This window comes from Macrosteles quadrilineatus, unplaced genomic scaffold, assembly GCF_028750875.1.
Source record: "Macrosteles quadrilineatus isolate MER2022 unplaced genomic scaffold, UCM_ALF_1.0 Scaffold_5__1_contigs__length_97177068, whole genome shotgun sequence".
NCBI lineage: Eukaryota > Metazoa > Arthropoda > Insecta > Hemiptera > Cicadellidae > Macrosteles > Macrosteles quadrilineatus.
In genome coordinates this window covers 85153815-85225903 of record NW_026542598.1, presented here as the reverse complement: position 1 = coordinate 85225903, position 72089 = coordinate 85153815, and the positions used below count along the sequence as shown (strand labels likewise).

General features: G+C 32.2%; 1 long non-coding RNA gene across 1 annotated transcript; it reads right to left on the bottom strand.

Annotated features, from left to right (window-relative positions):
* Window positions 1-26829: 26829 nt before the first annotated feature.
* LOC128994215 (uncharacterized) lies at window positions 26830-32628 on the bottom strand. The gene is made up of 5 exons (XR_008490882.1): window positions 32585-32628; window positions 30156-30205; window positions 29275-29455; window positions 28498-28550; window positions 26830-27120 (listed from the first exon to the last, which is right to left on the bottom strand). It is a non-coding gene; the product is annotated as an uncharacterized LOC128994215 (long non-coding RNA).
* Between the last annotated feature and the right edge of the window lie 39461 nt (window positions 32629-72089).

Sequence of the window (72089 nt, the reverse complement as noted above, 5' to 3'; positions counted from 1 at the left end):
ATATCTGACTATCTGACTCAGGCCAATTGGTGCAATTAATTACCGCCCTAAAGGACAACTTACATTTAGCTCTAGAAACTTTTATGCCACAAAGAGTAACAAAAACAAAGGCATAGAGTAGAAGCACAGGAGCACTCTCAATGAATAACTTTTTAACTACATTTTATTTCTATACAAAAATTGTCTAAAGCTGGTCCATATAGATGGGATGTCCTCTTTAAGTCAATGCTAATTTGCTAAATATTACAAAAAAAATTATTGAAGTTGAATCAAGTGTGAGAAATAAAAGTTGCATTATCTTAAATTTAGTTTCACATATCACATAAATAGCTTCAGTTATTAAACTACTTCTATGAAGCGTTCTCGAGGGTCGTTTGATTCATATCACGCCGCTTTTGCCCCTGGCTGTCGTCCAGTTTTCTTTCTTCTCCTAATATCACTGAATATAACGAAATAGCTGCCTCTGCTTTCAAGGGTTTAAAGAACAAAAATGTTACTGGGACCGTTAAAATTATAAACTGAGTCTTTTAAATTTCTTCCAAGTGTCAGAGTTAAACTTATTTTCCCTTAAAAAAAATTGAGGTTAGTTTATCTGAACCTAACAAAGGCTTTGATTGGATTTTTTCAAAGCTAGTATTTAAAGTATTTATCAATCAGGAACGGGTTACGAATAGGCATTGTTTGATTACTTAATGTTCCTTGGATTGCATACTACAATTAACTGACGTTTAATTATTTTAATTGTGTTATTGCAGTATTTACTAATGAGTTCTTTATAAATTTTATTTGAATGTCTCTATTTAAAAAAGTATTCAACTTCGGGACGGTTGGACTTATTATTTATTATACTCGAACTAATTTTATTTTTTTACACTGCACATTTTCCATTTGTCGAACGACATTATATTTTCTGCATTACAGTAACTAAAGATTGCTCCTTTGAGGTCAACCCATACATTTTCACGTAGTGTTCAGTTATAATCATTCAAAACAGTCTATACCACCGTAAGTTATGAAAAAACTAGAACACATTGTCTAGTCCTAACAAGTGAAATACTGTAATGGAATAATGACTTTATTCCCCAAATACAGTTTTTTTGCATCACAAATCAAATTCTCCTTGGAACTATACAATATACATGGAAATATTCATATTGATTAGCGATCAGGTTTACAAATATACCGCAATTCCCTCCAAAGGTAAGCTTTATTCTTTCCTCGGAACAAAAATACTTTCTGTTAAATCACTATCTTCTGACCATATACAACTACTTGGGCAACAAAGCAGAAACTTTGAGAATTAAGCTGTTCAAAGACTTTAGATACAATTTAGTTATTCAAAGGCAAATGAATATAAAAGGCACGTTTTCTCTAATACTTTAGGACTTAACTTTCTATCCCCAAGTGTAGTGATTTTCCCTCATATTACAATGGAGTACCAAACCAAGTGCCAAGACTGCTTCAGGCTTACCACAACTTTGCGAGGCTTGGCCAACTTTTCGTTATAAATCAACATGATATAAGACTCACTTTACCACCACTGCTGAAGTGGGGAAGTAATTCTTGTTCATTAGTTTCATTACTCAAGTTTAAATCTGAAAAACAAAATTAATAGGTCTTAAATTTATTAGAGAAAAATCACAATTTTTCATATTTAGTATTTAATTTTTATAATACGTTTGTAAGCCTATAGTGACTTTTACAAATTTTGTTTTCTAAATTATTATTTTCTTACTCTGAACATGAAATCGTTTTGAATTTTACTCAAAGAAATTTGTATGCGATTAAATAGGTATTATCATCAGTAATTACCGTTTGTCGGAATTATTCCTAGGGCCCACTTTGGTATGAGTTTGTTATTCAATTGAATAAACTTGGTAATTTGTACTGCAAGATGCATTTGTGATTCACTAACATGTCATTCATTTGCAAATGAATGCAGACAGTTATATCACTACGGTTTAATATTTAGAATTTTTTACTTTTGAATTTGGACATTTCATATAAAACTGTGCATCAACAAAAGCTGTAATCCCTTAATTACATCGACTGTATGGCTTGATGTGGGATAAGCTTACAACAAAGCCGCTGCCAATACCTGTATTTAAATATTGAAATATTCCAATATCACGTTTTATTTTTAGGGTCTATATTAGGAAAACCCAATTTTTACCCAAACCCCCATAAACCTCTTAATATGCCCATTGCCTCATTGTTTACCCACCCCCTCCATACATCCCTTAATATGCCCACTGTCCCATTGTCTAATAATCCTGGTTTGCAAACATAACTTATTTCACGTGAAAAATTTGCTAACAAGGAATATTTGTTTAATGAAGCACCTGTGACGTTTTAGAGTCACATTACATAACATATATAAAGTTTTCAATACTCAATCTTCCCCTTGTCAAAGATGTTATTTTTTCTGTGGATCGACAACTTTGAGGGGATTTATACCATCGGGTACAGCGAGTCCTGAAAGGATACATCACACGCAATTTGTCACGTGTTGTCGGGATTTGAACCAAAGACTCAAAGCCCATTTTTGCTCTAACCACCAGCCTTGTCTTTAATGCATGATAATCAGAATAAGTCAACCGTGAGCTATGTATTTTAGCTACCGGATCAATATTTAACGTTACACCATGAAATATGCGGGTTGTCAGTATGTCACTGGCATACAACAGATGTAGATTTTAGATACTTCCAATGCGGGCTGAACCTGAGCCAATCCAATGCTTTAATTAACTCTCGTTTGATTTTTACCAGCAGCATATTTGTTTCGTTGATACAAATATTTTATTTTAATATCTTAAAGTGAAAAATAAATTTTGTTGAGTATTATTTTTCATTACATGTTTTTTTTTATTTACTTCAGTAGAAAAACTGCTAAAAATTTCAGTAAGAACACCAGTTTTATTCATGAACATTAAAGGGAGTTCAAAATATTCCGCAAATTAAAATGTGCTCCTAGTCGTTGTCGTATTTAGTAATTAAAGGGCAACAATAATTAAATTGTCTTTACGTAGCTGTTGCAAACTACCGTTGATATTTTCCGAAACTATTTCACGAAAACTATGTAATTCAGTAGCTTTGTAGTCATTAATCAAAATGTTAAATAACACATCAGATACTTTTGTAATTATCTTTTGATATTTATCGGGAATTCATCTAGTACTTGACTTCCAGAATTGATTGTTAGAAACTTGCTCAATGATATGAAGCCAGTTTAGTAATATTACATGTTTCGTTCAAAATATACAACGTTTTCAATAGCAACGATGTAATACTCAACATCACTGAATTCTTATATTATCATATTTAATATCTTCTTTCACCATTTATGTGTTACGTATGGCTCGTGTTTTTTTATTCAAAATATGATTCAAGTGACTTTTTGATTTAAGATATTTTCAATTACCTACATTATCCTAATAATAGCTTACTGTATAGTAAAATTCCAAATGTGTTGGTAATTCTGTTAAGTTTTCTAATTACAATTGTATTATTTGGTTGGATCCTCATATAAATTGAAATGCACTTCAAAACTTAAAAAAAATACTTAGACCCTAAATCATTTTAACTGTTTTGCATAGGTAGGTTTGTCTAACTATAACTTTATACTCGGCACCTCTTAACGAAGAGGACTAAAGTTTGAGTTTACTAATTGGTATTAATCGTTCCCTCAACTTCCCTTGAGGCAGCTGTCGCTTATAACTTATATATCATCCCTTAAAATATCACCTTCCACGGAACCCCCCTTTCGTTTGATGACAATAACAAAGAAGAAAACGAACGAATTGCAATGTATCCACAGTATGTTGTGCCCTTTAAAAACTATATAAGTAATTTATGGTGCTTTATGTCATGATCTCGGGATGATAGTGGTAATCTCTCTTCAAGGTCGTTAGTTCAAAGTATTTTTAATTTGGTAGTTACAAAATCATTTAAGAAATAGGACTTATTAAGGTATGTGAAGTAATAAATTACAGCCTCAACGGACTTTCAAAGGAAATGCCCATATAAATAATATTGTAACCGTTTCACTTTGAATGCCATTTGATGATCATATTGAATATTCTGACAATTAGTCAAAATCCATTGAGTACAGAAATTTTGATATTGATAAATAGGACAAAAAGATAATAATTTTCCCTATTACTCAATTCGGAAAATATCCGGAAATGCTCATTATTATCATAAATAGTTCAATAAACTGCAAAAAATAAAAATATAGCAAAGATGCTAACATTTTACCATGGATTTTATTCATCCACACCTTTTAGTTTAGAATATTCCACTATGTTTATTGTCAGTGTAGATAATGGATTATTTTTAAAATGTTCAGTATTTTTATAGACCCTACAACGTACAAAAAAGACACATCAGTAGTTAATCAGTAGTAATCAGGATATTTGCTTCAATTTATTAGGGCTGCGATTATTACATACTAATTGTTAATGTTTGTTAATACAAAGTCAAAGTGTTCAACTGTTTAAGATATAATATTTACTTTCCTATTTAATCCTTTCAGAATGTGGAATCTAAATTTGCATCCAAACGATACACTAATATCACATTTTGAAAATCTACGTTCATTTTTAATTTCACAATTCAGCTTTATCTATAAATTTCAACACTTCTGATCAATACATCAAAGATGAGGTGGCAAAGTTATTATTGAAGCCAGCTCACCGTAAAATTACAACGAGGTTTGTCGCTCGGTTTGGCAGATTTATCCACCGATAATAAAAAGAATTGTGTCGCTTTTGAATGTATTTTGCTATCTTTTGAAAATGAATTAGTTCTTAGGAAGAGAACATGCATTAAATAAACCATTATAAGTCCGTCTAATTTAATAATTTTGAGATTACAAAACATTTTGTAATTTCTAGGTTTCCCTTTCAAAATTACAATTTTGTTTTCTGAAAAAAGCAAACTAATTGGAAAACATAGCTCTAATTAATCACTTTCTATATGACCAGTTGCACCTCCCAACCTAACATAAAACATCCGCAGCTAATGATTTCGACCAAAAGTTCGTCATTACAATGATCAATAATAATGTATTCTAATTTAATATTAAAGAACTCTATCAGATTTGTTCTTTCATTATTGTTTAAGTGAAAACCATTAGATTTATGACTCTGGAAAGATGAAGACATAGCGTGAACCACTCTCAACTCTCCGGAGATAAGTTGAAGTGTTACGTTTAATTGGTGTGCAGCCACTGTAACAGCTATTTCTCAACTTGCGCTGATGAGATTTCTTCAACGGCTTCCGTAAGAGAAAAAAGTTAATTGAGAACAGAACATATCCGGTTATATTGTGGCCTTGGTATCAACTAAGCACCCTCTTTTGCTATTATCTTAGCACTATCAGCTATAATGCGCACACCTTATTTTATACCTTGCTAAGGCAATATAGTTAATCATATCTTTTACTATACACATTATACAATTTTATGTAACATTTTTTTATATGTACCAACCTATTTTGTGAGCGGAATGAGCTGGTCTTGAGATGAAAAACGGAACTACGGTTTACGAGGTCCTGGGTTCGAATTCTGCCAATTACCAAGTGATGTTATACATGTGATAAAGCCAATGTGCTCTACGACTAGGCTGAAATAATGTGCACAATGGTTCTAGCCTGGAGTCTAGTTTCCTAGGATGTGAAGATAGGAATACAAATCTATATTGAGGTAGTATCCGACCAAAATAAAATCTTGGTAAATTTAAACGGAATCAACATAAAGGTTTTACATTAAAGTTGTACTTGCCTAGCAATAATGGTGATGATAATAATAATTATTAGTTTTGTAAATAATTGTATGTTATCATTTAATAGGTTCTCTTTTTGTAAGGTCTATATAGTTTTATTAATTGAACAGACAATATGGGATAACATAGTTTGACTGTTTCGGTTAGAAAAACTTAATTAAATTATAAAGTTCTTAAATCTTAATATTAAGTTAACACGTATGAGATAACATTGGTAGCAAATCTCACTGTCATACATCAGTGTGTAAATTAAGTATGGAAACAAATCTGTATTTTTAAAACCGAAATAGATAGAAATATTCTATTTGTGGCAATAATAGTTAACAAAGATTCCGCAATTTTTCACATGAAAAATATTTTTTTACCCCCCTAACAGGGTAGGTGGTAGGGGGTGACTTATTTTTTTCAAATAGCAACCCCTATTGAGTGACCCCTCATTTTGAAGGGTTTGTCAAAAGAAACACAATGACGCAAATCCGAGGTGAATATCTCACTCCTAGCCCAAATGGCGGATATTCCAAAATTTGATTTATTGTACGTGAAAAGCACCAATTTCACAAATAATGGAAAGAAATCTGTATTTTTAAAACCGAAATAGATAGAAATATTCTGTTTGTGGAATTGATTGTTGACATAGGTTCCGCAATTTTTTTAATTAACAATATTTTTTCAACCCCTTTAACAGGGTAGGGGGTGGGAGTGACTTATTTTTTTCAACTACAACCCCTATTGAGTGACCCCTCATTTTGAAGGGTTTGTTAAAAGAAAAAGAATGACGCAAACCCGAGGTAGATATTTCACCCCTAGCCTAAATGGTGGGTAATGAAAAATTTAATTTTTGTAAAAAAAAGCCCATTTTGGAATATCCGCCATGTTAGCTAGGAGTGAGATATTCACCTCGGATTTGCGTCATTGTGTTTCTTTTGACAAACCCTTCAAAATGAGGGGTCACTCAATAGGGGTTGCTATTTGAAAAAAATAAGTCACCCCCTACCACCTACCCTGTTAGGGGGGTAAAAAAATATTTTTCATGTGAAAAATTGCGGAATCTTTGTTAACTATTATTGCCACAAATAGAATATTTCTATCTATTTCGGTTTTAAAAATACAGATTTGTTTCCATACTTAATTTACACACTGTATATTTGTACAGTGGTTACAGATCTTTACTTTTAATTTGAATTTTTATTAAAATAATAAAGTATAATAGGCCTACTTTATTACTTTATGAGCTGATTCATGTCTTTTTTATAGTTACAGCATTTCATTTGATAATAATGTCAAAGACATATACTGACATATTATTAACACTTAAATAATTAATTAGGGCTGTATGGTGGATCTTACATAATTAGTATTAGCTTTTCACCTTCTCTCCCCAAGAACATGTCTTAAATTTAACGGACAAGTAAAGAAAGGAACAGCATTTACCGTGTACCGTGCATATCTTTCATCATATATACTTCACAGTTTTCCTCGAACATTAAAAACTAAATGTAACATCGGTAGATGAGTCGTGGAATGTTGACAAATGAAACATTTTATGACCTCAAAATGTCTTTCGTCTTACCGCTTCTTACCTCAGACGAGGTGAGCTTTAGTCATCTTGAAGTAACATAAAATGAAATAGATTTCTAAGGAGTTACATAGTTAAGATACAGGGTCACGAGAAAAATCAGTAGCTTCTAAATACTTATTTCGCACCAGCTGTCCATGATCATTGTGCTTAAAGTAAACGATCCTATTTTAGTTAAGTTATCATTAAATTCCTTCAACACTTGCCATTTACTCTTATTCATCTTACAATACATATTCTGGTGTATTGGTGTCGTATAAATGGTTTGTAAAATAATCTACATGTAAGGGGGAAGTCTAGTGGTAGAGCGTGGGACCTAGGTCCCCGGGTTCAATTCCTACCAATCACCAGTGAATTCTATAGAAGTTATAATGACGCCTCTAGGCCTCTAGGCCTAACATGAAGTAATGTGAAAAGACTAGGCTAGAGTCTAACTTACAGTATTTGTAGGTAGAACATAAAAATCTACAAGTTAGTATAAATATTGACTATTGAATACTGAAGTAGACATCCCGTCTACAGTATATGGACATGGACAAAAAGAATGAAATATAGACTGTCAGCCGTGCTGCGGTTGCCATGGTTAACATAGGTTCCGGCGCACACCGCTGTAGTTTACGTAGCGCGTACGCCGTAACTACCGTGGTGCTCCAAGCGGTGTGCGCCAGAACCTATGGTAACCGCAGCACAGCTGACGGTCTATATTTCATTCTTTTTGTCTATGATATGGACCAGCTGTCGCCAATTTTTTTCAAAGAACATAGTTGTGTCAGCCAGTCACAGAGTGCCCTTTTGTCGAAAATTATATTTTCTACCTTATTTATTGTTGCTGACCAAGTTGTTGAGTCATAACAGCAGCTAAGCTCACAATAATTCATCGATTAGTTTAAGAAGAAATAGTGCGACAGAAATTAGTAGTTTAGATCAGCACAATGTTCGTAAACACATCAACTACAACAATTTTGGTTTAAAAACTGGTGCCAACGTGGAGATGGAATGTATAGTTGTAACAATTTTCAAAGGTATTGGTACAAATGTATTGATATCAAAGGTAAATGATAAAATAATTGTAAAACTAGCTACCTTCCTATGCTTTAATTACATCACAGTTAAAATAAAATGAAAAATTGTTACACGTTGAAGTGAGGTTTGTACACTAAACTCTTTGTGTCGTATTCCAGAACTATTCTGACACCACCATTTCTATTGTCCATTGAGTCAAACTAAAACTGGGGATTTACACTTCAATTCTTATCCCACTTCTCTCGTCTAATACTAAAATGAGAAATAAAACCAGACCCAACATAAAACCAATAAAATAAGAGAAACTACAGCCCATACCAATAAACACTGTGTTTCACTTAAACTAAGATCATGGTGGGAAGTTCTACGACTTCTCAAGGATGATCCAGCTCATCCTACCTCTAATGTGGCAACTTTGGCGAACTTAGATATAAGTTTTCTGGTTCCAAGGAGGCAGTAAACATTAAAATAACCATACCAAGTACTCTCTTAGGATAATACATTACATTCTTTTACAACACAATAATAGTTCACATTTGGTAATTACTATTAAAAATGTTAAATATACAGATTTGTTAATAGAGGCTTACTAAAATGTTTCTATTTCTAGGTAGGACTTTTACCATTTACAACTTTTATTGTTAAATGTTGTAATGAAAAGGGTGAACATCTTCCGAAGCGGGTTATGTCAGAATTCGGGTTTGTTTGACATAATTAATTAACCAACAATAACAATATTAACAGATTGTCCATCTTTAATTTGATTATGTGCGTTTTGGTAACGGTTAATTTAGGCCAACATCCATCTTGGTAATTACTTTAAGGACGGCTTCAAACGCTAATTATTACAAAAACCAAGTTTAAAAATAATGTGATAACAATATTTGTGGATGAAAAAAGTTTATGCCTCATCAATGATTTCCAGTATTAAAATAACAGTGAAATTATGGTTGGTGTTGAATCAATTATTTCTTGCTTGAAATTTTGTGACACGAAATAAGCTTTTGATGTAATTGTTGGGTTTCTCTGCAACTGCGTCCCTCCATTATTTGATGGAGTGAAACGACACTTCTGAATTATCTAAGATTCATATTTTGTCTTTGAATTTCCTTTAATTTTTGTAAGAATTGTTTTAAAATATTTTTATTTTATTTTACTAATTTACATTTTAATTTGTGGAATACAATACAAATAATACAGATCAGTCTAAAAGTGTACTAAATTTGATTTATATTCATGTTGAAAAATAGAATAGGAAAATGTTAAGTAAGTGTAATAGATTCATCTACCGGATGACTTGATAGACCAGTTGTTTGTATAGGATTAGGATATTTTTGTATGTAAATAATATAGTACAAAATCATCTATATGTATTTAGTTTCTCTATCTACTCATTTCTGACACGATTAAATAGTTGAATTGGATACTTTTTTTAATTGGTTGCACTAAGCTTTATTTAACAAAGGTTTTCACTATAACCAAGCTTTTAAATGAAAGAATGAGTGAAAATGCCATTATCTGTTAAATTTTCTTTGATTCATACAATTTTCAATATAACTATTGTTAAATAATTGCATTAAATATTTGTATTTAGCTAAATATTCTCAACCTATTTATTGTTAAATAATTGCAATACGTATTCACAACATATTATATATTGTAAAATAATTATAATATTAACAACCTATTACCGTTGTAAAAAACAATGATTTTGGAGGCAACACGACAATTTTTCTGATCAGATGATCTTGACCACTACAATGTTGTGTCTTTATCTTAAAGAGCTTAGGATTGTTTAATTTTTTAATTTCAAAAATATTGTCCATAGAAATAGTTGCTCGCCTTATTTTACACCAAAAGTGTTTGAAACCTCAAAAAATTGAAGATAAGTCAGTCTGAATAAACCTGTCATGTTGTCCGAAGAAGGATGAACAGGCGTCAGTCATTGCTTCTGCTTCACCTTCAATAAAATTGGTCTCGTATCAGCCTTTGTGCAGACTACAATACTTGTTTAGTGCCATAAAACAGTTGATTTGAAACTTTAGTTATGATTTTTAAATAGTAAAATCATTCTGTTGGAACTTGGTCTCAATTTAAACAATCACAGTATTCGTTTCTTGTACGTACACTTTTCTTTTTGAGATTTGTATTTTTTCCTCAAGGAAAGTCTCAATGTACGGTTAGTAAAGGCTTTTGATTATTCAGTTAAAATCTTAAACGATAGTTTTTAAACTGAGTGACACTAATTAAACGTAAAATCTTTAGTTTTATGTATACGTATGGCTAAATAATTCACTCTACTGGTTAATCAATGACTTTAATTATCCTGTAAAAAAACCAAAGCAGATAGCACGGTTTTGTAGCATTTATACACGTATTGTTTGTTTGTATCTATCATTATTATTATTACCATTATTGCCATTTGAGATGGGGACAACACGTATATTTTTATTTTAACCCAAATATGAGTGTAGATTGGAGTGTGATGCCTTGTGTAGCTTTGTTACTGACTAAGATCAGCTGTTTCATTAGTCAGGACCATTTATTGAAAACCCAATAATCAAGGACAGCTGGGTCCAGTTTCGAACCATTAAAAAGCTACACACATTTCTCAGCATTGAACTGATAACCTTTTGATTACCAGGCGAGCACAGGTGACTACTGTATAAAAATAAAGAAATTTAAAGGTAAATTAAAACAGTTAAATAAATAATGAAGACATTCATCTATTACACAAACTGAGATTTGCATGCAGACAACGTATTAGAATGACGTATTTAAGTTTAGATGACTGAAGTGTTGAATGTAATGAGATGATAGATTTAATTTTGATAAAGATCAGCTGTTTTTTATAGACAGATCCATGCATTTAGGTCCCAATGATTAACAAAAGCTGTGTACAGTATAAAAATCACATTGCCTCAATAAGTAATTATGTGTAATCTTTCAATAACACAAAATCTCACAAGAACTAAAAAATGTAGTTTGATTTTAAAATAAAATTTTCTTTATGAAAACTTTAAGATTTGTGTGAAGATGCAGTTATACAAATGACTCTACGGCTTACTACTAATTGACAGAATTAATGTATAATAACAAACCGTGATAGACTATGTCTGACTGTCCAACAAACAACCAACTATTGGACCAATTAAGATGCAATTTAACTTAAAGTTACCTCTGTACTAAGGGTGTCATGGACACAAAGCCGTTTTGACACTTTGGAGCTTTGTCAAGGCCTTCAAAGTCTTAGGTTGGTCTTTTGGAAGCAAATAATAATTGGTTTCCATTACAAAAACAATGAGGGGATGAAGTAAAGCATCTGTTGGTTATATTCTATGAAAAACTTAGTGATAATTTAATGTTCAATTCACTCTATCCATTCGTTATAACTTCTTCACTGGCTTTCATCACATTTAAATTACATTTTAATGCTTTTATTAAAGTCGAGGGAACGTTTTATACATGGAAAAGAGTAGAATAACTGAGAGTTTATTCTTTCAGTACGTTTTAAGAATTATATATTATCTTTCATATACCTTTCCTGTTTTTTAAACAAGACTAAATATACTGTTTCTATCTAGGCAAATATAGAAAATGACTTTTTTGTAAATAAAACTTAGCATAGTGTTATTGCAAGCTTAACAAGTATTTAATGAGATAAAAGTTTTAGTTTTATACAAATACGGTTCTAACAATTCTTTAGATTTGCGTTATTCTATTCTGTAACCACATCTGGAAACTTAATTTTTAAGCCTTTCTTGCCATAGAACCAATCATTTACTTTTAACGTATAATTTTACAATACTCTCTGAGCTTGATTACACCCTGTTAAGTTTTATTCACAATAAATTCCCAAAAAGACCAAACCTTTTAAAAAGAATTTAACAATGCATATCAGCTGTTCTGTAATGAAGTAAGAAAAAACCTTATACGAAATTACAAGTAAGTCTTATATTTAATTATTATCCCTCAGTAATTGTAATTCGAGTTGCGTTTTAAAACAAACACCCTGTACAGTTTCAAATGGTACTAAATTTAATCAGCACCCCGAATATATTACAAACAATAAAAACTAGCCACTGACATACGAACAAAACAAATCCTCTGCAAGTATAAAATGTGACCGAAGAACAGAAGACGTTTCATATGAACTTAAAGATAATGTCAGTATAAAACCGAGACACGACGTTCTAGACAGAAATCAACAAAACTGTCCTCTATTGTTGAGGCTAAACCGCGTCTGTCGTCTGCTCGTAGAGGTCTTAGACGTTGTATGTTGTCAGCGTATTGCTTAGTTGATGTGACATCTAAGAAAAATTAGTCTTTATCTTTTTGTCAAGTGGGTCAACTGGAAAATTATTCAGCTACTTATGTTACTCGAACATCAGAACATCTTTATCGAAGCCAAATGGTATTAAGAATAATTTTTTATCATATTTAATGAATCATTTCAGATGAATTTAATTATTAATTTGTAAAACACCACGACATTTATCATACTAAACCTGATCCTTTTATCAAGTCAAAAGAAGTCTAAACTAGGATTCTAGTACATAAATCAGATTTACCTGGTAAAAAATCAGTTAAAAAAACTTTAAATCGTACAAATAAAACATGGCAATAAAGAGAACTAGCTAAAACTAAGGAAGATGAAACAACAAACGCAAATGATCAAAACTCCGGGTAATAATTGTTTTCTGATTACGAAGCAGATTAGACATCCCAAAACCGTAAAATTATAGATAATCTACAGATCAGTAAAGAAAAGATCCTGAGTATAGTTTCCTCATATGATAGGAATTTTAAGTTAACTTTGATTAATAACAATAAAACAACAACGTAAATTATTAATCTGTTAAATAATGGTATTCTTCAAACATAAATCATCAAGAAATGTAGCAACAAATATGTAATAAATATTATTTTGACTTCTCCCGCTGAATAAATAGCCTTAAATTTAAGGTGTTCGTTTAAGTCAACATTTTCTCAGCAAAATTGTAACTCTTTTACCAATAGTTTTTGTTCATGGACCCAATATTATTCACGATAATGAGTTAAATTACTAAGGGTTAAAATGTATATAGTTTTTCATACCATATATACGAGCTTTTCCTTGGGTAAATTTGTAATGTTTTGAAAAATATGTAACGCATTTTATTTAATTCGATAGGATTTCTGCTTCATGACACACCTCCGAGTTGTTGGAAAATGTTATAAATTCCACTCGAAACATATTTACATGTGAATACATCGGAATCTAAATATAAAAAATGTGTTTTCTAGCATAGCAGTTTATTCAGCAACGTTATATTATTTTGCTTTACAGTTTTGATTGTTTTTACAGTACGATATGTGTTATTGCTGCTAAGTATTGTGAATGTTTATTGTTTTCTAGATTAAAAATAATTTTATTTGCATTTAATATAGTTTCTCATAAAAATAATCACTGTTTTCGATTTAATTATCGAACAACACAGTTCACATGCAAATCATAATCGTAATTTTTTCTACGTGTCTCGATTACTTGTTCGTTTAAAGGTCAGTTGAGAAGCCAATAAAAAGTAGATAGTTATTTGTGTAACTAGTGGTGAAAGTGGCACTTTGCTGCACACGAGAGCAATGTTTACGGAATGATCTCGAGTGCAGCAAAGGCCTTTTTCACTCGTGTTACACATTATATTTTTCCTACAGTCACTATAAAGCATATAAATAATTAGTCTTTCAAACACTATACAACACGTTTTTAGGTTCAGCTGGCAACACAAATTGCCAACACAAATAGAGAAAGTAGTACCCGCGGTCCGTATCACTCCGCTATTCTTCCTCGGCAAGAAATGTGCTCCGCGTTTTGAGAATATAGTTCCGTATGTTTTTGTAATTTGAAGTGGTTTCAGCGCCTAAACAAATTCTTTGAAGGTATTATCTTGTTTATTAAGATCGTAGGAATGTTTTAAAAACGTTTGAAAGAAAAGTCCAGAAAGTTCAGAAATACCGAAACTATAAACACGAAATGACAGGTTAAATCGTAGTTATAACAGTCAATCAGCTGTTCATAGTATTATTATCTTTAGGTATTGCCAACCTATTTCCAAGCGTACACGGATTACGTGCATAATAGAACCACGCTGTTTTGTGTTGTTTCGTTGGAATCCTGATGTGCGGCAAAGTATAAACCGTACGACAAAGTATAAACCGTACGGCAAAGTATAAATATGCAGCAATTAGCAGCTTTCTGTACTATAAACAGTACAAGGAAGCCAACTTTTTCGGGTGACTGTAGGAAAAAACTATTGTTTAACTAAAATAACAGATTTAAGTATAGAAGACTCTAAAACAGTCGCCATTAACTAAAATAACAGATTTAAGTATAGAAGACTCTAAAACAGTCGCCAACATCAAGCATATCTTACAGTCATTCTTAGTTTCTCAACAAAGACATACAGCTTAGAAAAAAACGTTAACTTCAAATTGTATAAAGTACAGTACAACATACAGTATAACATATAAAAATAAGTAACATTAGTTGAAACTTATTTAAAACACAAACTTTCTTCCATCGAAAACAAATTTTTGTTTACAACTAGTTAAAACGAAGTTTTTACCATTCTAATCATCAAATGTTATTCTAAAATATAAAATGAAGAGAAAATTAAACGGACCAACGCCCACCGGAGTTGCTGAAGTATAAAGCAAAGTTTGTTTTAACTGAAATCACACCCATAAATTCAATTATGATTCATCCAATCACAGCTTTCTGAAGTTGTTTAAACCACTTTTACTGATAGGGATTTTACGAACTTTGGTTTTGAAGAGTTTATATTCCATTAGACTTAATTGATGTGGGAGAAATGAACTGGCAATATTTGTACTAGATGACAATATTACGTCCAGTATAGAAAAATCTTTTTTAACCTGATAACTCTACAGCTGAATAAACTTACAATAACGTATTTTCAGATTATGAGAGTAGAGTAGTGAAGTAAGTATTTTCTAGTAGCATCGGTTCTCATTATTTAAATTAGGGAGCGAACTGGTGTAGTGGTAGACCACAGGACTTCGGTCTCCGAGGTCTTAGGTTAAAATCCCACAAAATCACCAATAGATTTTAAGTGATAATACCACTACTCCTAGGGGACCTAGGTCTAGCCTGAAGTAATATAATTAATCATTGGGTAGAGCCTAGATTCCTAGTACAACTAAATTTATCAATATCTTTGACTATACATTTACTTTAAGGAGGGTAGACTCCATTGGGGATTAAAATTAAGAGTGTCAGACATTTATTAATGTAGCTTTAGTGCTGAGACTCACATATAGTCAATGGAATTACCTTTGGTCATTCTTCCTGCCGGATTTTTTAAAGTGAACAGTGGTTGATTAGTAGTATGGCTTTGGGTGTTTTTGTCTTTTCCGTTTCATAGCAGTTGCACTAAGTGGTTTTCGTAGTTGCTAGTACATCAGGTGAAGTCCTCAAACTTTTGTATCACACACTTAATAGTTTGTAGGAGTATAAATTACAATTTTCTAATAGTGAATTTTATTTCACGAGTTCTCATTATGAAGGGGCCATCCCTTTTGTGTTTAATTGATAAATTATGCTATATTAAGCCAACACAAATACATATTATCAAGGGGTTTTGACACGTAAAAGGGTTTTACATCCGTAAAATTATTTAAATACTATTTAAAGGCAGCTGTTGGTGTAAATGTACGCACAGTAATTTGCCCAACACAAGGTCCTTGTTCTACCGAGGTCTCACCCTAAGTGGTCATTATACGACCACACATCCATGCTGCTTTCATCTTGGCTGTTTTTCAGGACATTTCAGTACGTGGTGGTCGAGCTTTGCAATATAATTATTATTACAATCATCCAGTGTTGGTAAGTGGTCTTTGGCTTTGACCTGTAATTTTTTATATTGAAAGTATAGCTGTTTTGAAATTTGTACTTGTGTTATATGCTCTTTTTATTGCACTGGGTTTACTAAATTTATTCATTGATAACTTCCAAAGTGTCCTCTGTACAAGTTATAAATTACGTTCGATGATTACAAAGTAATCGATTTATTCTCTCATAACAGTTTTACTGGTGGTAACATTAAAAAAATTAAAACATCAAAACACTCCTGTACCTTACCTGTACCGGACTAAAACTTATGAGTACTTAAAATAGTCCTTGTGAGCTTTTCAAGAAGGCATTTTTCACACTTTACTGCAGTGGTTAGGTTAGTTTAAGTAAGTTCAGTTCAATTTAGCTTGGTTTCGTTTATGATAATAACACACAAGGTAACATGTAAAGAACAAGAGTTGACATTCTGTGTAATTTATTAAAGGGATGAATTTACAAAGGCATCAACTTGTACTCGTATCCTCTTTTTTCGTGAGTTTCATTCACTAAATTGATCCAAACAACAACACCGCGGCGCACTGTAAAAGAGTGGCGATAAGTACTTTGAAAAGCTCCCAAAAAAATTCATACTTTTAAACTATTCGATATTTTCAATTCAATATTGTAGATTCGACATTTTAATCGATATTTATATCCAATCTATATTTTATTCGCTAGTATATCGTAGATTCCATGCGGATGTAACTTTCTGAAATTTTAGTATTTATTGTTTTTACTGTAAAGTAAGTAATAATATGACTTTGAACTATAGTACGTTTAAGATGTTATACAACTTTTGTTATTTGTCTACATAAACTTGGCTGAGGATGAAAATACTTTATGAAAAGGTTCCACCACCTAGGGCTTAAACCCAAATTCACCCCGAGAGCTTTAGCTGTATGAATCCCCGCTGAAAGGTGCACAGCTATCACAGTAAGTTTGAAAATTTATACATGAGTAGTTTTATCATAGGAGGTTGAATATTGATAATTGTTTGAACGTTTAAGATTATAAATGACTCGAGTAGGGTCATATAAGTTTTGCATGTGTTATATAGTTAGATCTAAAAAAGAAATTACTTAAAATTAATCAAACAAAATTATATTTACTGCTGGATTTGATCAAATTACATTAGGCTACTAACTATGGTTAATTTGCTTGGTAGTTCAATAAACATTTTCTCTAACTATTTGTAAAAATATGAAAACACGTGGATGTTGCAAACTATATAATATTTGTTAATAACAATATGAATAAGCATAATTCATTCACATAAAATCAACTATACATAATTAATTAAAAATACTTTTTTACTATTATTTGGAATGATTTATGTATGAGAATACCAAATTAGTGGTAAGGATGTGTTTTAATTACAATAACAATCAAGAATTAAACTGTGAAACACACAAGGTAACCAAGGTTTAGAAAACACAGAGAAAGTTTAACGTTTACTTAGGAGCTTACCTCCTAGGTCTTACCTTGCACTTAACTTCCCCTCGGACTTGTACGGTTAAGTTGTACAAGTTTCAACATACCTAAGCTAGATTACTGATGTAAACTTTCCACTATGATCTGGGTTTAAGTGGGACCCACTGTTAGTGAAAGTTAAGTTTGAGGTTCCAAGAGGTTGCGTTCCAAAGTTTATTGATTGATTAATTTATAATAGTATATGTATTATATTCATATTTAATATTTTTTTTGAAATTTAATCCTAAGGTTGTTTATAGCACTTTATGTTCGCATCATTCATGATGTTTTTAGAGATTGTTAATAATTCGTGCGGAGTGAGTTATCGTTACAATGTGGATTCTCTTTTTAAATGTCTTAGAGTTTTGTTTACTATCATAAATAAAGCTCGAACCCCAAGTTAAAAAATTATTTTATCTAGACTCTGAGTTTAAGCCTAGAAAAGCCAGATATTTTGAAGATGGCAAGTTTAGTTTTGTTAAAAAAACGATACATTAAATTAAAAATTCATGTTTTGAGATAGGCATTTACTTTTGTTCACAGCTCAATAGGTTGTAACGTGCAACAGACTGGCTGAAGACAAAGGTAAATGATTTTTTTAAATATTTTGTTTCTGAATATTTAGAGGTTTGATAATCTCTTAAGATTCTGGCTGTACTGAATATAGCCAGATTCACAAAACTAAGTACGTTGAAAAATATACTACAGTATCGGTTTTTCATTTAACACAGTAATATGTTATACAATGTGTGTAATTCTTTTGTAATAAACAGATTTAATTCCCACAGCTATTGAAAGTTCTCAGAATCTCACCCATTACAGATTTGTCTTTAACCTACTTACCTGCTGAAACTCACTGAGGTGAGGAATTTCCCCGCCAAAAGTGACAGCTCGCGTCGTCTGCTCCTGGGAATATCACTCCCCACCTCGTAGCTTCTGCTGGATTTAAGATTGTGCAAAACCTTTTTACTTCATTTGCTCTGCAAAATACACGTTAAAATACGTGTGGGGGCCAATGGTACACCACTTAAAACAAAATTTACGTTGTCCATCAGCATTATAATTTTTGTAGAACTCCTATAGTATCAAATCTTTTTAAGTAGCTTAATATTTTTAGTACTTGATATTTGATCGAGTACCACATCTAATCCATTGAATTACTTAGCACTGGTTGAAAAACTCACCGTGCAGATTTTATTAATCTAGCCACTGAGGATGACACTTCATAGTATTCAATGATAAGAGAAAACTCAACCAAGTTTAAATATTGTTATCAGTTAATTTCTCACTCATCAATAGTCTGTCATGGAATATCAATTCATCAAACTCAAAGTTTCAGAAGCCCTATCGCTAAAAGTGGCTTAAACAACTTTTGAAAGCAGCGATTGTGGGCTTTTAATTGAATTTATGGATGTTATTTTTGTCTAAAACTTTGCTTTATACTTCAACAACTTCGGTGGGCGTTAGTCAGATTAATTTCCAATCACATTTTAAATGTAAATGTGTTGCAATTTTTTCTATTAAATTAGTAATTTTTCAAAATGTCTTGACTACTCTAAGAGGTTTAATACAGATGATTAGTGATGTCAACACGTACAAAGCATATTTTTAGGATAACAATTTAGCTTAATATTTTATACATATTTCTGTGAAACCTTTTAAATTTTACAAAGAACCGAAAACAATTGTACTACAATTCTTTCTTTTGGTATAATCATTATATAAAATTCTACAACATGTATTGTTGATGATCGAATTACAAAACAAAAGTGTTTCGTAAATTATATTGAATTGAAACAGTGATAACTATTTAAATAGCAGCTTAAAAAATATTTTAATTTTTAATTCACATAACATTTACAACAAAACGTGTTTCTCATAATCGGTGGGCTACACTTTATTATATGTCCTACACTCATGCGAATGAAAAATATCGAAATATAGATTATTCGATGTATCGATTATTTCATTTGGTTAGTTAGTCTATCTAACTAACCAAACTTCATATATCCAATGAAATAATCGATGTATCGATCGATATATTCATTCTTATGGGTACTAAAATGCAGCCAATCGGTAAGGTCATCAAGTGTTTGATCAACATTTTATTAAGTTGCAAATAAGCTTGAATTAATTAATGACCTTTATCTTAGCTGGCATTTTGCATTTTCTGGTGAGTGATACGTCACTTACTCAAAACTGTTATGGACTTGTGTAGTAACTAAATTGTCCTCCATAAATTTTATACTATTTTATATATGAGTTTATTTTGTTTACTTTGCATCTCCTGTGCTTATTTACATTATTTTTTGATATGGTTAGCGCATATGCACCACGGAATAGTGATAAATGGGAGATTTGCATGTAAAGTAGCAAATCATAGACTGTTTGGCATGGTTCAAGCAATTTTAATTATTGCTTTGTTATCATCTGGGGGAATATTTGGCCCAATCATTGCGATGTTTCCATTTCATTCAGTCTACACCAGTTTCATTATGAGAGGAAAAGGTTTATACACAGATTATAGTGTCATTACTAAACCTTTGTTAGATATGTTGGTTTTTAGATAGAACAAACTTTCTTAACTTTACCTTTAGATCAGTAAGAAATTTTAGTGTAGATTTTCTATTTAGTACATTACGTCGCAATGCTATTTATCTAATTAATTTTATCAACTTGAAAAAAATAAGACCAATTACAGTAGAAAGATGTATAATATGCATAGTTTCTGGTCCTCTGCAATTGATTTCAAGAAATATTGAGTCAACTGACACATTAAGGATAAAATAAATAAAAAACTAGACAAACTTAACGGTAACCAGAGCAGACAGATATTAAAGTATGCTTAGGATTTTCCATTAGGATAAAAAGTCTACTCGCACTTTTCAATGGTTTAAGATGTATTGTAATATGTGACCCTTTTTACAGAAATGTGTTAAATTTTAAATGTATTTTAATTTATTTATTAAATACTGTTTCAGACACTAATTTTTGACTCGCTGACTCAATGTATTTTATTTTATGATAAAAATATTAAACTGTGTCATATCATTCAATGGTTACTATGGTAGTGAACTAGAAAAAAATACACAAATTGATCTATTATTCACAGGGAAGGCTTTACTCTAGATAATCTCGCAATAAAAACATAATATTCACCAAAGAAGCCAAGACCAGCCCCAGGCACATATTTCTTCAAGATTGCCAAACGTTGCGGTTCTTTGCCAACCCTAGATAATAAATCAGGAACGCGACATTATACTTTCACTATTCTGGCGTCTCATACTGTAGTAGAATACAAACATTTTTAAGACAAAAGAATAAACAAAACTGCTCAAGCTATATGAATTAAAATTTCAAATTCAAAAAATAATCAAGTTTCCAGTAAAATCAAAGGTGTCATGCACTAAAAGCAGCAGTTGAACTTTGGAAAGTGGCTTATTACTTTATAATATAATACGGAGATTTTATTCTATCTGATGAAATAAAATTCTTTTTTGTTTTCGGTCTTTGGTCATATTTACATCGAAACATCCCTTAATCAAGTTGCCATCTATCTTACTTCATTTGGTTGCAATCCAAGTTTCTAACGGAATTTGTTGGTGAAAATCGATAATTAAAAGCCACCACAAGACCTAGTTTAGATACGAACCTTGTCATTTGTTGTGTCGATAAGAAAATTTAAATTATTTATTAAATACATTCGCATGTAAGACCACTTTATCTTTAGAAATTTTTAAAAGTAAAACTAGAATAGTTCCACTGTATTTCCATAGTTATCGAACCTCTTTCAACAAACTTTACTTTCTATTGGTGGAGTGAATTCGTCCACTTTACATTCAAACTGATCGGTTTAACCACAGACAATCTATTGTTTTTGCTTTAACCGTCTGCATTAACATTTATATCGCTTTTGAAGACTATTATCAACTTCTAAGTAAAGTATCCACATTAAAATACTTGTTACTATACTTACTATGCAAAGTGTACGTTTACTAGTATCTAAGACCTAGTCATATAATGATTAATGAACTGTTTACAATATGGCTTCATCTTGTTGTCAGATTACTTAAAAAAATATGCTGAAACCGTTGTTTTTTCAGGTACCTCTCCGAACATTGTGGATTTTTGTATAAAACAGTAAGTTTAATATTTTACGATTTTCATTACCTGTAAGAAGTACTAGTACTATGTAGAAATCAGATCATGTTAAATATAAGGAAACGAATAAAAACCTTTTTCTGTGAACATAAATTTAAACAACCGTAATAGTGTGTTGATAAGATTATGAGCCTATTTCTCAAAGCAAAATAAGTAGAACGAGTTTTTCCATTTAAATGAACTGAACATAATGAAACATCCAGTAACAAAACAAAAGCTAATGTTTTACATTTGAATGTTTTAAATTCAAAATCAATGGATGTTAGTGAAGAGCAGCGTTGCTTTCGCTTGGTGGATTTATGCATTTCAGACTCTTCATACTTTATATATTTTCATCTCGTGCTACATATTTTACTACATTTTCGTCGTGAGTTAGAGAAAAACAAGTCCTTCGATTGTGATTTTAACTAGGTTATTTTTAATATAAAAATATATTAAACGAATAAGTCCTTTTTGGAAATATTCAAAATTAACTAGCATAAATTGTTGGCAATTAGTCATTTTATTTATCTCAGACATAAACTAATTTAGGAATGTATTCTTTTGCTAAAGATGTTGAGAAATTACTTGTTAAAATATTTTAATTTAGTTTTACGTTTAATTCACTACACATACAGTTAATTAACAATGATGTATTGACAAAAATAAAAAATTTTACTAGACTCAAGTTAATTAGATAACATTTTATTAATTGGAAAATAATAATTAAGACATTAACTCATAACCCTACAAATTGGGTTTAATAACAGAATAATGTTGACAATACTTGCTAATACCACATCTACACATTATCTACACCATTTTTTTCGAGACGTTTATATTTAGTATTTCAATTATTCAGAGTAATATTTCAATCAAAAAAAGTCTCATGCAACTTATTAATTCAACACTTTTATTAAGCATTAACGTCAGATGTTAATCAATCTGTGTATCATATTTCCAAGAACAAATCAAATGCTTTTTCTATTTGCTATTTATATTGATAGGTACTATTTTTTATATTTAACTTCAGATGAAACGTACCCTTTTCAAATAACCAGGACACCTGCTCAAAATAGAGCGCAGAGCATTAGCTAATTGATACAGGAGCAAACAACAAAATAAACATAAACATTCTCGATTCCATTGTATCGTAGAGAATATTAATACAATGTTCGTTCTGTCACCTAATCCAATGTAGTAATAAACATTATTTTCGAACATGACTCGAGGTGACAAAATCTTGAGGTCTAAATTTCGTTCTAACTTTAAAACACACAAAAAGGACTAAAGGCACTTATTTTTTACGAAATAAATTTGTAGTTTTGAAAAATAAAATGAAAAATCCTACAAAAACCTTAAAAAATTATATGGCTTGGACCTATATTAGGTACACTATGGATTCAGTAATTTAAAAACATTTTAAATAGAAAACAGCAAATTAAAAATATTTATCGTTATTTTTTAAGGCGAAAACAAAACTTTATATGAAGATCAACTGTACTACTCTCGCCTTTAAGATCTGTATATAGCTTTAAGCCTAAGTTACCCCGTTAGGTTTAGTCTTACAACCCTCCTCTCTGATCTTGGTTTAGCTTTAGTGGAACATACACACTGTTTAAAGGATTTAGAGTTGTTGCACATATCTTATTAGTCTAAGCCAGCCGTAGTATTAAGATTATCAGTAAGTAAACCCCATTACGTACAAGCCAAATAATATTTTGTAAATTAAATAGCTAAATAATTGTTGAAGTCGAGTGGTTCTAATGCTTCAAAATTATCTTCCTTCTGTGGAGATAATTTTTATAGTTAATTATATCCATTTGTATATATTTTTTAAATTCTGAGTTCAATAAAGCTTATTGTTCTCTCATAGTTTCATTTTGAATATCAATGAACATTAGTTATTTATCAGTAGCATTTGCACAAGCCACCTAAATATGAAAATAAAATACCTTCTTTCGAATTTTTAGCGTCGCAGTTTTTGCTTCATCTTCTAATGGATGGTGGCAGCTGCTAAAAGAAGTTGTTAATTGAATCTGAAAGAAATTGTCTTTCTTCACTTTGAGTTGGAAACAGTAAATTTTGAAAATCAAGAATCACTTTCGAAAGAAGTGGCACATGGCACTTCTTAAGTGGCTTAACAATGATGTAAATGATTACATTTCTTTCAATTTTTTTATTAATTAAGCGCAATATTTACTTTAATTTTTTTATAAATATTAATTACTTTGACTAAAATGGTGGCTTTTCTTACGTATTTCAAGCGTTATATCTATTCTGCTGTATATGAAATGAATGGGATTATTTGTACGGTTATGTTACTGACGAAGACTAGCTAAATCTTAGGCAGAGCCATTTCAAAAACAGAATGATTAAAGTCAGATAGGTCCAGTTTTAAACCGTTGAAACTTCTCTATGACTTTTCTCAGGATCAAAACGGTGACTATTTGTAAGGTGAGTACAAAAACTACTTAACTGCTAGGCCATGCATTTAAAGAAGTATTAGGTACCTTAAAGCAGAATTATTTAAATAAATCTTTGTTGTACGGTTGGGGTTGGTTTTGTTAACTATTTTAAAATCCAACCAGCTGTAAAATTGCTTCATCAATAAAATAACTTTCTATGCTAAATAAATTGTAACTATTGTATGCATTTTAATAAACTAATGAGTAAACAGCAAACATATGTCTATTTTAACTGTAGGTATGTTTAGGAATTAGAGTACAATAGAAAATCACATTTTAACAGTTAAATAAAACAACAAAGAAGACTCAGAGATATTTTATCCAAAGCGTAAACAATCTGACAAAGACATAACGCCTGGTTTGTTACAGGTTTCAACAAAATAAAATATCTTTACGGACGCCTCTTTTGTGTTTCGTTTGACTGCTAAAATACCTTTTTGTTTTATTATTTTCTCCTGTCATATAAATGTGGAAACAGAATAACTGTTGTGTATCCGTTTTCATTTTTATATATTTATAAGTTTATTAAATGTCCAATGAGGTTATATATAATAACAACTAACAAAACAAATTTAAAATTACCATTACATCTCAACTAATGTCAACCTAATTGAATGTGGTGTGACCTACGTAGCACTAAAATAGTGAAAGTTTTTTTTTTTTTACTTTTGTAGCCTCTCTTTTTGTGGATTCTTGAAATTCAAGCGGTTTATGTTTTTTTATATTTTTTTAATTTAAAGCCAACTTAACTATAGAAATGCATTATTTTAGAGTGGATAAATTAGTCTACTTAGGAATTAAGTAGACTACTCAATTTACCCGCAAAATCAACAACTGAGCTGTTATTGGAACTGAAAAATGTGTATAAAATGTTAACCTGTTTTTTACAAACTCTAAAACTATAGTTACATTTTTCCCTAGTTGGTAATTATATTTTAAAGCCATCAATTGTTTATAAGGAAATATATAGCTGGGAAAATCAGTCAAGAATAAAAAAAAATTACCAATAGCATATTTTTTTGTAATCTCAATTTTATTGAATTTGCATACTTTGCCACTTTGCTATACTCTGACAAACATAAAAAAAAATCCAAACTAAAATTAAAAACTTAAAATTGTTAGAAATATTTTCGTCTCAACCAATTGTGATAGCGAACACACTGCTCAAACTATGACAAACATCTATTATTTAACTCTCATCAAAAATTTTATTTTTGTGATGGAAACCCCGGTATAACGGTTCTATTTATCTGCCTGATTTGGTCCGAACAAACTTTACTCTTTGCACAGTGGCTTCACAGGTTAGAGTCCATTTACTTTGTGCTTCGATTGGAACGGGAATTCTAATGTCAATCTCTGTGGAATTTGACCTTTTATTTACCTAAGCAAGTAAAAAAAACTGTTTGGAAATTTAATTATGAATATTTATATGATGTTTATGATTAATAATTCGATATTTCAGATACATATAATATATAGGCCTTAACACGAAAACGCTGTTGCTGAAAATTGAAACAAAAAATTACACAATTATCTGTACTAAGGAAAATAGTCTAAAAAAAATATTTTTTGGTATAACTGTGTGATTTTTTGGAAAATTTTAATCATCGATAAACTTAAAAAAAATACTTGACTTTTTTATTTTATGTTTTTAATTTTTACAGGGTAATAGCTAAATTAACCACATTTAAGATGGGTGAAACCACTTGAATACATATTTGGAATATTGAAAATGTATTTTAATATTACAAGCTAGTTACAAATTATTACTACACATCAATTGCATTACAACAAAACTAAATCCTTTACAATTTTTCCCAAAATACAAGTAACCTTTATCATCTAACTAGTTTGCTTTTTTGGGTCGGAAACAAATAGTTTGGTTTTGTTTCAACATTTTTTGGGACGTTTTGGTTGAAACTACATCGTTGATCAATGAAATTAATACACTACTTCAATCTTGTATTTGCAATACCTCTGTTGCTATTGATGAATAGCATTGTGTTCGTGTTGCAAACATCTATGACTGATTTTTAAATTCATTTCCCATGGGTAAAGTTTCAACGTTAAAATTAAAAGATATAAATTGGACATGCATTTGTAATCTTTTAGACTAATCATGAACAGAGTTTATCTTACCTATCTACCTTAACCCTAAAAAAGTCAAAAGTGCTGAAATAACCCAATTACATTCTCCTTCTGGACTGGTATGTTACATTAGGCTATTAATTTGAGTCAGAATATGCTAAATAAGGTTACGTTTCTATTAGTACAGTAGTTACTGAATACCAAAAGTGAAACAGTAAAATCTAAAAATTTATTAATATCAAAATTTAAATTTTTAGAGTAAAATCTCAATTAGGACGGTAAGATTTAGTTAGGACTAACCCATTGGGGTGTGATAGGTTAGGTTGATCACGTTATACGTAAAATTAGATAAGGTTAATTTCGTAAAGTTATTTTCTTTAGCTATACGTAGATATTCATCAAAATAAAGCTTCCAAAACCTACAAATATAACACTATTTACAACTTCAAATCAAGCGTTTAGCTGTGAAGACTCTTTCATGCGACGGTCAAACTATTCACACAATTAGTAGATAATGTCCTTGTCCAAGCCAGGATATCGTTTGTGCCATTTCCTCTTCTCTTCTTCATCCTCAAGTTTCTTCTCGTAGTAGTAGGAAGTGAGAGACCACGCGATCAGCCCGTAGATCAGACAGTTCCAGAAACCAACCTCTAAATATCCTCCTCTAGCTACTGTTACCAACTGTAGAAACAGAAAATACCCTGAGTTTGAATTTATATGTAAAAACATTAGTTTCGTCATCATTCAACTCCTACTATGTTTTTTTATATTCAATTATTAAAATGTTTTTTGTTACCTTCTCAAAATCAATTGTTTCATATTGCAATGGCACTCAATAATGGCAATACAGTTTCTGCACTAATTTCGTTGTACTCGTGTCCTAATAAATAATAGTATATATACTATATTATTTATTTGGATACTAAGAGATTATCATCAGCAAATGCCTAAAATGACTTTTCAACACGAGGTCAAGCATAAAACTAGCGAGGGTCCAAAATACATTTTCTGTCAGAGTAATGAACTATAGGCTATCTATGGTTGAAATGGAGTATTCTGCTCTTAAATATACTAAACGTAAATTTTTCACATTATTTACCCTATGAAATTAGTATCCAAATCTATGTCCTTCTTATTATCATCTTACATTCAAGTAGATGTTACTGTTATTTTAAAGCACTTTATGTATTACTCCATCAACATAGCTACATATTTGAGTACAGGGATTCTTTTTTTTTCATTTGTATAAAAAATTCGATAAATTAGTATATTTTAGTGGAATATACAATGTCAAATTATGGTAAATAGAAAAAGGATTATGTTATTTTCCCATTAAACCCCATAAAATAACGGGAAAATCGGATTTTCACAAAAATTGCCCGAACGATTTTGATAACAATTTTGTATGTTATAATCCTTTAAATTATAATCAAAATTGTACTAATCCCATTTCCGTATATTTACTCTCACCGCTTACACATGATAAAGGTTGTTGACAAACTTATGGGTGAAAGTATGTGTCAGAATGCTGATACCGTTTATTTTTGTTATTTGGGACTATTTTATATTTTATGAGCAGAACTATTTTTTCGATCAGTAAACCTTAATTTGATCTTTTCATTGTCATCAAGATTTTTGGTTAGGTTATGACAGTTTAATTTTATAATTATAAAATAAACTAATTGAATTAGAGGCATTAATAGTTTTATTTTATGAACAGAACTATTTTTTTATTGGTAAACCAATAAAAATTTCCATTATAGCCAAAGTGCGCTGGTGAACTACTGCATGTATATGTGATGTACTACTGCAGCGCTGGTGTTCACGGAGGAATTTTGAACTAAACTATGATGTCATCGATGCCTCATTAATACCTCCCGTGAGTGAGACCCCATAAAAATGATGTCCTCGAATCCAGCTGATTGCTCGTATTTTTGCCCCAAGGAGAAATGGGGCATCTTTAGCTAAGCAACGTATTAAACGCATTAATTTTAAACCGATATTTTTGCTGCAAGTATGATAAAGATGATTTTTGGCAATTTCTAAATTAATACTTACAAATGGAACGTTTTGTCCAGGCCTGTACTTCAATTGATGTGCGATCCTCATTTCTAGAACAAAGTGCAAATTTGATCCCAGAGTGATTGCTTTGGTTGGAATATCAGGAGTTTAATTAAAGTCAAATTAGTTCTGCAGATTGATTAGACAGACGGTGACCAGTGGGAAGCCTTAGTGGCAAAACAGGCAAACATCTAACTAATCCTTGTATGTTTTTGTCTCTTTAGAAATAACATTTACATTAAAATTTTAATTTGTAAATTTGCCAAGCATGCATGAAACTGAGTAAATAAAAACCCCCCTCCCCCACTGCCACATAAAACTAATGTAGATTGTGTTTATTATAGAAAGACTGTGCTTATTTTAACTCTTAGCTGTCAGTGCAAATAAATCAAGTTGTTTAAACAGTGCATTTAGTTTATATGTTTATATATTTTACTGTGTAACTATTTTGAAATCCAGACTCAAATTTATTATGTACAATTCAAAACCTTTGCTTATTACGTCTGTTAACCTTCAAAACCAAGGGTTCTGTCTGTAATGTCTTCTTCAGGGCAAATCTTAGTGATTTCTTTTCAAATTAATTTTGTTTGGGGAGCACAATGTTAAGTATAAATATAATAAACAATATGCTCTTTTTAGATTACATTTTTTAAGTGCATTAATATGTTTCCATTCAGAAATGTAATCTTTAATTCAGTTAAGAGCGCTCTAAACACGCTTCTAAACACGAATTCTCCTATCTAAGGATAATTAGTACATTTCCCTTGTACGTACCAGCCTATGTTTTAGGAGTGACCTGTAAGGTAGGATATCTCCTTTGAAGTTTTCTCACTTCCTGATGTCTTCCAAGCTTGCGGCGATAATAAAGGGCCGTTATCATCCAAGTTATCACACAAACTAGTAGAGATACGTTCTGTCCCACTGAAAGGTAGCTGCACTCGCTTATTGCAGCCAACTGAATGAAGAAAACACAGTAAATTATACTATATATATTTGTAATTATATGAACAAATGACACCAAGATTGTAATCAATGAAAAGCTGCACTAGCTTATTGCAGCCAACTAAATAAAGAACACACGGTATAATCTCAAAGCCTAGGTTGTACGTTTATAAAGAAAAACACTTAAGTTCTAACACTTGAAAGCACCTGCTTTTTCTTATACCAGCCAACTGTAGCAATCTGCTTAGAAAACAACCGGTAAGGTTATATAAACAATAAATATAAACATAAACATTACGGCAAACCTATGAGTTATGTTTGCAAGCTATCATGATTGATTGAAAGCTCATTTAACAGCTTTGTTCATAACATTGTGTATCGTAAAAAACAAACTCTGAAATCTTGTTATGGAACACACATTAGGATCATAGAATCGGCCAGACGATGAGGGATCAAGCAATATACACTGAGATTTGTTTCCAATGGTGGTCAACTGTATTGAGAACACTCAGTAGGATTGTGAGTGATCAAAGGGTTAAAGTCATGTTTGCAATCTATTTGGGCTAACTATATTGGGAACAGGCAGTAAAGCTGACCACGATCAAACGATGACCACCGGCAACTAGAATGGTGAACAGAGCAAAGTTTAACAAACTGCTTTACGAACTTTATACATAAAGTGTTCATGTAAAAACCTCTTGTATTTTACTTACGAAAGGGTAACGTATGAAACCTTTGATTGCATACGATCCATCAAACATATCTGAAAAAACATTTTCAATTAGTAAAAAAATATATTTTACTAAATAAAAAAAATAATGTTATTGGATTTTTTAGAAATCTATATTTTAAGACAGCAGATAAATAAATAAAGAGAAGATATATGGAGTTAAATTGTGTCATCAGAATTGTCAAACGACAATTCAATTCACCTGGAATGGATGCAATGGTGCAATAAAACCCAGAGATATAATTAACTGTTTAGTTATAAAAATCTTTCCCGTTATAGAAACTGGCAAGATGAGATACGGTTTGTGTGAGCAAAGAGTTCATTTTAGTTAATTTAATAAAATTGTGCTTTTATTTCGTTTGAAATGACTACATAACTACATATAATAATATAACTATAATATAACTACATTTAATTACTAATGAAAACGAAGTGTATGCATATTTTCTCATTTAATGTTGGTATTAGTACACATGTATCTTAAAGATATACACAAGGGATTTCATATCTTAAGAAATACCTCTAAAAACATTGGTCCTCTCTTATTTTTCAGTACCTAGCTGACTAACAGGTATAGCTTAACATTCCTAGACCATTTTTCTTATTACTATTATCATCATTGCATTTAATTTATTTCATGCTATACCCTAGGTACAGTTACCCAAACAGGATAGCATTACGTAAATTTCATTCAGTAATTAGGAACCACTATCCATCTTGAAGAACTAAATGTACATTACAAAAGTACAGCTCAAACATAAATTAAAATTTAACATTGACATAGAGTGCAAATACTACTTAGATAACTATTATTACTCCTAATTGTTTTACCTATCATCTTTGTTTCATCAATTGTACATTTAGAAACATGAAATTGAGTCACATAATAGTTAGTTTCGTACCATAAAGGATTTAAATCGATGTAGTCTGGGTTAATTCTTTCAAAAAAATAACATGGTTACAAATAATGCTCTCGATGCAAAGCAAAACATGGCTCTCTACACCAAGTAAACACCGTTTCAAATTGCTTGTGGAGATAACCCATAAATGCTCATTCAACGCAATCGTCCACAACAGTTGGTTTCAGACCCACAAATACACATGTACATTTAGATGACTCCTGTGTCAATACCCATTTAAACTTTTAAAAGGGGTGCCTATCCAGGTGTGAACACAGATTTCAAGTCCTCTTCCTACAGCATAGCTGCATGTTACCGTATACAAAATAATTATTTAATTTGTTTGTCTATGTTGTTACCAACAGTTGTTGTTGAAAATTAAGGCTTTAAACAACGCAATCGTATGGCGTTTCTCAAGACATTAACCATATGGTTCAGGCAAGAATGGGGTTTTTACCCCCTGGCAGTTAGAAATATTATTTCGCTTCATTTAAATATTTATATATTAATAGGCAAGCATGTTTCTTTGACACCTTTTTTTCAGCTCGTGTGCATCGGAAGGAAAATCCACTCATACTGTTAGAAAGGTATTTTCATTTCAATGCGCAGAACCCCTTTATAAAGTTAAATTTTGCTCAAAAATAAGCACAAAAATGAATTTGAAATTAAACAAATTAACATGGGTTGCCATGCTGGTGACGAAATAACAAAAAAATATAAACAGAAAATCAAAACAAAACAAATAGAAGAAAAAGGAATCAAATGTTTTATTTTCAGCGTGGGGTGAAAATTCAGAAGCCTGTGCCTTACATATTTTTTGTGGAGTTTTCGACCACTAGTGTTTATTAAACATTTGCAAATACTGTAGTGCATTGGATTGTTTAGTGTTTTTAACATAGTATATACAGTTGTTACAGGCTTATAGTACGTTGAGAAATAAAATTATATACACAAGGAACAAAATATGACTGTGATTGCATAACATGTGTTCCGGGATAATTTCCTTTTAACAGTGAGAACAGTTTCAAAAATGTATTTGGCAAAGATCGTAATGTTTTTACTTTTTAAAATTAAATTTTACACTTACATTATTATTTATTCCCATCATGGTTCTAAACTCAATTGTAAGGTTAAAATTCGAGGTATATATTTTTCTTTGTAGATACCCATATAAATCGATATACCGTATTAAAAGGGGCTATGCACAAGAGAATGGTGTATTATTTTCTATTTACTGATATTAGATAAGAGATCTTTTTCAATACAAATACCCCTGAATTAATTTTTGCACAAACATGATCAACTGCCAGGTGAGGTGATTATCAATAATACTTAAACCCAAAAATCTATTTCTTCAACTTAATTTCATCAGATTTTAAAATAATCAACAATTATATTTCTCCAGACTTAAGAGACTCCTAATATGATTCATAATAACTAATTTGACAAATAATAGATTACACTGTGGTTCAGAAGTGTGTATATTTTATGTAAGAAACAGATGTGTTCTTACCTTATTGTTACACGTCTCATGAACAGCTTTAAAATACAGCGATAATGTTCTGAGTTAGCGTTATCATCATAACTGCTGACCTTTGATAAAGAAACTGCTTTATGTTAACTGATACGGTTAGTTCAGTACAATACACCATCTTTAATGCTGACCATGTTATCTTTCAATAAACAGTCTGCCTCTTTAGTTATTCTTCACCTGTAAATTGATGTTTAACAGATAATTATAAAATTATTTTAAAAATGTATAAGCAACAGTCAAACTAAAAATAAGGAGAATTAAAACTTTGGGTTGGTTAGAATTTGATTAACAGTTAATTGGCAGAGGTTTGAAACTTTTTGAATATTTACCATTAAAATACATAGGCCAAAGAAAAAATGCATCCACAAATCAAGACAATGATTGTCAATAATCAATATTCATAATTTATTGCAATTCGTCATTTACAGGCATGCAATAGACATAGTAAGGTTTTACAGTCAAGATTTGTATGATACAACAAATTATTCAAATATAACAATATTGGCATGTAAAAGGAATTACCAGATGGGAAATAAATGTAAAAACTAAGGAATCTAATTTTCCAAATGGTACACAGAATGGATAAAAAACAATTAGTCCACTCACAGAAAAACAAAATGTTTTAGAAAAGTAAAATACTGTAAATTCAAATTTAGGTTTCTTATGGAAACAGATTTTACCCTTCCTCTTATATGTTTGTTTTCTGTTATAAAATTGCCTTTTTAAATATTCAAACAAAGCTTAAATTGTCTAAACAGTAAAGTAATTCTGTTTTCAGTAATATATTGTAACTTGTCACTAATGCTCATAAAAATTCAAAACTCAGAGACAAATATTTGTAGGGAAATGCGAACCGTGTAGAAAGATATGATTTATGACTCAAGAGGAAAGCAAGGGAGCTGGTTTGTGCCAATGTAACGAATATTGCATTTCAACGTTCCTAGAGTATTATTAATCAAATACTGTAACGTTTAAAAGTGGTGTTTTGTCATCATCTTCTATCACCATTTATAATATTAAACATGAAGTGATGAATTATATTTTAGTTCAATCTCAAATTAACGTATTAAATTATTGTATGTTTTCTGTACTTTATGTGTATTTTGTGAAAGGGCAATACCACTATGAATACTAGTATTTGTAACCACACATGCTATTCGTCTGAATATAATTAATAAACTTACAGTTCTTCTTCCTTAAACATGTTAAATGTGAAATGAATTGAAATGTAATTAAAATTTCTATATTTATCCAGGAAAAGTAAAATATGCATTATTTATTAAGAGTTTTAATGTCAAACACTTAAGATTATAAGATCGTGGGGTTTAAAGAGGCGATTATTTCAGTCCAAGACTAAAAAAATAATTTTACCTACGACCGTTTTTTAAAGTAGCCATTTCAGTCCAGTTCTTAGAATTGAAAAGTTTCACTTTACAGCTGTTTACTTTCATATCCGCATAGTTTCATTTCATATCCGCACAGTTTTCTCATATCCACACAGGTAACGGACCAATGAGGTTCAAGTATTGAGAGAAAAGAATGAAAATTGTAATGCTTCGAACGTCAACTAATCAGCTGATCAGCTGATCAGCTGATCAGTTGACCAATTTAATTGTTGATCCGACTTGTTCATGTTGATACTCGCGTATTCTTAATTAAGTTGGTGGAAGTCCAAAAATAAATTAAATATTTGCCGAATTGTACCTGATACAATATTATTTATGGTAAGAATGCTGCTAGCAGTGTAATATTTAACGAAGTTTAACAAACACGTAATTACAGGAAATCAGCTGGTTATACAACAAGTCGTTGCATCACTTTCAGTGGCAATGACAATACACGAAAACATAACCTCTCTAAAAAGTTATCAGTAGTGATTGTTAGTAATTAAATCCAGATTGATAGTAATTAAAAAACGGTCGTAGGTAAAGTAGTGTACGCAACTCGCGTTAATAGTCTTTACGACACTCGTAGAAGTTTTTAAGGCACTCGCCAAGGCTCGTGCCTTAAATTTTCTACTCGTGTCGTAAAGACTCACTTAACGCAATCGTTGCGTAAACTACTATATTTTTATCGTATACAAATTTATATTTTAATAATTGTCTACTATTGCAAAACTACACCATATATAAAGTAGTATACGGCCAGCTTTAACGACAGTAGTTTTTATACGTGTTGCGATGTAATTAATATCGGTGCATATACTTAAATAATTATTTAATGGACTTCTGTCCTCTAAACCATAGACCAAATCCTTCCAATCCAAAACGGTTATATTACATTATTTAGCCGACTAGCTGGCCCGACAGATGTCGTCCTGTCCTAATGTGGTTTTATGTCAATGCTCGTTCATTTTCAAGATGAGCTCGTTCGCATGGCTCAATCACGTCCTGGTTGAAGTTTGTTTGCTACGCTTACTCACCTTTAGATTGGAGCTCGTTCGCTGCGCTCACTAGCCTTCAGGTTAGTTTGTTCGCTACACTAACTCGCCTCCAGGTTGAAGTTCGTTCGCTACGCTCACTCACCTTTTAGTTGCAAATTAGCTGTTGTTATAAATTTAAAAAATAATAGTGCTGCACGCTGTTGGTAAACCTATTCACTCTGAACCAGCTGTTAAGATTCTTTAATTCCATTTAAATATGAGTTCTCATAAGGTTTACATGGGAAACTCCAGAGCCACTTGGGCGGAGCCCTTTTGACGGATCTGCACCAAACTTCACACAGATTATCCTTGAATAATGCTTAATAATGCCTGAAAATTTCATTACAATCTGTCTAGTGGTTTCGGAGTCCAAAAAGAACAAACAAAAATACATTGGATTATCCAAGATTTTGTTGCGAGAGAGATTGCCAGCCTCCTTAAACCTTGTATTTGTCCGTCCATATAGACTACAGACCTGTAGGTGGAACCTATTCAGCAAAACAAGAGATGAGCTTGTACAATACAAGGGTGGAATTGTACTGATAAAAAGTAGTGACAGTACCACCTGAGCCACCGACTCACAAAGTCAGGTCCACTTATGCAACTAAATAAAAGGATAAATAACCAGGCAATGAGAACCATAAATTTACAGATTGGGCATAATAACTACTCGAATTAATAATAAAGTTGTTGAATACTTTACCTACGACCGTGTTTTAAAGTAGCAGTTTCAGTTCGGTTCTTAGAATTGAAAAGTTTCACATAACAGCATTACTTTCATAACAGCATAGTTTACAGCATAGTAGTGTTTCCACTCATAGAAACACGGGTAACTGACCAATGAGGTTCAAGGATTTATAGGGAAGAAGTAAAATTGTAATGATTCGAACTTCTAATTATCAGCTGTTCAGGCCAATTTAATTGTTGAGTGGTGCAATTAGTGTTTGGTATAATGTTTCGTTGTATCACTGTCAGTGGCAATGAGAGGTTATAAACGAAATATAACCTCTCTTAGAAGTGATGAGTAGTGATTTTAGTAATATTAAAACACTATCGTATGTAAAGTAGTGTACACAACTTGCGCAAATAGTGTTAACGACACGAGTAGAAAATGCAAGGTACGAGTCTTCTACTATTATGCACAGCATTTTTTTGTCTGTGAAGATATTTTCCGAACTGAAATCATAGCTTCAAAGTGTTATTTATCTGCATTAAATTTGACATAAAACAGTTATTATCTGTCAATTTACAAGCTTTCCACAGCGTATTCAAGAGAGCAGCTGTTACAGCCATGAATTGAACAAAGTGATTAATGGTTTATAGCGATTCCGGTGTTCACTCATTCTACACATAAAGCAACAGGTTTTGTCAACAAAGTAACTGCATTATTCTATATCAATGCAGAGTAGTGGAATGTTTAATTTCAAGGGTTACGACTGATAATTTGATTAGTTTATGTTTTTTTTATTTTTGTTGTTTGAATACACTTAGGTAATACGAACTGAATTGAAAATTGTATACCATTTGAATATTATTTAAGATTAAATAGTTTTAATAGTAACCAAAAACAAAAAGGGATGGTATTTATTCTAACAATTCTTTGATCCTTGTACCAAGAAATAAAACAATAATAAAATATACCTCGAACTCATTTAAGCTCTCTGATTTATTATGGTGTTCATGTTATGTTTTATTTACGTTTAGATAATAATATTATGAATTAATTATTATAATGATGAGTAATCGTCATAGATTCGTATAAGTGAGTAAAAATAGTTTTTTTTTTATCTGTTAACGTGCAATAGTTATTTGTGTAACTAGTGGACGAAGAGGCACTTTGCTGCACACGAGAGACATGTTTAAAAGAACGAGACGTAGGCGAATGTAAAGTTTCTCGAGTGCAGCAAAGACAGTTTGCACTCGTGTTACACAGTATATTTTTCCTACAGTTACTATAAATCATATAAATAATTAGTCTTTCAAACACTGAACAACACGTTTTTAGGTTAGATCAATTCCAAACATTGAACGAAATGGGAAACAACTGCACCGGCTGATCGTAGTCGTAGTACCTATCTTTAAGTGTTGCCAACCTATTTCCAAGTGTACACGGATTACGTGCATAATAAAAGCACAGTGTTTTGTGTTGTTTGGTTGGAACACTGGTGTGCGACAAAGTAAAAACTGTGCGACAAAGTAAGTCAATACAGCAATTAGCAGCTTTCTGTCCTATAAACAGTGCAGTGTCAAGTCCACATTGTCGGCAACCTAACATGTTTCAAAAACATGCTAGACTAAACATGTTAACATGTTTCATGTTGTTGTGTTCATCAAGTAAACTTTTTATTGGTAAAAATATACAAACCTCACATGTTCACATATTAGGGTAGAACCTTCAGCAACAAAATATTTAGACTCAGCATTGTATAAAATTAATAAGTAAATTAAAGTCTCATTCTCAAGACAAAACTCAAAGGTAATCAAAAGTGTTCAGATTACATTTTATTGAATAAGAAGCTTTAGTTTGTTTCGCTAAGCCTGAAACAATGAGGGAATCAGAGCCCATTGTGAACTCTCAACCAATACAAGTCCAATACTTGTACTCATTGTACAGCCTTGTACCAACTGTTGTGTGTTTTATTTTATTTAAAATTAATTAAATGTTCATTTAAATGCCTACTAACATTATTCACACACGACAAAGATTTTAATAATATATACATACATATCAGCTTTGACCTACTACTTTTCCATTACTAGTCAGCAAATACCTCAATTTGACGTTCCGTCGTTTTTCATCTCGAATCCGACATATTGGACTCACCATATTGGATGCAATAGTTCATCTACATATTAAAATATGATACTGACATGATATACAAATATTTCATGCAATGATTGAAGTATATTTAACAAAGTAGTGTATTATTTATTTGTGAATTTTAAAGTTCACTAGTTCAAACTTGATCCTGACGTTTGGCCAATTAATATTTTCAGCCGAGGGGTAAAATCCCCCAAAATGCAGGTTTGATTTTTAGAGGGTTAATTTTACACCCAGTTGTGAAATATTTTGCTATCAATAAATAATGCAAAATAAGAACAGTTAGGATGAAATATGAACGAGACTAGGGGTTGAACTGTTTTCTTTAAAAAGTTTAAACAATTCTAATTATGCTTTAACACAACAATATTTATAGCAAACTATTATTGTTATGTTTATCTATACCAAAAATTATTTTTGAAAGCTATTACTCCCTTTCACAGACACATTTTTGCCTTGTATTGAACAATTATCATACAATAGTATAGTAAAATGTGGTCAATATTTTGAATTCAACGATAATTAATGGATACTATTGTAAAACACATATCTGTAATAAATAATCCACACACATCTGATACATTATTTAACATTACAGCCCATTGACCCGTCATATAATGGCCACAGTAATCCCCAAGTGGTATATCAGTCCGTGTGGTCTTTGAGCGGACAGGTCGCCACTTAGCGTAAGTGCAACAGTGGGAACTTAGCAAGCTGCACTTGGGTCAGAGGGTAGTAACTATTATTCAGACATATCTATAGAACATATTCAATCTTGGCCATTAATAAATTAGACAGTTGATGAACTGATAAACTTATTAACCTATACCATTTGCTAAATAACATTATCACATGCCTTTTACTTTATGGAAAATATGTATATTGAATTAATGTACTTAATTCCAGGGAGACCAAAAAGGTAAAGTATATAAAAAATATTAAAATTAGTTCCCTAAAGGCTTTTTAGATTGTGGTTATTTCTAAGGAAATTGTTAAAACTGACAACAGAAAATCTTGAAAATTAAATCTGTAAAAACAACAATTTCGTGCAAAATTGGATGTTTTTATTATAAGACGTCGTGCAAGGTTTAAAATTATGATAACAGGTTTTCAAGTAATTAATTTCAGAGCCCAAACAAGTCAGATTGGATAAAAATGATTACCTTTATATTTATGTTGATGTTTTTACTCCTTATTCATTTACGAAAACATTTTAATATCGTAATACACATATCTGTAATAGATATTCCACACATATCTGATACAGAACAAATATTTCGTTGTTTTCTTAAAATGTGTGATTTATATTATTTTTGTATGAATTTTTATTTCAAAAATTGTGTTTTACTATTTAACAAATTTCTATGATAAATAATAGTTTATTCAAATTATAAATTATATTTTTTGCAGAGTAGCCAAACTTGAGTGTAATAAAATTAACAACCATTTAAAACAAAGTGTTTTTTATAATCGAAAATGTGGAAAACTTTATGTAAGTTCTGGAAATGATGCCCCATGAATATTAGGGGTTTTTTTGGCAGCAACCCCCCTACTCAAACGAGATTACCTTTTGTGGTCCTGTCATATGTGATTTATGTTGGTTTCTCTTGTAGAATAGAGATTTATCTTAAGTACGTTCTTCTTTAAGTAAAACAGTTTACACGTGAGTATTACAAATATTGAAAGAACAACGTTTTCTGAATTATTTAAAATGTGTTAACTTATTTCTGGATATAGTTTTAATTTAGACATTGATATTTAAATTCTCAAAAATATACATTTGAAATCGACTACTTACATCATTTAAACAGTTTTATGGATTGTAGAGCGTAGGTTTTTTAAATTTTAATTTTATTGTATAATTTATCTAGAACAAGAATGAAATTCCACGTCATTTAAACAAGTGAATTACGTATATAAATTTCCAAACTATCGTTTCTGACTGTAAACTACAAAATATACCAAACACTAAAAGACCTATTTACACCAAACATTTTTTTGTAAACAGTTGTTATATATTTAGAACCAAAATCAATATTATCTGGACACATGATGTATTTGATGGAAAAATTCTGTTTCTATCTGTCAAAAATAAATTATTAAACATATAGATCATATCAAATTTGATGTACCAGATTTCATCGAAATCGGATTTTCTTTACGTACCCAAGTTATTGTGTGAACGACAGAAACATATATCTATATAAATAAAATTACAGTTTTGTCTGTACATTATATATAATAGTATATGATACTCACATTATTTTAACGGAATGTGTTTTTGGCGTCTGGGGTCATTACAACGAAAAAGTAAATCGGGTTCGGGTCCAGGTCTTTTATGAAACCTACAGTAATAGCATATTTCTTATAAAGGAAATTCGCTTGAACAATGCCCATTTTCAGATCCAAATCCCATCTTATAGCCATTTTTAACATAATACGAATAAATTAAAGATCCCAATGTTGGAAGTCCTGTAAATTAACTCCTGGTTTTCAAATTGTGTTACAAAATTTAATGTTTACGATAGTAACAACTACGGAACGATTACGATTCTCATCATTCGACTAAATTGGCTGTTAAATAGAAACCTAATTTTCCTAGACGTGGTTGGCATTTAACTCATCTCGGCTAGGATGTACGCAAATAGTTACCGTAGAAAACATGTTAAATATATTACATGTTAATCTTTTTAGTGACATCAGGTAACAGTTTCATGAGGCAAAATTTTACTATTTCAATACACATACTGTACATTCAATTTGTTGAATGTTGATGAAAATTTTCAAATGAATATAGGCCTATTTAAAATAGTTTCCTTTAATGAAAATGAACAAAAAAATATAAAAAATAATTAAAATAAAGAAAACAGTTTAAAATAATATATCTAGTAATCATCGAAATGTTTTTTTTATTTATATAATAAGAAGTTAGTACAAAATTTGTGTACAACCAGTTGAAATCTTTTTGGTGGTGGGAAAGTAAACAAAACATATAAATAAAGTAAAAATTAACCAATATTATTAATAAATATTTAATTCATCATTAGAATGTTTTGGAAGAATTACTATGAACTTTTGAACTGAATAATTTGGACTTATGAATATGTATTGTAATTTTTAACTTCTTCAACAACAGATAACCTGCTTTATCAATAGTATATTTTTGTTGTGTAATGACACCATCTATTCTATATACTTTATAGGACTGTATTTTCCTCTAACATTTGTCTAACATTCTAACAGTTGCCAACTCAAACTATTTGCCTGAGGCTAAAACGTACGTCAGATTAGTTTAGTAACCCTTTTTATGAATATGCACTCCCTTATTATTTATTTATTGACGTAAACAATATGAGCAAAAAACCTACGTTGAAAAAAATTTATAAATATTTTCAAAAAGGTCCATGTTGGTGGTACGTTATCATTGAATAATGACATGTCGAAAATAAGCAATAACTAAATGCAGAAACTGTGACAGATATTCTGTTCAATATATTCTGATTGTGAAGGGTGTATTTTGTCCCCAGACGCGTCTGTCCCATGTGTAATATATCGCGATTGTTCAATGCACTGCAAAACGAAAGTGTAGAACTGCACTATGAATAATAAAGGACAATTTATATAATTAAGAGAGAGCCAATCAGTCGCTAACAATGTTCATCTATTGATTAAGCAGTAATTAAATATCGACTAATGTTGTCATTACTTTAATCCATTATTCAATTGGTATAATTACTTGCTGTTATTATTATGTTTTAATATGCAATTATATTCAATGCACAGCTGTGATTTAAAACTAAAATTAGCTTAAACCATATTAAGACTACCGTGATTTGTATAACTATATTTATGTATGCCTACATGCAGTAATAATACTGTACAATCAAGTTAAAAATTAGGTACACGATTTTTAAGTAAAAAGTTTATAATAAATGCACATGATTTTACCATAGAAATAAAATTTTTATACTAGAATAAAAAAGGAGGAAATTTAAAAGTAGTTTGTTAACCACGTTAACTTCTTTTATATTCTTCTTTAGGATAAAACAGGTTTAATACGTCTTTCATCAACATGCTAAAATATTCTAAAATAGGCTAAAAAAGCACAAAACATGAATTTAAAATTTTAAAAAATAACATGGACCTTATGGGTTGCCATGTTGGTGATGAAATAACAACAAAATGTAAACAGAAAATCAAAATAAATTGATTAAATTCCAATTACATGCTTTATTTACAGCATGGGTTGAAAATAGAGAAGTCTGTACATTACATATTTTTGGTCGAGATTTCGACCACTGGAAGACCTCTAGTATAAAATAAATACATCGCTCAAATACTGTATAATTAATTAATAAATTTATTCCCTGGAAAGCCGAGTGGTTTTAGAGTGCACCTTCAAATCTAAATTTGTTGATATGATTTCTAGTAAGAACGTTTCTAGAACCAATAACTATTTGACAGTTGACTATCCATTAATGGTGTTGTCTAACAAAAGGTTGTCTAACAAAATCAGGGTTTGGACCGTTCCCTAACAAAATTGAAAACCCAGTAGTTTAGAAACACAAGTAAGACAAATTAGTAACATTAACACCTTTTAACAATATATTCGCACTATAAGTGCGAAGTAGACGCAGGTATGCCAGCTTCAGCCTAGCGGAATAACAATTCCAGCATTAGCATTTGTTATTCGTCGAGTAATTTATGCAGGTCTCGTAGTAGGATGTAGATTAATCCATTCAGTCGAGCGGCTTCCACCGTTCCAATGAATATCACCGGTTGCATTGAAGATTTTAAATAAAAATATATATATATTTATTTTGTTGCCGTTTTAGAAATGAAATTTAATTTTTTTTATTTGTACTCATGAAAACATATGTACGTTGTGTTTGTATCTGTTTAATGATGGATGGTCTTTAATTTTTAAATACAACGAAATATAATTTTTTTTATTTGTGCGATGCTTTCTATTTAGGGTGGCCCATAAGAGAAATTGAATAACAAATAGATTAAATCACTATTTTCAATTGTATAAATTGGACGAATAAAGCTAAGCTATGACAAAGGTTGTCTCATGTTGCCTTATTTAAAACTAAAAATCTTAATTATCTATTTGTCATTCCATCTTTTTAATGGCGTCGTTTGATATGATAGTGCACATCTAAAAAGTGTGTTTGAGATTTTTTTCATAAAATCTGGAAATTTTGTAATGTTAATCATGAAAATGTAAGTGGTCACCATATCGAAATTTGTAATCAGACCATATTAATTTTTTCTAACATAGGACTCTTCTACATTTAAATACTTAACAAGTTTTATAAGAATCGGTTGTAACAGTTAAAAGATAAAAATCTGTGTGTGAAAAATAACAATATATCCTGAAAAATTTGTAATTTTGGAAAAAGACTCTTTCTTGATTTTATTTTTGTTTCCAACCATTGGCCTCCCAGAGATTGGATGTTTACTTACGGGACACACTGTATAAGGGGATTTTCAATAAACTAAATTATCGTAAGGAGACTTTTTAGGGAGATATGCCATACATTGAAAGGTATCGCTAGAATTACCTATTATTTTTTTAATGATTAGTAACCAACAGATTTAGGTAAACTGAGCTACGTCTTTGCTGAAACCAAACATTTTTGTTTTTTCACTTAGTACATCCCCCGCTCTTGAAGCTAGATGGGCTGAGCTCTCCTCAAAAAGTAAGAAAAAATTGGTACATTAAAACATCGAATATTAGCACTGCTACATAAAAAATCGTTTACTTTTCAACAGTTTTGTCGTTATAAGATAGTTTTATGGTTCAAAGAGTGTATGCTGCATTATAATGATTATTATAAATTGAAAAAACGTTTTTAAAAACATTGCGTTTGCTAAGTAGTCACTGGAAACTGCTAATTAATAATAGTGTAAAATGGTCTTAAGAAAACAAAATTCACCAACAATAGTTTAATCAAAAGGAAACATTTAGAAACTGATAGTAAATTTTTTACAATAGGAGCTCTTTTCCCAATGATCAACGATTTATTGATCGTTGTATTTGTCACAGTGTTGCGGTGTACCGTAACGTGGAGGGGGTATTTTCTAATGATGGGAGGGGTACTTACAGCGAGCAAGTTGCGGAATAATGTGATAATTACAACTCGTCGATAGCTACCTCACCCCTCGCATCAATCACTGGTTGTGGGGTGGTAAATATTGTGACAATAAAACATGTTCTGATTCTTTGTTGACATTTGTATACTTTGATCACGGTTTTCTATGTCAATAACTCCCTCGCTTATCCGTACCAAGAAATTAACGAATCAAAGATAATCAAATGGATTTCAAGTAAAGTTGAATTACATTAAACAATTTAAAATATTTAGGTGTATTTTTCAGAGGGAGGGAAATTAATAAACTACTACATAAAGAACGTTATGACCATTCAGTAATATATTTTGGGTCAGATATTGGCAGGAAGAATTTTACAAACTTATCATACAATAAGGTGATGTGACTGGCTGGCTGGATAGCTGAGTGGTTATAGTGCTCGCCTAATAATCAAAAGGGTTCAATCCTGAGAAAAGTCAGTAGCTTTTTGATGGTTCGAAACTGGGCCCAGCTGTTCCTGATCATTGGGCTTTAAATAAATGATCCTGACTAATGAAACCACTGATCAGTCAGTAACAAAGTTACACAGATCATCTCACACCATTCTACACTCATCCTTCACTCATATTTGGGTTAAAATACGCACCTAGGTGGCATCCCCATCTCAATGATTGATAATTGATAATTGACTTAACGGTTAACGGAATCACTGTTAAGTGAGAGTGGCAAGCAATAGTTTTTTGATGGAGAGTTCGAGATTCAATTTTTTTGTCTAATCGTTATCAACTGGCGACTGGGACTGATTTGGAACCTGAGCAAACAAACTGGAAGCAATCAAGTGTGGTCATCAACCACAAGCAAACATTCGCAGCTACAAACATTGCCACATTGCCACGGATAATGCTATTGCCACATTGCCACAGATAGTAGACCAGCACAAGAAACCCAGAAAGTTGTATTTTTCGTTCAGAACGGAACCTTCGTTTGTGTAAATAGATTCTGACTTAAGCAAATGTAATGATAGTAGACCAGACATTATAATAATAAGAGTACATTATAATATGTTTGCAATAGGTAATTCATAATTATGTATAAGGTTTGAATGGTTGAATAGCTTTATTTTGAAAGTGTGAATGGTGTGGAGATTTTTGTTAATTTTGAAAATTGTTTTAAAGAAGACCGTACTCTTAAAACAATTTTCCCTCAAATCCCCTTTTTCAAAAACGCTTCTATTGCCTTTACACATAAATTATCGACCGATAAAACCATGCCGATAATTTTTAATACATTTATTATTTCCGTATTGACAAACCAAGAAAGTAAGCATTTACTCAGTAATGTAATGTATTACAATTAAATTGAAATAAAATTATGGGACTTTCTTTGGCATTTTGAGTACTTAAATTATACTATATTTACTTTTAGAATTATATCGAAGTATCGTCAGATCATAAATGGTTAATAACTTTAATCTAATGATTATTTCCAATGTTTAACCAGTGTTTACTCTGGGGAACAGTGTAATATTTCGAATTATGAATGTTACTAATCTGTCATAGAATATTTGAGCGTAAAACCAATCATTAACACTATGATTTAATTCGACAGTTTGCTGGTGTTAGGAGCTATAAAAGTAATTCGATCTGAAAGAAGATTGGCTCTTAAAGCGGTCTTTGGTTTTGAACGTGGTCTAATTTCCAATGGTGTGGTGACAAAATTTAAACAAGCTTATGTGGATCTAGTAGGCTATAATTTAACCTCAAATATAAGTTGAGTGAAGGAAGTAAAATAAGTTTATATGTTAGAAGCATACACATCTTCCATACAGAGTTAGTTCCTTTAATATTACAGTACTTAATTATCTAATTTATTCAATTTTCTTCACAGTTAAAGCTTTTAAAGAGTAACCAAGCAATTGACTTATCCCAATGGTTTAAGATCCATATCTTATCTTAATATATTATTTCAAGATGTAGTTAACTGTTTTAGTTTACTTTTTATGAATTTCTGTTTATCAAATTTGGCATTCTTTCCAATTTGCTCTGACTTTTTACAGAAATAATTAATCAGAAATATTTTTTAAAATAATTGAGCTCTTTTTTACTATTATTCACTTCGAACTGTATGAGTTTTATTACCATTTATAAATTCGTACAGTATTTTTGCAAACAAATATTTGTGATAAAGCAAATATCAAAACAATAAGAAGGTATTTATTTGGATTCGTTTGAACCCCATCTGTAATCTGACTGATTTATTGGTTCAACAAAAAACATTGCTTTTGATCAATGTTTCTAACTTTGTTTTTGGTGTTTAGTCAACAAAAAACATTCATTCTATGTTTCATATTGGACTCTTCCTTTATGCAATATGTAAATAATTTGGTTCAATTTGTGTGTTTTGTTTTGTTTTATTTGTATTAGGTTTGATAGGATTGTTATTTTAAATGAAATTGAAAATAAAGTTTTATTATATTCTTTTCGAATTGAACAAAAAAATTAAAAGAATATAAACAATCGTACATGCAAATTTTCTAAAAGTATTCTATGATAACTTAATCACTCTCTAACTAAACCGTTTCCATTTACGAAATGTGTTAAGGGGTTATTAAGCCTTGGATAAACAGATTTCGCAAAAAAGATTTTCGTATATAAAATATTACCAAAATGTTACTCGCCAACAATTCGGAATTTCCAAGAAAAGAGTTCAAGAACCGTTCGTCCCTCCCATAAATATTCTCAGCAACAATTATGTTTTAACGATGGCAGTTTGTTATTCTGTCATAATGTTATACTCATGTTAAAAAAGAATACTCTTTATATTTTCAAATAATAATTAAATAACCCTATTCAAATGACTTAATTGATGCTTCACAGTAAAACCTTGATGGCTGATATTTGATATTGAAGTATGTTATAATTTGCCTTCAATTCCATTTATATTCAATAACAACAATATTATTCGTTCACTAGGGCGTAAAATGGCTCTTTTCAACCCGAGCTAAAGTTTCATTTTCAGAAAATGAGCGAGGGTTGAAAAGACACGATTTGCCCATGTTATAACTATATTTTTTATCATATTGCACCATTATAATCAAGCTATGTTCCAAACAATAATACTTTTTATATAGATTAAAATAACCTTAATTTTTTTCTAATAAAAATAAACAGCTGTTTGGCAAGTGTTTAAATCATGTATTTCTATAAACTATTGAAACAGAATGCAAAAATAAGCCACAACCGACTAAAACTATCCACACATAATTTCAAAACATGTGATTGCTTACAATCGAAGTTAATTGATCTTATAACAACTGATTGGTACTCCCTATGGAGAAAGGGGTGTAATTTAGACCCGCTTCACATGTATTAAAAACGACTGTTTTGCTGTAGTATGAATACCAAATTAACAATGCTACTTAGTAAATTTCACCAAGGATGTATCAAAAGTAATTTGGTGTATTTGCAGCTCAGTTCAAAGGCTTCACATTTTAGCCCTAAGAAGTATACGAACTCATTGGTTTGAATATAAACTGTTACCAATGGAAACATTACTTTAACAGCTCGGGAGCTTCATTTGGTTTGTACCCGCTTCAATAGTTTTTACTGATGCCAACACAATGTGTAACCAAGCATTGCTTACTTCCGTAGCATTGTTTTTTTTTTTTTTTACAGATAACTGGTCAGTATAGAAAAATTGCATTAGTTTTAGGCAACGTTGTGAGTTCATCGAAACATTGAGCATGTTTTCGAATCATTTCAATCGTATGACAGTTTAAAAAGTACAAATAAGTGGAACAATGTTTGTATTAATTGAAAGAATAATTCGTTTATTACCAGAAAGCATTGTTGATTTTTGAATTTGAATATCGGTTGAGTTTTACTGATATTTCCATATAAAAGCTATCCTTGTATAGTCTATGTGTCTAACACAAACAATCCATCGATATAGAATACAGCAGCAAATACAACGGCGCTGTCTAGCAATACAGAGCCACGCGTGTATTGCGGGTATTGCGTCAATAGAATGTCACGGCACTGCTGCTTACCGGTTTAATCAATTTAATCAAATTGACACGTTTTCATTAGCATACGTTTTGTTTATCGTATCTTGTTGTATTGATACAATTACTATTATTGATCATTTACAGCCATATACCAACGTCTATACACATTTTTCAAGTATTTCCACACTTTAGACACCAAATACACACGGTTTCAATGGCAAGAATATTCTTTATTTTGCTGCAAATGGAAGGATACACAGAGTATAAAACCTCAGGAACATATAAGGTGATTTACAACCTACCAGGGTTTATCGACAACCTATACACGTTTCGCGATATCCATGGATACATATACATTTAACTTTCTTTTTGATTCTACGATCTTGAATATACAATGTTTTTTATCTTGAGGAGGTTTAAATTCATCCATTAATAACATCTATTTTTATATTCTACATACCTTACTATTTTTTGTCCTTATTCTTGGATGCAAAGAGTCGCACAAAATCATTGGGTGAAAATAAAACAAATCATAAATATATTAGGTAGCTATTTATTTTATAGAAATTATTGTTTTCGTAGGAATGTAATACTGAAAAGGCCAATATCTTCAATTCATTAATTGCACCTAATACCGAAATAATTCATACAGGTTTTATACGAAAAAATTGTGATTGAGACGTTTGTAAAAATGTTATGTAGTCAAACAATATCGTCAACTTTTGTTGTTATTTTTAGTTGTAAAATACCTGTTTGTAATTGTGATTGTTACAATAGACTTGTGAACAGACAGTTCCCAACCTTGAACATATGTATACTGGTTTGTGGGTGACGATAAACGTATCAGTATAAACTACCAGAACGTAACACACCTTAGCACCAGATTATAATGTAATTAAACAATTATTTATGTTCAACCGAGTAATACTATTTTATCAACCTAACTTAAATTGTTAGTTACACCTTTTATTTTAGTTTCATACAAACGATACCATGAAATCATTAAAAACTTCGACAAGTTTGGCTATTTTATCTTCGTAGCAAATTCAATTTATGACCAGGTTTGCTGCAAGGGGAGTACCTGAAATGCATTGTTGACTTGCCGATATCATCAGCTGGCAATGACGTCACTCTGATGACACAATGACAGGTTGTCCATCATCAGAGAGAGGTGTCGGGTTGTATTGGCTTGTCACAGCTTTTGTCGTGTCAAACTTCGTGTCAATAAAGTCAGAACAAACGTGCTTCAGAGAAGACAACAATTAATTGCTAGAAAATTGTATTTTATTTATAAACAAACATTTTAGCCTCCAGGTTCAATATTTTTAGAATTTTTTGTTTGAATACCGTGTGTCTATTACTCGTAAGGCCTACAAAATTGGAATTGCAGGATTATTTATTATGGCAATTCAGTTTTTTCGTGAATATAATTAATTTTATAGTTGTTAAAAATCAAGATTATGTCTTGTTAACGAAATAAGTTATGCTTTTAATAAAGGTCATATTAATGTATTTCAAAACTTACATGGCAGAGAAATCGTAAAACAATTATTGAAGTGTACACCAGCGGAATTCTGCTTCCTTAATTGCTTACTACACACGTTTACAATTGTTAGATGGTACAAAGTATGATATTTTTTAGGATGTTTTTAGAATTTGTAATTATTTTTAAAATAGTGGTTTTATGGAGATATCATAAGGTAATTTATTAAACTAAATAATATCAGGTAGCAATCTCTAATGGGAAAGGTATATAGTACAAGGTGATATTTTTAGAAAGTGATTAGTGGGTTTACTACGCCTACTTGAGGTTAACCACTTTACCACTCAGGTTACAATTAAGAAGTAGTTCCAAAGATTTTATAAGTTATACAGTGACCTTATAACAGTTTTGTCACAAAATACCCTTCATAACCAGTCAATTGATGATATCACCTCCGATATTGCTCTGATTGCTATGTGGGAGGATGATTTAATAACTTGTCATTTAGTCGTTACCTGCTAATATAGGGTCTAAAATTAGAACTGAACCATCGCGTTCAATAAGGATAGTTTTTATAACTGTGTAAAGTATCGTAGACATATGAAAAATTCCTTTGTAAAATTGCAATTCTTTGAATAAAACCTGATTATTTAATGTTTATTAATTTTTAACGATTAGTTTCTTTTGAATCACATTTACTGTTGTCAAAGTCTAAAAAGATTTCCTCGTTGACAAATGGACACAATGAAAACAACTAAGTGGCTGTTAGCTATTTACAATGTGTTTATTTCGTAAAAAATGTCTTAAGTGTAAGTAATAAAACAAAATACTCCACAAATACAATTATGAGTAGTTTCTCAATGTGTTCTTTGTGTACAAGCTATATTTCCCCACAGAATAATTTATCTCACCATTATACATAAAATTCGTATGCCAGTTAAACATAATCAAATACTTAGTTAGGAAAAAGCAACCTTTCCCTTTTCATAACAGGAAACTGAAAAAATCCTATTTGTAAACAAATCCCGTGTTACTGTCGTCTCACGACTACCACAGTAAGGACTACTGAAGTAATTTTCTTACCCCATTCCCCTTATCAGTTAGGGAATGTCAACAGCTCCCTGTGGAAATACTTGTACCTTGGTATTCCCTTACCACTGCCAACCCAGCCATCTACCCACTACACTATATAGAATACATTTTTCCTACTGTTAGACAACAGACAGATGGATTGAGCATCACTGCAGGTACATATTTTATACTAAAACTAAATTAACAATTAGTTAAATTTAGTATCAGTACTATATGAAAATGTCCTTATTATAGGGGTCCTTGGAGTGGAAAATGTATGCTTGAAAGGCTATGGGTTTAATTGAAACCTCCAAATTTTTATCATCTTACTTTGTATAATCGATCTAAAGGTTTTTTATTTTGTGATGGAGTGATAAAAAGGCTTCTAAAAATGGTATGATAAGGTTTATGAGCTAAAGTGACAGCAAAAATGGATTGGAATGCGGTTTTGTACTAAACATAGAAAAAATAGTACACACTGGTATGGAATGTAAAGCTTACTTTTCACCACAGTCAGAATGCAAACAATATACATATACTTAACAGTTTATAAAAGTGGATCTACTTAGACTACCTCTTTTGATTGCTATATAGCATGATTGAGTTATTCAAATAAATTTTTATAGTTCAAAACTTCAGTCGATATTTTAAATATAATAAATGTGTTGTGTTATACGTTTAATAAAAAATATACCATCATTGAGGTATAAAAAATCAATACATGAAGGATAAAATTGTATACTGTACTATATTCATTAATAAGTTTTTCATACCTATACAAAATGTGTAGTTAGCGTAAAGGCAAACCCGTAAATACAAAGAGGTTTATTGTTTATTTTTTTCATGTGTGTGAGCCAACCTTTATCTTTTTTGTGTACTTCTTCACTTGAAGACGGTAACAAGTGTGGAATTTTGAACGTTTACTTAAGAACCAAATAATTGTTTGATGAAAATCTTTAAATGCAATATAATTATTACCAAGAACAATTAGCCATCATTTACTAGTAAAAACTTAGTGTAGTATCAATAAATTTTAGGTTTTTAATAGGTTAAAGCCCCAAAATGTCATTAAAACAAAATATTTTTTATATAGCTTTGTTGTCAAATCTCCGGTCTAATATTAGCCTCTAATGACATTTTGATTGCTGTAGTAATAGGTTCGTAACAAACAATCATTGCGGGAAAAGAGATAGTGTTTTCAAGCTATTGGTTTTATTATTGCATTTTTGTGATTTATTAATCCTGGTTTATAAAATTTGATAAATTGAAATAAAAGGATATGTTTTCCAGTTTTATAATAACACTGTATAATGTTAAATCGTAATTATTTACAATAGAAACAATACAAATATACAATAGGTCGTTAGTATATTTCAAATTTTAATTTCTGTTTTTCTTTAGATAGCTTACCTTTTAATTGTTTTATAATATTGCCAAGTAGCAAATGAAAGTGTAACTCATTTTAAAATAATGAACACAATAATGACAAAGTGTCGTTTTGGTTTACATTATAGTTGACGTTGGTGGAAGGTGTCTCTCTAAAATAATTAAAATGTTAAGTAAATTTTAATTTAAATGATCCATCATTGGAATAATCCATCCAAACTTCAAGTGTGTACCAATATTAAATCTGCCTGCGTCACATAAATTGGAAATGCCAGGTAATAAAAGGTTAGCTATCAAATTATATTATAAGGTATAGCATATAACATTTGCCAATAGATAATTATTGTAGAATGGAACTTCATTTGTTTTTATTGGTCTTTCTACGTTATTGATTTTATAACGTATTTTTCTAAGGAAAGACAATTAAAAACTAACGTCGCTTGTCCTTTTTCATGGTTTTTTTATAGCCCATATAATTTATAACCAAATAATGACAAATGACACATCTAGATCCAGTAACAACTTTGCTTGAAATTAAACCAGTGATCTTCATATTTAAAGATTAGTAGGCCTACTATAATCACTCTGCTACCTAGATGTTTTCAAATTGAACGCAAACTATTAGGATTTTTATCATTGAATTTTAAAGGTTAATTCATTTAATAACAGTTAAACTAGTGTAGGTTTTTAGAAAATGTATCTATATTTACACCTTATTAATATTTTATATATCAACAATAAACCGATTACGAAATTCCAACCAATTATTGCAGTTTGTAGAATCTAGGATTCAAAATTTGTCTCAGAGTTTTTGGAACTCTAAATCACAAAATACGGTAAGTGTTTACGAATGTAAATAGGTCTCGGAAAAAATCGTTCATAATAGTATTCCAGCCTTTAGTTAGAATCTACAGGTGTAACGACTTGTCATTCCTGCTAAACAACAATTTTAATGTTTCACGTTTGCGTTTATCACTCGATAACGTCAAAAACAAAACTATCATATAAAATCAAAACAATCTTTCTATACCTCAATTTTACACAAGATAATCCAACATCATGTTTGGTTATTCCTCTCATAAACAGCAATATTAAATCACCTTTCGTAAATATTCCAACAGACTCGCTGACATCCGTTAGTCAATGCAGTGACATGTGATACGGCTGTAGGGTTTATAACTCATCAGCTGTTGGCAGGTAAATTTTGGCGCGAAAACAATATTGTTTGACAGAGAACTGACGATGTCACCTAACGATCAGCTGTCTACAACGCTTCACCATCATTGACAGCGTATTTAATATGTTGGAATCGATCTCTAAATATAAAGCCGATAGTTGAATTAGTGGTTTAAAGGATAGTACTGTTGAAAGAGAGAAATAAGGGGTTTTTAGGGTTATTAGATTTATTTTGAGATATTTGTGGTATTATGGGTATTGCGGGGTGATCACTGATACATAGTTGAACGGGTGTGATAACCTAAGATAAGTAAACATTACATATGTTCAAAGGTGTTTCTGAGTGATTGACGGTTTTTACGATGTTAAAGTAGTGTCCAAAGGCGATTCTGGTTGGTTATGTAAGATTTGGGGTAAACATAGGGAGTGGTCAAGATTGGTCAGGCGTAATTTCAAATTTAAGAGTGATTTTGGGTGATCAAGGAGGATTAAGAAGGGCTTAGATTGATTCCTTATGAATTTCTTCAAGAAAGCTCAGAGGTTGTTAAAAGTGAAAGAGTCATTGTATTCAGAAAAGATCAGAAGCTATCAGCATAAAAAGAGGGTAGATATCAGGAATTGAGAATTCAGGAATGATCAGGAGATAAATGTAAAACCTCTTTGCTTTGAAAAATAATTCCTGATCATCAGGAATATTAAAGGGTGCAGTAAAAGTGTTAACTATTAATTCACGGTGATTGGGAAAAGTATCAGAGGAATATTTCTTTTAGTATTAACAGCAATTAATTCATAATGGTCAGGAACGAATTGGGGTGATAACAAGTGTTAATTATTTATTCACGGTGATCATAAAATACATGGGGTGATTAAATGTGTTGATGAGTTGATGAGTGATTCCTAACGATCAGGCAAGATGAGGGGTAATTTAAGGTTGTAAATGAGGAATTACTAGTGATCAGCAAAGACCAGTTATATTTCAACAAGTAACGAGTGATTACGGGTGATCAGAAACACCAGGAGTAATTTAAATTATTTGCGAGTGAGAATGAATGATCACAGGTTATCAGGAGTGTTAGGGAGTAATTCCCAGTGATCGGTAAACATCACGTGCAATCTCATAAAGCGTACGTTTAGTGCTGTCGTGTAACGAGATTTATTTGACGATAATCAACAGCTGTTCCAGCCAATGAGCAATGTCCTGACATCAAACAAGTATTGCTGTGCAATCAAGTAAAATACGACTAACGTTCACTCCAACAAACATTTATTTCCCTAAAACACTGCTAATCATTGTAAAAATGCCTATGGATCTGCGCCGTATGTTTGTTCGTAATGTTCTACATTAACGGAAATAAAATTATATGAATGTGTTTTTAGTTCGGTATTTCATGACAACAGTGGAAAATGAGTCATTATATTTGAGAACATGTTTGAAGTGCGAGAATTATAGAGCACTTTAAATGGTCGAGAATATGTATAGACCAACTTTTACTCGTTTTTGAACGTTACTTTTCGCTACAATACAAAGACTAATTATTTAATTAAATAGACACTGGATAGTTATTTATTTTAGGAACATTAAAAAACTCACAGCATTTTTAAGGTACTTAAGGTGTGCTTTCAATTTGAAGTACATATTTACTTTGGTTGTACAGTACAAAGTTTTGGTTGTTGAAAATTTAAACAGTTGACAAAACAAGAACAAATCTGTGTTTGTTTACGCTGGCAAAATCTAATAATTTATTTTTGTAAAAAAAATACATCCGACTTCAAACGCTCTAAAAAGATTGAAATAATTTCAATAAAGTAAACTTTTGTATTAGGCAAGCTCACGTATTTTAAGTCAGCGCAGCTCTATGATGATTTTTGATACAAAATTGAAAGAGGGTGTCCATATTGCAGGTGACTATCTATAACTAAAGGTGTTAATCTGCATGTCTTTTTCATAGTTATGCGTTAAGTGTTATTTTATTACCGTAATCAGAGATCGGTATTAACAAGTATCTTTAAAAAGATTATAACGCATTTAAATGTTTCTAACTTGGAAAAGTAACGTTTTAATACTAAACTAGCTTCTTTTCCCTATCATAATATCAAACTAAATTATTTTCCTATTCATATAGAACATTTGTGTACTGTGTTATTTTCATAATGTATTTATTCTGAAGTAAACATTAAATACAAGAAAATATTTCCTTTAACATATAAACAAAACAGTTCAGTATGTTTTTTATATATTTATGTTATCCAGCTACAATTTATTGATTTTCAAAATACACACACAATATTTAATTTCAATCACATTTGCAGTTTGAGCCGCGCCGACTTGAAATACGTGAGCTTGCCTAATACAAAAGTTTACTTTATTGAAATTATTTCAATCTTTTTAGAGCGTTTGAAGTCGGATGTATTTTTTTTACAAAAATAAATTATTTCATGATTTTTAGTGACTGTATATTTTTTTATATATTAATTACTTGAGGATTTTTGATAAGCAAAAATGTTTGAAACAATCAAAAGTGCCACAGAACAATCATTATTTTAAAACTGCTTGAGTCACCTGTTCAGGTTACATAATCAATGGGTATGAAAATAAAATTTTTTAGATATTCCTTGAGAAAGAAAGAGTTGTCCATTACATTAGGCCTAATGAAACACTAATTGTCTTTTCTAGATACATTGAAATGTCAGACATCATCGTTTCCTGCAATCGGTGTACTTCTACATTATAAAAAGAAATACAGTAACGTCTCAAAGCCTTTTGGAACAATATGAAAGTTATTCCTCAGCTACCAGCACTAAAAAATCTCTCAAAATTGGAAAATTGGTCGTTAACACGTATAGTACCTTTGGAAAATATTATATGAAAGATTGGTTCAGCTAAAAGTGGTGTAAGTCATGTAGGGGGTTTTGTTTGCTCAAGATATAGCCTAGTCGAAATTGCAAATCATCTTCCTCTAGGACTTTCCGAAGCAGGCATAATAGTATTGACATGTTATAGTAACTGGGTAGAGAATATTAATAAACATTCCACATCTGCAAATGAAATATGAGTATGAAAGATTGGTTCAGCTAAAAGTGGTGCAAGCCATGTAGGTGGTTTTGTTTGATCAAGATATAGCCTAGTCGAAATTGCAAATCATCTTCCTCTAGGACTTTCCGAAGCAGGCATAATAGTATTGATATGATATAGTAACTGGGTAGAGAATATCAATAAACATTCCACATCTGCAATTGCATGTTTAGTAATTAAAATATGTAACACTTTTAAGACAATTGACGAATATGCAACTGTCTGTAAGGAATAATTGCATTTAATTTATATTTAGACCTGTTTTACGAATGCTTTGGTTTTCACAATACACCTTTATTTGTCAATATCATACAGCTATTCACTGAAACATATATGTTTTTGTAAGTCAGAATATTCAATACTCAAAACAGAATTACTGTACACACAAATCAGGTCAAACGTTGAAATACATTTTTTATAGTAACCAAAACAAAATGCATCTTTCTCAATGTAATTCATTTAGGCTCCATGGCAAGAAATAGTTTATTGATCAATATGAAGCAACTGTTTCATGAAGAAATTGTCTGTAGCTTCATTTAAATGGTTTCAACTAACAGCTGTAGGAATGTTATTATTATTTATTGCCTTCTCTGCACAAATGTCAACAATCTGCAAAAATGTAAACAAAACAAATGTTGAATATTTAAGGTTTTCAGAATTTTTCACCGAAACAAATATTATACTTAAACATAATATATAAGGTACCAAATAGAAACTCTCCTGGTTATTTTGGTGGTGGAACCACACTGATCGGTAAAAGAATCACAGAGAAATTGGTGAACATACATAGAAAAAAAAAAAACATCGCCACAAACAAATTGAGAACCTCCTCCTTTTGTTGGTAGTGGGGAAGTCGGTTAAAAAAGACAGTAATCATTACTTTCGCTAAGTAAATATTTCTTCCGTAGAAAAACAATTTAATGATGAATTTTCGCAGGAGATAAACATGTAACTAAAACCGACCATTTCACAGTAGTGAGGTGAAAAAAAACTATACTTGCATATAGATTTGTTAGATCATGTAAAACCAACCTTACGAAATTTCCAAAATATAACCACATCTAGAAGTAGGCTAATATGAAAAAAAAACTGGACATAAACTAAATAGACAACTACATTTCCATAGTGTATGAATTTAACAGCGACCAGGCTTGCCAAAGACGAACGCTAGATTTTCCTTTAACTAAGATACCTAAATAGCTATTCAGATTCAGAATCAACAAAGAAGACAAAGAATAAACACCGCCTCTTCTAAAACACGCATAAATTACTCAAGATCAATGCAAATATCCTGCCTTACTGGCTCGCCCTCTTCATCTACATTTTTATCATAAATGTAAATCGTGTTTTCTGTCACTTTCAACTTATTACATTCATTACGTTCTGAAGAAACAGTAAAGTAATAATACAGAGAAATATCATAATATTAGGGATTGTTTGCTATCCAAGATTAAATCATCAACATAATAAAAATCCTATTTAGCAAAAGTAGAGCTAAAAAGTATTTTCTTATATATTAAGAAGTTTTTCATTCCTGTTTACAATTTCATCATGCCAATATTACCTTTAATCTATCTACAAACTTAGCACAATACATTCTCTGTTATATCCCTTTTCCAGTTGTCCTACTTAGCCGATTTTTACGACTGATTCGTCATTTTTAACTTATGATCCAGTGGAGTGATGAATAATAACTTAAAGGGGTGATTTCATTTAGGGCTTCGCCCCATACCGTTTTATTTTTATCTAGAGTTAACTTTTAAATATTCAGCAATTATGAGAAACTTTCTCTACAACGTTTAAACGTGAATTTAAATTTGAACAGATTATCATTAAGTTAAATGTTTAACTACGGTGGGATTGTTAACAATAGACCAATTTATATATGAAAATCGATTTTAATAGGAATTTTTTTTAATAATTATATATAGTTGTGAAATCAACAAATTTAATTTCTGTACTATGAATTAGTAGTTTTATTTCCCAAATAACTGTCTTAAAGAAATATAATATTTGAAAGGTAAAATGGTACTGCATTGAACTTCTTTTGCCTTAGAAATTATTTTTTTACACTGGTCCCTCGTAACAATATAATGTATTTATAAACAAAAATCATAGTTGTATTTTAGACAGCAACATAAAATTAATGGCTTTAATACTATGGAGTTATTTGATAGAAAATGTATGTGCATAAAGCTTATATTTGCAGCAATCCAAAAGACCATTTTCGTTAGGAATCACATCATCCAATTTTAAGAAGACTTAGTTTTGTTTGATCCTAATCATTTTTACAAACTAATAAAGTTCCTACGAGTGCGTACGATTATAGTAGCTACGTACGAATATAACGCGCACGATGTGTTCCTAGTTCGTATATGGAATATAAGTGTAAAAAGGTGACCGTAAAATGATTTATTCAGCACCCAATTCCTTTAAAGCGGTTTACATGGAAGAGATTACTGTTTCAATGCAAACCCAATTTGTATCAGTGTGAAAGGAACCCCCACTCGTTTCCCTGAATGCTGTCCACAATTTTACAGAAGACTTTAATCACGGACAAAGAGGCTTTAAAAGCTTTATCACACCTCGAATTTCAAAGTCACGGATTTCGTTTTTACCAAACAGAGTGAAAAGTGTATTATTGTGGTACAACAGAATTTGCCTCTTCTATTGACAGCAATGTGTTTGATTCTAATCCAAAATAATGTCTTGGATATTTTAAGACAACACAATCCACACTCTAAAAGTTTGGGGAGCAATCTGGTCTAGTGGTAGAGCATGAAGCTTTGGTGCCCGAGGTCCCAGGTTCAAATCCATCCAATCAACAATGGACTTTATGTATGAGATAATGCCGCTACCTCTAGGACTAGCCTAAAGTAATTTGTAAAAAAGTTCCGGGCTAGAATCTAACGTCCTAGGATGAGAAGGAGGAACATGAACTAAAAAGTCAGTCCTAGAATGCTTAACTTGCACAATCGACTACCCATAATGCAACGCGTCAGATAGTCCTAGAATGCTTAGCTTGCACAATCCACTACCCATAATGCAACGCGTCAGATAAACAAAGGGTGTATCCCACCCCAGTGAGAGCTAGGAGCAAGTATCAGTTTTATGGAGACTTTATGACCCAAGGTCGGTAAATTGGGTGTAGTTACGTCCTTTCATAACGATATCGCTTACTTTGCTGTTGAGCAATATTATATAACCTTAACTGCGCCACGCTTCACTGTGTTTTGCAACTCTCTTTTTTTCTGCGGAAATTTGTAGACTCTGAATTACACATTAATGATGTTACATATTTTATTTATTGTAATTTATTATCAGAAATAAAGAAATGGGTGTTGTTCACTGCACTGTGTTAGTTAAATAATTTTGAGACTAGGATAAATTGCTTTATGTAATTAATATATAAATCTGCAATTTAATACTGGAACAACAATTTTCTTTTGCCAGATTGAACTTTCACCAAAATATCTCCTACGAAATTTCAGATTTATTCCCTACCTCAATAGTTTAACGAGTACTTAGATTTGCTGCTAGAAGGGAGATAACAAAGAGTTTTTTTAAAGTTTTTTTTTGTGTGAGATGTTAATAGTTTAGTATAAAATAGATATAGTTTTTACAAATCTAATCAAGGTATGTTAAAAAAACAACCGAACTAAACAACAGTTTGTTCTATAAAATACCATGGCCATTTTAAATATAAGTCCTTTATAATTCTCTCCTTAACCATTTTCCACATGGCTACCAAAATGTACTAATTTATCAGATTTTTAAGGTGTGCAGCATTGTTTGGAAATGAATTGCGACATTTTACGTACTTTTGTCAAAAATGGAAAATCCCAATATGTACCCAATTAATAAACCCCCGGTTCCATGGTCATCCTGGTCGCAAACTCGTTGGAATGGACATAATTTACATGTTTGTACAAAATTGCATCAAAATCGGATCATTATTGCTTGAGTTAACGTGCTAACGACACATATTTAAATAGAATTTGAACTGATGATGTTTTTGGCCTCTGGAGAACTCAAAACGAAAAAGTATCTCGGTCCCGGCACCAGGTCTTACCACGAGACCTACGGTAACAGCTTATTCCCTATATGGGAAATGCACCAATAGACCGTGATGCTATGAGAGGCACATGTTCTCTTTGGGTATAAATTCGCTACAGCTGGTTCATAAAGATAAGATGTTTACTTCAGTAACCTAAGGCAAACATAAGATCGCGTGGTGCTTTCTTACACCTAACCTCTAACATTTTATTCGCATTCCTTTGCTCCTAGTCTTTATAGTTTTAATGCTTATAAAATTACTTTAACGAATTAGTCACATATAATTTTTGTTTTTTTTTTAACTTAAATTATTTTCATAAATTTATTGTTGTTATAGCCTTTGATTTTGAAGTGGGTGAGCCATAACGGTGATAAATTCCGATTTAATTTGTTGTTGTTATATTGGGCTGCACAACAAGAATCTACAATACGTGTGTGTACCACTATATTATAGTCTTTGAAAAATAATTTTAAAATTTCATTTCTATGTGAACAAGCTGAGAAAACCCTAATAGTCCAGGAAATATAGATTTTGACTAGGGAAAAATTAAAGTCCGGATATTTTTTTCATGGATGGCTTTACTTTGGTCTAATGAACAAAAATGAAGAGTTCCTCAAATATTTTGTGTGCGGGAATTTCACAATCTTCGTAAAATGTTCTAACGTCATATAGCAAATTTCTCCTACAGGAAATTAGCTATTATTCACGTAAAAATGGTCTGATTCTGATGAAATTTAGTACAAACCATTAATGTAGCATATCAAACTGAAAGTTTGAAAACCAGCCAGATCGCTTAATCCGAAGGGGTGTTTTGGGGGGATTTTGTACCCCAAAAATGGGGGTTTCGAGTAATTTAACATTAAAGTTTGACATTAACTAACATTAATTGATATTAATTAACTAACATTTAAAGTTTGAAAGATTCAAATTTTAGTTGTTACCATTGGATACGGCTTTAAAAATTACACAGATTGGTATTTTGATCATTTATCACAATATTATATATACAGGGTGACAAAAAAGTCTGGAAACGGTTTAATATCTTTTTAACTAAATTCGTTAGAAATTTCAAACCTTCCACATCAACTTACATGTATAAAAACGACTTTTTCCAAGAATTATCATTTTTTTACCTCTACCAGGGGACGACCTATGAGGAGTAGGTACATAATCTTTAATGTAAGCATAGGTTAATATGCACATCATTTTAAAGGTCTGGTCAAGTGGGGTTCATTGCCGGAAACCACGCCAAAAAAGATTGATCCGTTACAAAATGGCGGCTGTCCAAAGTTCTTGTTGAATATACCTGCACAGGGCTTACTATTGGTAAATACTCGTATTAAACATTAGCTTGAGAGCTGAAACTGTATTTTAAAGTCAACTAGCTCATAGACTAATATTATTCAATCTTCAAAACAAATTTAAACGGGTTTCAGATTTCCCGGCTAATGTTGAATATTAGTAGGCCTATTTACCAAATCTAAGGCCTCTGCAGGCATATTCCGCAAGAACTTTGGACTGCCGCCATTTTGTAACGGATGAACCTTTTTTGACGCGGTTTCCGGCAATGAACTCCACTTGACCAGATCTTTAAAATGACGTGCATATCAATCTATGCTTACTTTAAAGATTATGTACCTACTCCTCATGGGCCGTCCCCTGGTGAAGGTCAAAAAATTGTAATGCTTGCAAAAAGTAGTTTTTATACATATCAGATGATGTGAAAAGTTTTAATTTTCTAAAAAATTTAGTTAAAAAGATATCAAGCCGTTTCCAGACTTTTTTGTCACCCTGTATATTTCTTGTTTATGAATGCATTTTAAACAAACTTGGTAGGTGGCTATGTGTGCTAATATACAGAGTGTTTCACGGGAACCCTGACAAACTTCAGGAAATGGTTCCTTGGATCAAAACTAAAATAAAAAAACTTCCTATATGTCCTAAGCTCACTCGTTTTCTATTTGTACGTAAAAATAGGCTATTTTAGGTTTTCAGTGTATCTGTTTTACATCTATATTGAAAAATTGACAAGATATTTTGATAAAACTTGCATTGGTAGAGAGAAAATTAAATTTCAAAGAGATTTCATCACTATTTTGGGCAAACATGTTGGTTTTGACTATTAAAAATAAAATATTTTCAAAAAAATCTTGATTAGTCACAACCATCGAAGTATATAACACAAGTTCGATGGTCACAACCAACATGATTGCACAAAATAGTAATGAAATCTCTTTGAAATTTAATTTTCTCTCTACCAATGCAAGTTTTATCAAAATATCTTGTCAATTTTTCAATCTAGAGGGAAAAATGTTCTACAGATCGACTGAAAACCTAAAAAAAACAATTTTTACGTATAACTAGAAAACGAGTGAGCTTAGGACATTTTATGCTTATAGGACATTTTTCAGTTTTGACCCCAGGAACTATTTCCTGAAGTTTGTCAGGGTTCCGGTGAAACACTCTGTATAATGAAGTGAACTATCAGAGGCCTCCTGTGAAAAAAGCGAAAAATAGAGATTAAGTAAAGAACTAGCCTACATTGCGAACTTATTCTGTGTGTGCTATGTTAGGTTTACATACTGTATTAGAAATATTCATGCAATAATTTATGATTAACCTGTTTTAGGACTTTTTTATTGAATAGTCTACTTGTAAGAAAGAAAAAAAATTCTTATCCAGATTTTTAAAATCATTTTATAACTATTTTAATTTAACCAGTAGATTGGCAAATCCGCACACACCATCAATGGGGAACTTTCTGTATTTGCTTTTTATACCTAATAAAAGGTAAAAATGGAATAAAAAATCTGGCTTTAATTATTTCCTAATTTGATGATATTTTTAGCTTTATTTCCTGGACTATAATTAGTGAATTAACCTAATGTTAATTAAATTATTTAATTAGTGTCCTAAGTGTAGGAAACTAATTAGACAGATTTATAAAATAGACAAACCTGTGTATTTACTTCAGTAGTTATAGTTGTCCTTGTTATAGAGTTATGTAAAAAGCGTGCATAGTGTATTTCTTATAGTGTTTAGTTAATATATGCCAAATTGTACTTATGGCTTAACAATGTACTTATTGAATATTTATATGTTACAGGTTTGTTGACTTCTCTGATAAATACATTGTGATATTTGTGAGTACCTATATACTTTTACTATTTAAAAAATACTCGTATTTCAAATCGACTTTATGCTTTACCATTGTATTATTCCTTTAGAGATTGAAATGTATTTTTTGCGTTTAAAGATTTCTAAGAGAGGCATACGATTTCCAACATTGAAGTTTCTAGAGTCATTTTGTTCCACTGTCATATAGCATCAATGGATAGGTAGTATATGTAAAGGCAATGAAATATGAATCATGTTAAATGGCCAATAGGCAGATTTGAATTAAATGACAAATTATTTGAAGTAAAAAAAATAGTTTTTGTTACTTATATTATTTTAATAAAAATTAATTTGAAAAATATTGGCAATATAAAACATAAGTATATACCCTAGATCATTGACTATACATTATCTGGCTATTCACTAATTCTTTTCTTCACTGGTATAACGTAGGTTAGTGTCTCTCAACTAACTTTAGGTAACTTCGGTCTAAATTGATTTTAGTAGTTTATATTACTTATATTAATTATAGATCATATCTATAACAAAACACAATAAGGTTACGTTTATTTTAATCTTTCAACATAACCTCCTACAAAACAGTTTCATAATATTACATTCTTAATCATACAACTCTAATAAGTACCATGAAAATCAATTTAAATCCATTCATCTTTCAAAGTCGTTTAACTTTCTAGGGCGCTCAAATTGGCAAAGTTATGCAATCAAAACTTAAGATACAAGTTTTAAATAACAATGGAATTTGAAGTTTTTAAATATAAACAGTATTGAATGCAAACTCTATAAGTGGTTAAGATATTTTATATATTCTTTAGTACCAATTATTTTTATTCATAGATTTAATTAATAGTCACAATATATAAGGCAAAGATTATTTTTATTTAAAGGATATATATTTCACATTATTTCACATTTTACGTTTTATGTTAGTTTTTATGCTTTTATGTAAACTAAATATTACAAAAATATGTTACGGAGTGTATGAAAAGAAAATATATCTAAATTCACGTGCACATTTAAATTTAGAGACAGCGATGTAGTTACAGACAGACAAGCCTATGAATTAGGTATTTACATTAACTGTCAAGAATAGCCTAGAGACTAGTACTACCACAAGACACTGTCATATATCTAGATAGGCAATAAGAAGGTCAAAAACTGACAGTCCTGGGAAGTAATTAATTACAGTAGCTGTCTAACAGTTGCCCCAGAGGCTAGTGCTACCACAACAAGACACTGTCATATATCTAACATTGTGACAATGGTGTGGTCACAGACAGACAGTCCTAGGAAGTAATTAATTACAGTAGCTGTCTAACAGTAGCCCCAGAGACTAGTGCTACCACAACAAGACACTGCCATATATCTAACATTGTGACAATTGTGTGGTCACAGACAGACAGTCCTGGGAAGTAATTAATTACAGTAGCTGTCTAACAGTTGCCCCAGAGGCTAGTGCTACCACAACAAGACACTGTCATATATCTAACATTGTGACAATGGTGTGGTCACAGACAGACAGTCCTGGGAAGTAATTAATTACAGTAGCTGTCTAACAGTAGCCCCAGAGACTAGTGCTACCACAACAAGACACTGTCATATATCTAACATTGTGACAATGGTGTGGTCACAGACAGACAGTCCTAGGAAGTAATTAATTACAGTAGCTGTCTAACAGTAGCCCCAGAGACTAGTGCTACCACAACAAGACACTGTCATATATCTAACATTGTGACAATGGTGTGGTCACAGACAGACAGTCCTAGGAAGTAATTAATTACAGTAGCTGTCTAACAGTAGCCCCAGAGACTAGTGCTACCACAACAAGACACTGTCATATATCTAACATTGTGACAATGGTGTGGTCACAGACAGACAGTCCTTGGAAGTAATTAATTACAGTAGCTGTCTAACAGTAGCCCCAGAGACTAGTGCTACCACAACAAGACACTGTCATATATCTAACATTATGACAATGGTGTGGTCACAGACAGACAGTCCTTGGAAGTAATTAATTACAGTAGCTGTCTAACAGTAGCCCCAGAGACTAGTGCTACCACAACAAGACACTGTCATATATCTAACATTGTGACAATGGTGTGGTCACAGACAGACAGTCCTTGGAAGTAATTAATTACAGTAGCTGTCTAACAGTAGCCCCAGAGACTAGTGCTACCACAACAAGACACTGTCATATATCTAACATTGTGACAATGGTGTGGTCACAGACAGACAGTCCTAGGAAGTAATTAATTACAGTAGCTGTCTAACAGTAGCCCCAGAGACTAGTGCTACCACAACAAGACACTGTCATATATCTAACATTGTGACAATGGTGTGGTCACAGACAGACAGTCCTAGGAAGTAATTAATTACAGTAGCTGTCTAACAGTAGCCCCAGAGACTAGTGCTACCACAACAAGACACTGTCATATATCTAACATTGTGACAATGGTGTGGTCACAGACAGACAGTCCTTGGAAGTAATTAATTACAGTAGCTGTCTAACAGTAGCCCCAGAGACTAGTGCTACCACAACAAGACACTGTCATATATCTAACATTGTGACAATGGTGTGGTCACAGACAGACAGTCCTTGGAAGTAATTAATTACAGTAGCTGTCTAACAGTAGCCCCAGAGACTAGTGCTACCACAACAAGACACTGTCATATATCTAACATTGTGACAATGGTGTGGTCACAGACAGACAGTCCTGGGAAGTAATTAATTACAGTAGCTGTCTAACAGTTGCCCCAGAGACTAGTGCTACCACAACAAGACACTGTCATATATCTAACATTGTGACAATGGTGTGGTCACAGACAGACAGTCCTGGGAAGTAATTAATTACAGTAGCTGTCTAACAGTAGCCCCAGAGACTAGTGCTACCACAACAAGACACTGTCATATATCTAACATTGTGACAATGGTGTGGTCACAGACAGACAGTCCTAGGAAGTAATTAATTACAGTAGCTGTCTAACAGTAGCCCCAGAGACTAGTGCTACCACAACAAGACACTGTCATATATCTAACATTGTGACAATGGTGTGGTCACAGACAGACAGTCCTAGGAAGTAATTAATTACAGTAGCTGTCTAACAGTAGCCCCAGAGACTAGTGCTACCACAACAAGACACTGTCATATATCTAACATTGTGACAATGGTGTGGTCACAGACAGACAGTCCTTGGAAGTAATTAATTACAGTAGCTGTCTAACAGTAGCCCCAGAGACTAGTGCTACCACAACAAGACACTGCCATATATCTAACATTGTGACAATTGTGTGGTCACAGACAGACAGTCCTGGGAAGTAATTAATTACAGTAGCTGTCTAACAGTTGCCCCAGAGGCTAGTGCTACCACAACAAGACACTGTCATATATCTAACATTGTGACAATGGTGTGGTCACAGACAGACAGTCCTTGGAAGTAATTAATTACAGCTGCTGTCTAACAGTAGCCCCAGAGACTAGTGCTACCACAACAAGACACTGCCATATATCTAACATTGTGACAATTGTGTGGTCACAGACAGACAGTCCTGGGAAGTAATTAATTACAGTAGCTGTCTAACAGTAGCCCCAGAGACTAGTGCTACCACAAAACGACACTTTCATATATCTGACATTGTGACAATGGTGTGGTCACAGACAGACAGTCCTGGGAAGTAATTAATTACAGTAGCTGTCTAACAGTAGCCCCAGAGACTAGTGCTACCACAACAAGACACTGTCATATATCTAACATTGTGACAATGGTGTGGTCACAGACAGACAGTCCTGGGAAGTAATTAATTACAGCTGCTGTCTAACAGTAGCCCCAGAGACTAGTGCTACCACAACAAGACACTGCCATATATCTAACATTGTGACAGTTGTGTGGTCACAGACAGACAGTCCTTGGAAGTAATTAATTACAGTAGCTGTCTAACAGTAGCCCCAGAGACTAGTGCTACCACAACAAGACACTGCCATATATCTAACATTGTGACAATCGTGTGGTCACAGACAGACAGTCCTGGGAAGTAATTAATTACAGTAGCTGTCTAACAGTAGCCCCAGAGACTAGTGCTACCACAAAACGACACTTTCATATATCTGACATTGTGACAATGGTGTGGTCACAGACAGACAGTCCTGGGAAGTAATTAATTACAGTAGCTGTCTAACAGTAGCCCCAGAGACTAGTGCTACCACAACAAGACACTGTCATATATCTAACATTGTGACAATGGTGTGGTCACAGACAGACAGTCCTGGGAAGTAATTAATTACAGCTGCTGTCTAACAGTAGCCCCAGAGACTAGTGCTACCACAACAAGACACTGCCATATATCTAACATTGTGACAGTTGTGTGGTCACAGACAGACAGTCCTTGGAAGTAATTAATTACAGTAGCTGTCTAACAGTTGCCCCGGAGACTAGTGCTACCACAACAAGACACTGTCATATATCTAACATTGTGACAGTTGTGTGGTCACAGACAGACAGTCCTGGGAAGTAATTAATTACAGTAGCTGTCTAACAGTAGCCCCAGAGACTAGTGCTACCACAACAAGACACTGCCATATATCTAACATTGTGACAGTTGTGTGGTCACAGACAGACAGTCCTTGGAAGTAATTAATTACAGTAGCTGTCTAACAGTTGCCCCGGAGACTAGTGCTACCACAACAAGACACTGTCATATATCTAACATTGTGACAGTTGTGTGGTCACAGACAGACAGTCCTGGGAAGTAATTAATTACAGCTGCTGTCTAACAGTAGCCCCAGAGACTAGTGCTACCACAACAAGACACTGCCATATATCTAACATTGTGACAGTTGTGTGGTCACAGACAGACAGTCCTTGGAAGTAATTAATTACAGTAGCTGTCTAACAGTTGCCCCGGAGACTAGTGCTACCACAACAAGACACTGTCATATATCTAACATTGTGACAGTTGTGTGGTCACAGACAGACAGTCCTGGGAAGTAATTAATTACAGTAGCTGTCTAACAGTAGCCCCAGAGACTAGTGCTACCACAACAAGACACTGCCATATATCTAACATTGTGACAGTTGTGTGGTCACAGACAGACAGTCCTGGGAAGTAATTAATTACAGCTGCTGTCTAACAGTAGCCCCAGAGACTAGTGCTACCACAACAAGACACTGTCATATATCTAACATTATGACAACTGTGTGGTCACAGACAGACAGTCCTGGGAAGTAATTAATTACAGTAGCTGTCTAACAGTTGCCCCGGAGACTAGTGCTACCACAACAAGACACTGTCATATATCTAACATTATGACAACTGTGTGGTCACAGACAGACAGTCCTGGGAAGTAATTAATTACAGTAGCTGTCTAACAGTAGCCCTAGAGACTAGTGCTACCACAACAAGACACTGTCATATATCTAACATTATGACAATGGTGTGGTCACAGACAGACAGTTCTGGAAGTAATTAATTACAGGAGCTGTCTAACAGTAGCCCTAGAGACTAGAGCTACCACAAAAAGACACTGTTATATATCTAACATTATGACAATGGTGTGGTCACAGACAGACAGTTCTGGAAGTAATTAATTACAGGAGCTGTCTAACAGTAGCCCTAGAGACTAGTGCTACCACAACAAGACACTGTCATATATCTAACATTATGACAACTGTGTGGTCACAGACAGACAGTCCTGGGAAGTAATTAATTACAGTAGCTGTCTAACAGTTGCCCCGGAGACTAGTGCTACCACAACAAGACACTGTCATATATCTAACATTGTGACAATGGTGTGGTCACAGACAGACAGTCCTTGGAAGTAATTAATTACAGCTGCTGTCTAACAGTAGCCCCAGAGACTAGTGCTACCACAACAAGACACTGCCATATATCTAACATTGTGACAATTGTGTGGTCACAGACAGACAGTCCTGGGAAGTAATTAATTACAGTAGCTGTCTAACAGTAGCCCCAGAGACTAGTGCTACCACAAAACGACACTTTCATATATCTGACATTGTGACAATGGTGTGGTCACAGACAGACAGTCCTGGGAAGTAATTAATTACAGTAGCTGTCTAACAGTAGCCCCAGAGACTAGTGCTACCACAACAAGACACTGTCATATATCTAACATTGTGACAATGGTGTGGTCACAGACAGACAGTCCTGGGAAGTAATTAATTACAGCTGCTGTCTAACAGTAGCCCCAGAGACTAGTGCTACCACAACAAGACACTGCCATATATCTAACATTGTGACAGTTGTGTGGTCACAGACAGACAGTCCTTGGAAGTAATTAATTACAGTAGCTGTCTAACAGTAGCCCCAGAGACTAGTGCTACCACAACAAGACACTGCCATATATCTAACATTGTGACAATCGTGTGGTCACAGACAGACAGTCCTGGGAAGTAATTAATTACAGTAGCTGTCTAACAGTAGCCCCAGAGACTAGTGCTACCACAAAACGACACTTTCATATATCTGACATTGTGACAATGGTGTGGTCACAGACAGACAGTCCTGGGAAGTAATTAATTACAGTAGCTGTCTAACAGTAGCCCCAGAGACTAGTGCTACCACAACAAGACACTGTCATATATCTAACATTGTGACAATGGTGTGGTCACAGACAGACAGTCCTGGGAAGTAATTAATTACAGCTGCTGTCTAACAGTAGCCCCAGAGACTAGTGCTACCACAACAAGACACTGCCATATATCTAACATTGTGACAGTTGTGTGGTCACAGACAGACAGTCCTTGGAAGTAATTAATTACAGTAGCTGTCTAACAGTTGCCCCGGAGACTAGTGCTACCACAACAAGACACTGTCATATATCTAACATTGTGACAGTTGTGTGGTCACAGACAGACAGTCCTGGGAAGTAATTAATTACAGTAGCTGTCTAACAGTAGCCCCAGAGACTAGTGCTACCACAACAAGACACTGCCATATATCTAACATTGTGACAGTTGTGTGGTCACAGACAGACAGTCCTTGGAAGTAATTAATTACAGTAGCTGTCTAACAGTTGCCCCGGAGACTAGTGCTACCACAACAAGACACTGTCATATATCTAACATTGTGACAGTTGTGTGGTCACAGACAGACAGTCCTGGGAAGTAATTAATTACAGCTGCTGTCTAACAGTAGCCCCAGAGACTAGTGCTACCACAACAAGACACTGCCATATATCTAACATTGTGACAGTTGTGTGGTCACAGACAGACAGTCCTTGGAAGTAATTAATTACAGTAGCTGTCTAACAGTTGCCCCGGAGACTAGTGCTACCACAACAAGACACTGTCATATATCTAACATTGTGACAGTTGTGTGGTCACAGACAGACAGTCCTGGGAAGTAATTAATTACAGTAGCTGTCTAACAGTAGCCCCAGAGACTAGTGCTACCACAACAAGACACTGCCATATATCTAACATTGTGACAGTTGTGTGGTCACAGACAGACAGTCCTGGGAAGTAATTAATTACAGCTGCTGTCTAACAGTAGCCCCAGAGACTAGTGCTACCACAACAAGACACTGTCATATATCTAACATTATGACAACTGTGTGGTCACAGACAGACAGTCCTGGGAAGTAATTAATTACAGGAGCTGTCTAACAGTAGCCCTAGAGACTAGAGCTACCACAAAAAGACACTGTTATATATCTAACATTATGACAATGGTGTGGTCACAGACAGACAGTTCTGGAAGTAATTAATTACAGGAGCTGTCTAACAGTAGCCCTAGAGACTAGTGCTACCACAACAAGACACTGTCATATATCTAACATTATGACAACTGTGTGGTCACAGACAGACAGTCCTGGGAAGTAATTAATTACAGTAGCTGTCTAACAGTTGCCCCGGAGACTAGTGCTACCACAACAAGACACTGTCATATATCTAACATTATGACAATGGTGTGGTCACAGACAGACAGTCCTGGGAAGTAATTAATTACAGCTGCTGTCTGACAGTAGCCCCAGAGACTAGTGCTACCACAACAAGACACTGTCATATATCTAACATTATGACAATGGTGTGGTCACAGACAGACAGTCCTGGGAAGTAATTAATTACAGCTGCTGTCTAACAGTAGCCCCAGAGACTAGTGCTACCACAACAAGACACTGTCATATATCTAACATTATGACAATGGTGTGGTCACAGACAGACAGTTCTGGAAGTAATTAATTACAGGAGCTGTCTAACAGTAGCCCTAGAGACTAGTGCTACCACAACAAGACACTGTCATATATCTAACATTATGACAATGGTGTGGTCACAGACAGACAGTCCTTGGAAGTAATTAATTACAGGAGCTGTCTAACAGTAGCCCTAGAGACTAGTGCTACCACAACAAGACACTGTCATATATCTAACATTATGACAATGGTGTGGTCACAGACAGACAGTTCTGGAAGTAATTAATTACAGGAGCTGTCTAACAGTAGCCCTAGAGACTAGTGCTACCACAACAAGACACTGTCATATATCTAACATTATGACAACTGTGTGGTCACAGACAGACAGTCCTGGGAAGTAATTAATTACAGTAGCTGTCTAACAGTTGCCCCGGAGACTAGTGCTACCACAACAAGACACTGTCATATATCTAACATTATGACAATGGTGTGGTCACAGACAGACAGTTCTGGAAGTAATTAATTACAGGAGCTGTCTAACAGTAGCCCCGGAGACTAGTGCTACCACAACAAGACACTGTCATATATCTAACATTATGACAATG